The sequence below is a fragment of the Brachionichthys hirsutus genome, unplaced genomic scaffold, assembly GCF_040956055.1.
Source record: "Brachionichthys hirsutus isolate HB-005 unplaced genomic scaffold, CSIRO-AGI_Bhir_v1 contig_747, whole genome shotgun sequence".
Classification (NCBI taxonomy): Eukaryota; Metazoa; Chordata; class Actinopteri; order Lophiiformes; family Brachionichthyidae; genus Brachionichthys; species Brachionichthys hirsutus.
Genome location: NW_027180339.1, coordinates 182,600 through 251,597, shown reverse-complemented (window position 1 = coordinate 251,597; position 68,998 = coordinate 182,600). Strand labels below are relative to the sequence as shown.

Sequence of the window (68,998 nt, the reverse complement as noted above, 5' to 3'; positions counted from 1 at the left end):
AGCCAGCAAAGGTTTGTATTTTCTGTCCCTGTTTGAAATTTAAATTACAAGCATCATTGATCGATACTTAAGTTTGGTTTACAAAAATAAAAATGCTAACGATTTCCCCCCCCGAAATATCTGTTTCTTATTTAAAAATTTAAATTACAAGCATTATTAATGGATATTTTAGTTTAGTTAAAATATCAAAATTAAACTGTATCCTAATTAATAATGTCCAACTATGTACATAAACGCATTTGAAAAAAAATATATGGTGTAAGGTTATTTTGTATTTTGTAAGGAAGAAATCAACGGTTTGTAAGGCCATGGAGCCTTGGAGGTTGACAGGTATGCTGCAGAGAGGAGCTTCTCCAAACTAAAGCTTATAAAAACTGACCTGAGATCCACGATGTCACAAGAGCATCTCAATGGACTTGCTTTAATAAGCATAAATCCAGTGGCGTGCATTTTACACCTAGGCCTTCAGTGAAGTCCTGCTTAGTCCGACTTGAATAAATACCCCTCATAATACCATCATTTATGACACCACTGCTTTAGAAATAATGTACAAACACACACTTACGCACTACTGGGTGCTGCATCACCTCAATCGTGTACAACACAGGATATTTTTTCCGGAGCATTTAAAAATCAATAAACTGCATCAGCAATTAAAACTTACCACTATACATGGTACTATCAAAGTTATAAATAAAAGGGAATTTTTCCAAAGCGTTTTAAAGTCCACCATGAAGCTTTAAATTGCGAACTTGCAGTTTAATATAAGAAAGACTGCAATACAACGTGTTGTACTTCCACTACAATCACACAGCTGCACCGGCGCACCACATTATTTACATACATTGCATTTACGGTATATCTGTGATTTTATTTCGTTATCATGTTAAATAAATAAAATGTTGGTACTCACCAAAACGGCTGTCCCGTTTGAAAACAAAATCCATTCTCCTTTCTTAAAGTTCCTAAATCCGGTGTTGCTCCAAACATTAAATCGATCCCTTGCAAACAAAGGGCATTCCCAGCAGAACAATTTGCAGCAACTCTCGGAAGCCGTAACCCAAAAGTTTGAAGCCTGGAAGCGGCGTACCAATCCTTTCCCCACCCGGGACAGGTTAGCTAGCTCCGGAGCTAGCTTGAAGCTAGCTCTCGTGAGCCGAAGCTAGTAGCTTCTCTGTAAAGGTCCGTCTTGAAAATGGCCTTTCAAGAATATCCACAACCAAATCCACACTTTCCCCTCCTTCGGCCATTGTGGGTTAAAAGCGCAGGAATAATTGCGGTTTTATCTTCGGTCTGTCGCGCTGTACCGGTGCCAGCTGATTGGCTGATGACGCAATATGCCTAGCGCTGCCGTCTCACACGGAGTATCCAATCACAGGCAGGAAGGCCTTACTTTCACCAACTCGTGATCTGATTGGCTATCGCAACTGTCTATCAACTCTAAGAGCCAATCACAGGACACGTTATTGAGTTGTGACGTGAGACAAGCAGGAAGGACTTGTTTCACCAACTCGTGATCTGATTGGCTATCGCAACTGTCTATCAACTCAACTCTACGAGCCCGTTCACTCACACAACACAGACGGCAAGCAGCGCTGATTCTGAAGGTCTCGGACGGATAGTACTTGCCACTGGTACTATGAAATCCGCCTGGCAACACAAGCTAGCTGAATTCTGATTGGATAAAAACTCTCACCTAAAAATACATCACTGTAATATAATATAACATGAATGTGAAGAATATATATATATATATACATAAAATTAAATTGATTTTATCATAAATATGATCATGTATTCTTGATTTCTGGTTATGTTAGGCAAGCAGAGAAGGCCTTGCATGCCCTGACCGCCCGCCACTGCATAAATCATGAGCTTTCAAGACAGGTATCATTTGATGATACCATCGATGCCTTTGCCGCAAGGAAGTCCAGACGTGTAAAATTTTAAATGTAAGCTATCATGGCAAAATTATTTGCTATGTATCTGTTTTGCATTGTTTGTGTGGAAGCTGTCACGACTTTTAATTTCCTCTTAATCTGAACAGTAACCCTGTTTTATTTCTGTTTATTTATTTTATTTTATTATTTGTATTGTATAGCGTGTGCTTGTTGTTTTGAAGAATAATTAAACTTTTAAGGTCCGTCATATGGCTGTTGTTATTAATGTTTTATATATATAATGTTTGCTGTGTATGGGGGGGGGGGCGCAAAATCATAATCTCGCCTAAGGCACCAAAATGGCTAGGGCCGGCTCTGCAATGCGGAATAATAAAAGTCCCACCTTGAGTTCTTCAGCTGAGACAACAGAACCCATGATCCGAACAGGGTCCATCTTTACCTGACAGGTTCTGCTGTTGGTGACGTCGAGGCTCGACCTGCTGGTCGTTACCTGAGCTCATCATTTAGCTTCAGTAAGGAAGTAAATGTTATTTATATATTATATATTATTCATAGATCACCTTCACAGACAACAAGCCACAAAGTGGCTGGCCTAACTCTGAAGTTTAACCTAGATAGAAGGCCAAAAAAAAACACCCTTTGAGTTCTGACACTTCCATTGTTGTTCTCCTCAGAACCTCCGCCGTCGTCTGAAGACGTGGACGTCCTGTTTCTGTGTCACGTCCAGAATGCTGAACAAATCCGTCCCCTGCTCATAGTTCGGTGTGGAAACCGTGCGGTCCAGTCCATGCTGGGTTCTGAGGCTGACACGGGTCAGAACCCATCCAAACGGATCAGGACATTTGTCAGCTGGAGAATAAAGCTGTCCACTCTCTGGTGGACAAACTCTATCGTGAAGACGCAGCTTGGAAACCATCTCTAAACCGGTTTGTTGTTGGACCTCAGCAGAACCACCGACCGACACCAGCACACCTCCGTCATCAGGTCTGATGTCCGTCTGAGCCGGAGGTTCTGAACCCATCAAATTAAAGAGGACAAAGAAGGAAGAACTACCTTTGTCCTCCTGTCCCAGTTTGACCTGAAGTAAATGGACTTTACAGGAAGAACTTTAAGATGACGGGTCGGTACCGTTTGGACATTTCTAGACTCCTAACATTTCAGGAAGTCCAACAACAGAACCGTCAACCCAGACAGCAGGATAGAAACTCACCTCCCACCGCCCCAGGTACACCTGTACCCAGAACCAGAACCAGAACCAGAACCGAGGTCTTCATCGTGAACTGTCCCATCTGCAGCTCAAACAACAGAACAGCCACAAGATTCTTTAAAGCTTCCAGTCCGACCATCAAGGGTGAAGTGAGGACAAAACACGAGAGGAGCGGACTTCCCCGTCCGTCTGAGCCAATCAGAATTTAGTCTGAGCGATGACGTCGCTTGTTACTCGGCAGAACTGTCACAGGTTGTGAATCAAAAGCGAAAGTAGAATGGATCTTATTTTAAGCTGCGTCAGAGTCTTTGTTTGAGCGTCTCAGCAGGTTCTGAGTTCTGGACGCTGAAAACTTCTGGACCGACAGAAACGTGAGCCGCTGTTGATGTTTGATCCGGACGCTGCTCCGCTTTCTGCTCCACTTTCACTGCGCTCATGTTCCTGGTAGAGTCAATGCGGAATAATAAAAGTCCCACCTTGAGTTCTTCAGCTGAGGCAACAGAACCCATGATCCGAACAGGGTCCATCTTTACCTGACAGGTTCTGCTGTTGGTGACGTCGAGGCTCGACCTGCTGGTCGTTACCTGAGCTCATCATTTAGCTTCAGTAAGGAAGTAAATGTTATTTATATATTATATATTATTCATAGATCACCTTCACAGACAACAAGCCACAAAGTGGCTGGCCTAACTCTGAAGTTTAACCTAGATAGAAGGCCAAAAAAAAACACCCTGTGGAGACTGAATACTGGACTATTGAATAATAATGCGTTCAAAGCCGAAATGGCAGAGGAACTGAAGACCTATTTGGAATTCAACGATAATGGAACAGTTAATCCTGCAATTCTGTGGGATGCTGCTAAAGCATATCTTAGGGGGAAAATCATAGCCAAATGTGTGAGGCTGAAGAGGCTAAGAGACAAGAAATTAGCAGACTTGCAGGCGCAACTAAAAAATCTGGAACAACTGCATAGTATCAATAAGGATCCTTCGACACTGGAGCAAATGAGGCCAATTAAACAGGACATTGATAAGATCCTTGGTGAGGAAATTGAAAAAAAAGCTAAGATTTATGAAACAGCGACATTATGAGGCGGGATCTAAAGCATCTAGATTACTTGCATGGAAACTTAGGAAGCAGCAAAATGAAAATTTAATCCACAAAATCAAGGATCCTATAACAAACAAGTCATATGATAAACTGGAGGGAATCCATAAGGCATTTGAAAAATATTATCAATCTCTATACACACAACCAGATAAGCCAGATGACTCTTCAATTCAGCAATTTTTAGCTTTATTAGATTTACCCTCTATAGGAAATGATCAAAACAATACATTGGTTCGTGAAATAACAATAGAGGAGATTGATGGTGGAATTTTGGGTCTCAGTGCCAATAAATCACCAGGCTGTGATGGGTTCCCTCCAGAATGGTACAAAGGCATGAGAGAAATGTTACTTCCTCTGCTGAAAGCCTCCTTCAACCACACCCTGAACTGTTGACTCCGCCCACCATCATGGAGTGAAGCATTTATATCAGTAATACCAAAGGAGGGGAAGGATAAAATGGACTGTAAAGCATATAGACCAATTAGTTTGCTGAATGTAGACTATAAATTATACGCAGCTATTTTAGCCAACAGACTGAACACAATAATGGTCGTTAATCGATGAGGACCAGACAGGCTTCATGAGTAACAGGCAAACACGACAATATACGGCGAAAGTCAAGCGCAGTCCTTCTCAGCCTTGATGCGGAGAAGGCTTTCAATTCAGTGGGATGGGACTTCTTATTTCAAGTTATGAAAAGATTTTTATTTTGTGATTTGTTCATAGGAACACTCTACTCCTCACCAACAGCAAGGATAAAGATCAATGGCTGTCTCTCAAACCGTATAAAGCTACAGCGAGGATGTAGACAGGGCTGCGCTTTAATTTTTTTATCGAGCCACTGGCACAGAAAATAAGAGAGGACCCTGCTCTGCGGGGCATAACCACAGGGAATGTCAGAAACAAAATGTTTCTGTACGCAGATGACGTTATGGTAACACTTCAAAACCCTGAATCCAGCATTCCATTATTAATGAACACTCTGGAGATGTACGGGAAATACTCGGGCTACAGACTTAATGTCCAGAAACACAACTGTTACCTTTTTATTTTGTCCCTTCAAGACAACTAAGAGGCAGATATAAATTAAATTGGTCACAACAGCAAATTAAATACCTAGGGGTGTTCCTAACAAAGGATCTCTCACAGATGTTTGATGTTAATTATAAACATATTAACATGGAAGTTTATGATGATCTGGGCAGGTGGGGCTTGCTCCCTCTGGACCTGGGCTCCAGAATTCGGACTGTTAAAATGAATGTTCTCCCTAGACTGTTATATTTATTCACAGCTCTGCCAATTGAGATCCCAGTTAAGCAATTTAGGGAGTGGGACAGACACATTTCAAGATTTGTTTGGAATGACAAAAAGCCAAGAGTGAGATATTCGACACTGCAGCAGCCGGTGGAGGGGGGGGGGGGGGGGGGGGGGGCATGAGTCTACCTTGTCTAAAGGATTACTATCTGTCAGCTCAACTGAGGCCCCTGGTGTGTTGGTGCAACCCAGCCTACGAGGCCAGATGGAAGGACATGGAACTGTCTTTAACAAACCTACCAGTTCAGTCTGGATTGGGCTGCCCAAGCAAATCCATTGAAGTACAACAATTTGGGAATCGATGTGTTAATTTCTCTTTGAAAATATGGTCAGGGGTGGTGAAAAGATTTAAGCTCCACAGAGAGATTGGACTTCTGAGCTGGCCGGCGTTTCATCCACACTTCCTCCCAGCAGTAATGGACCACAGGTTCAAACAATGGACCGAGCAAGGCATCACTGCCTTCTGTTCGATCGTAAAGGAAGGAAGGCTAATGAGTTTTAATGATCTATGCCGGACTTATGAGATGGAGAAAGAGGATTTTTACAGATATTTACAGATCCGCCACTTTTTCCATAATGAAATACGAGCTTCTGTCAGTATAGAACCATCAAAGGTAACACAATTATTCATCGATGCTTATAGTTCAAAGGGTACTAGAGGCATTGTTGGTCAGTTGTATAAAGGATTTAATCTCATGAATAATAATACAACGACATATATAAAACAGCGATGGGAAAAAGAAGCCAACATTATTATATCTGATGAAATGTGGCTTCAAATATGGCATACTCAAACTTCATCCACAAATTCCTTTTTTTGGAGAGATTTTTGTTGGAAGAATATTATTCGTTTTTTTATTACCCCTCACCAGAAAACAAAATCGAGCGGGTTGCAGTATTCCTGTTGGAGGGAGTGTGGAGCAGACACTGCCGATTTTGTACATGTATTTTGGTCCTGCCCACTCCTCCAGCCCTTCTGGAGAAGTGTGGAACATTTAATCTTTGAAACTTTTGGAATATTATTTAAATCCTCCTTTATTTTTCTATACCTCGGGAAATTACCAGACGGGCTCAGAAAGACAGATGAGTATCTTCTGAAGATTTTTATGGCCGCAAGTAAGAAAGCAATAACTAAATGCTGGCTCCAGAAAAACCCTCCTACTATCAAATTATTTCAAAATATTATTAACTCTGTTTGTAATATGGAGAAAATGACCTTCGCTCTCCGCCTACAGAAGGAGACGGGGGATAAACTTTGGGAAAAATGGGACTGCTATATCTTTAAGACCCGCGTTGAATGACTGTTTTGAATTGTACCTGATATGTTTCCTATCATTTTTATATATTGTGTATCATATTATTGTAGCGACCTTGCCCTCACCTGTTCTATGGTTTTTTGTTGTTGTTGTTGTTGTTGTTGTTGTTACTGTTGTTGTGTATATGTAATAAAAAATGTCAAAGTCTAAAAAAATAAACAAGCCACAAAGTGCTTCACATGGAGAAGACAGCCTCCACGTGGCCTCCGCTGTACCAAGTCTTGAGAAGATGAGTGTGTGGATTACTTTCTCCAGGTCTGACCGTTGTAGCATGTGCTTTACTTTTGTAATCAATAGTTGGTGAAAGAAGCACGATCGATCAGTAGAATTGATGTGTGAGGTGAAGTCCAGATTGTGATCAAATATAACTCCCAGGTTTTTTGCAGTGGGTTTGAGGTTGTGTGATAGTGGACCAAGTACTGAAGGACAGAAGGGATCAGGGGGGTTAAATAGAATGATTTCTGATTTGGAGTTATTTAATTGAAGGTTAAAAACAGCAGCTAGGCTTGCTGGGTCACCAGGTCTCAGGGGAAGGTATATCTGCGTGTCGTCTGCATAACAATGAAAGGAGACGTTATGCCGCCGGATGATCTGGCCCAGCGGAAGCATGTAAATTGAAAATAAAATTGGGCCTAAAATCGAACCTTGCGGTACACCACAGCTAATGAGTGCTTTAGAGGAAACAAAGTTATCTATGGTGACTGCAAAAGTTCTTTTAAAATGATACGATTCAAACCAGCTTAGTGCCTTGTCCGTGATCCCAAACCATGTATTTAAACGATTAATTAAAATCACATGGTCCACTGTATCAAAAGCTGTGCTTAAATCTAAAAGAATTAAGACGGCACTGTCCCACGTCAACAGCTAAAAGAAGGTCATTTGATACTTTGAGAAGTGCCCTTTCTGTACTGTGCCGTGCTCTAAAACCAGACTGAAACTCCTCAAATATATTATTATGACACATAAAATCTAAAAGCTGCGTTAAAACCACTTTCTAAAATTTTAGATAAGAAAGAAAGCTTTGATATAGGCCTAAAATTGCTTAAAACATTATTGTACTACTACTACTGTACTTTCGGCTTGTCCTGTGAGGGGTTGCCACAATTAGTATTTCAGAAAATATAGTGTGCTGCATTTCTTGTGAGGTATTAAATACAGTATTTTGTCGTCTTAATATTCTCTGCGTGCCAACGTAAAGGCCCTCACGTAACCAGCCATCTTAGGTTACCGACTCCTGCACTACAGTATTGAGTTGAACTTTTGCTATTGCTATCAAGTCATGTGAATTCAGTCATTTTCAGGATTTTTCTGGAAAGATAAATTCACATTTGAATCCTTGTACAGATTGTAAAGCTCTCAGAGGCACATTGTCATTTGTGAATTTCAGCGATACAAACAAAATCTGACTTGATACCATTTTGGACACTTCTCAACATCTTGTGCTGAAATGCAGAGATACAGCAAGAACAACATGTGCAGTGGCTTGCAGAAGTATTTGTATTTATACCCTCTGAACCTTTTCACATTTTGTCACGTTACAACCACAACCAAATATATATATATGTTGTTGGAATTTTCTGTGAAAGACCAACACAAAGCCGCGCACAATTGTGAAGTATAAAGAAAAGTGTACATGATTTTAAATTGAAACGCATTTATTTTTACAAATAAAAACTGAAAAGTGTAGTGGGCAAAAGTATTCAGTCCCCCTTTCTCTCCATGCAAACAATTGCACCCAAAAAGATGCAGAAAAGTTAGTCCATGCTTTCGTAACTTCCAGGCTGGATTACCACTGTACTTTCGGCCAAGGAACACACCTGACCATTCAAGAATAAAGTTTTAGGGGTGTGTCAAGGAGGTGAAGTTATAACTTCTTGGCCTAAATGCAAAACAATATGTGTGGATGAACGCCAACATTCTGAACACACCTCGCCTACTGTCAAACATCAAGGTGGCAGCGTCATGCTCTCGGAGTCTTTCACTTCAGCAGGGACAGGACAGATCAGGTCCAGGTTGAAGGGAAGAGGGACTGAGCCAAATATAGGACAGTCTTCTTTCTAGTTCAGAATTGTTCGTCACTTTGTGTTGCTCATTTACATAACAGTCTAATAAAATATAGTTATGTTTGTGGTTGTGACAAAATGTGGAAAAGTTCTGAATACTTTTGCGAAGCCATTGTACATATGGATATTCCATTTGAAGTTATACAGTTTGTGAGTCGGAAAACACACAGTTTACATCGGTATTCTGGATACGACAGGCACATGTCCAGCTTGTGTCACGGTCCTAGAGTTTTGGACGTAGGGATCCAACCACGGGCTTGTCTGAGCAGAACTCCTTCCACCAGGATGGCCGCTCAAGCACCCGGCTGCCCTGCATAATCACAGACCACAGATTCCTGTAAAGCTGCAGAAGAGGAAGAACAAAACCAGGATTAGTCAAAGAACATTGACAATAAGCTCATATATCAAACAAACCATTACACCTGATGGCCAACCCACACTGTCACCCACGGAGCAGTGGCAGAGCTCCAGGCGTCTCAACCCAACACCCTCATCACCATCTCTGGGGATGTCAAACATGTCAACATGGACAAAACCCCGACAGCCTTCACCCAGTATGTGGACTGTCCAACCTGGGAGGGGAAGACTTTGGACAAGCTGTATGCTGACATTAAGGATGCATACAGCTCTTCACCCCCCCCCCCCCCCCCTGGGAAGTTCTGACCACAGCCTGGTCCACCTGGAACCCTGTTTTGAGTCCATGGAATGGGATGGACTCTGTAGGGGCGTTTACATGGACACATTTAACCCGGTTAAAATCCTGATCGGAATAAAAATGCTTCATGGACACACCTTAACCGGAATAGTCTAACCCAATCCAGCCTGATCCGGTCACAATTCTATCCCGATCGAGAGGGGTGGTTGATACCGATTTGTGACCCGGTCAGGGCGCATGAAAACACTTATTCCGATGTTTCGGTACAAGTCGTCCTTACTGCGCATGTCTGTGACGTCAGCTACACGCGCTGCTGCTATTGCCGGAAGCTAGTTGAAGCAGAGCGAGCGAAAAGCACGGCGGGCGGAAGACAGAACTGGTCAATATCTGAGACAAACATGTTGCCGGAGACATTAAAGGAGGAAACTAAAAGCGCAAAACGGGGAAAACGAGCGAAATAACGCTGACGTTTCAGGCAGGAAAGCGCGGAGCGATGATTTGTTCACAGCGGAAGTTGCTACGCTACGCTTCTTCTTCTACCATTTCCGGTACTTTTGGTGAAACTGCGCATGTCAGAATATTCTGTTCCGATCAAAAGTGTGATGCATGAACACGCAAATCCTAATCGGATCGGATTTTTAGGGTCCATGAACACGGCGCATCGGATCACAATTTTACTCTGAACTCTGATCGGAATAAAGAAATGTTGTCCGTGTAAACGCACCTAGTGAGTCACATGGAGACGACATCGACGGACTCACAGAGTGTAACAACGTCTGTGTGGACTCCAATGTCCCAACAAGGACTGTGAGGTGTCACCCAAACAACAAACCCTGGGTAACAACGGAGAGGGCATTCAGGGATGGCAATAGGGAAGAGCTGAAAGTGATGCAGGGGGAGCTGAAAATGTGAAAAAAGAGGCTGTACATGTACTGTATGTGCACATATATATGTACTTCAAACCCAATAAAAAAGATTTAAAGAAGAGAATAGTCTTCCTCCATGATGAGGCCATGGAGGAAGACTATTGGTCGGCCTTGAAGAAATTCTGGCAAATCGTCCGCTGCCTCGGAAGCGGAAAGCGGAGCAACTGACTGATTGCACACATATATTTATATATGTGTGCAATCTGTCAGATCACATATATTTATATATGTGTGCAATATGTCTCTATTCCCCGTAGTCTTGTTCTCTCTCTCCCGCTGTTTGTCCCTCTCTCTCTTTCAGGTCCTTCTGTCCGTGGTGCTGCAGAACCTGGACCTGTGTCCCTCAACACTGATGTCCACGTCGCTAGCATTAGCATTTTGTTTTTGTCTGCTCCTGCTCTGTCTCGCTATCACTTCCCTATCCATCTCCTTTACTCGTCTCCGACCTGCCATTCTCTCTCTCTCTCTCTCTCTCTCCCTCTCGCTCTCTCAACCCAGCCGGCCAGACAGATGGCCGTCCACCATGAGCCTAGGTTCTGTCCAAGGTTTCTGCCCGTTAAAGGGAAGTTTTTCCTTGCCTCCGTTGCTCTTGTGGGTCAAGTTGGGTTCTGTGTTTCCCTGCAGGTCTTTCCCTGCTAATCCTGTAAAGTGCCTTGAGATGACTTTATGTTGTGATCTGGCGCGATATAAATAAAACTGAATTGAATAGAATTGAACTGACTCGGGATATTGTCGGACGCTGGAAAGAATACTTCGAGGGGTTTCCTCAATCCTGTTTCAATGTCTTAAAATCCTTAAAATCCTAATCCTTGTCATTCATTGTCATTTTGCATCAGTGGTGTAATTTATTTTAGATTAATTGTTAGTTTGCATCGGCGGTGTAAAATCGGTTTATTTTTATTTTTCTAATGTTACGTTTCATCAATTGAGTAATTTAATATTGGTTTTATTTTTATTTGTATTGTTAAATGTCGATGATTTATGTACGAAGGACTTTCAACGGAAACAAGACTGCAAGGGCTTTCTTGAAATGCTCCTCTTAGACAGGATGTTTGACTGTACTTGTACTGTAATACATACTACTGTGTGACTGTACTTGTACTCTAACATTCTATCTAATAAATATATTCATTCATTCATTCAAACAACGTAGTTGCGGTTAGCAGGCGCAACGCCTTCATATTTTTTTTTTACCTGTCCATCAGCATTGCCAATCGGCGAATTGAGAATGAAATCGGGAGGTGCGAGAACATCCACTAAGGCGACTGCATCATCCTTCAACTGCAAGAGAGAGAAAGGGAATAAGAAGATTTAGAATTAGAATAAGCTCTGAGGCAGCAGCAACTACGAGACACAAACTCATCACCCATCTTAAGAGAGAGAAGACGCCTCAAGAATACAGCGTCTGAGCAGCCGACTACATTTTCAGTTTGAAGGACATGTGGACCACTTTTGGACGTCTTTATGCCTTCAGTGTTGAGACATAAGTGTGGCTGGACTCTGGCTTGGATCAAAGTCCTGAGAATCCGGCCACAGTTTTGTAGAAATGGATCGGCCTACTGTTAGTCACACAGCAGCATGACCAGGAAAGTCTGGCTCTAATACATGAAGGGTCGACTTCTGAATGTTAAACTTTTCCTGTCAGGGGTCTCCAGAGCAAATAAACGTCCTCCACTTCACCCTGTCCTTTGCATCGTCCTCCCCAACACCAGCCACTCTCATGTCCTCCCTCACTACGTCCATGTCTCTTCTCCTGGGTCGTCCTCTAGTCCTGTTCCCTGGCAGCTCCATCCTCAGCATCCTTCTACCGATATAGTCCCTGTCTCTCCTCTGGACATGTCCAACCCATCAAAGTCTGGTCTCTCTGACCTTGTCTCCAAAACGTCTAACCTTCACTGTCCCTCTTATTGTCTCATTTCTGTCCAACCTGGTCACTCCCAAGGAGAACCTCAGCATCTTCATCTCCTCCTCTTCTAGCTCCGCCTCCTGTCTTTTCCTCAGAGCCACCGTCTCTAAGCCGTCCATCATGGCTGTCCTCACCACTGTCTCTAAGCCGTCCATCATGGCTGTCCTCACCACCGTCTCTAAGCCGTCCATCATGGCTGTCCTCACCACCGTCTCTAAGCCGTCCATCATGGCTGTCCTCACCACCGTCTCTAAGCCGTCCATCATGGCTGTCCTCACCACTGTCTCTAAGCCGTCCATCATGGCTGTCCTCACCACTGTCTTGTAGACCTGTCCCTTCGTCCTATCACAGAGCACACCTGATTCTTTCCTCCCCCCGTTCCAGCCTGCCTGCACACGATTCTTCACCTCCTTTCCACATTCTCTCCATCACTCTGCTCTGTTGACCCGAGGTACCTGAAGTCCTCTACCTTCTTTACGTCTAGTCCTTGTAGCTTCACTGTCCCCCCTGGGACCTTCTCATGTACACACATGTACTCTGTCTTACTCCTGCTCACCTTCATTCCTCTCTTTTCTATATGAAGAGTACTGAATCTTAATCCAATGTTTCCAAGGCCTTCTATTCCACAATAGTATGAACAGGGGCACGCAGAGGGACATGGACATTGTCCCTACCTGGGAGCAGAGTGTGAGGATGGTCGTCTGGATCAACTCGGCAGGCTTTGCACCGCTGAAGTAATTACCTGAACAGTAACAAAGCGTGTTAAATAATATTACATCTCATCTTGCATTTCCTCTCAAGCCGTCACCGTTCTATAAATGCACTCTCCAGCCTCAGAGCTGCTCCTTGTCATCCAGGATAGAGGTTCTGATCAGAAACGCCGCCGCAGCTCAATTCATTTATTCATTTAATACCCCTCCCGAGACCGGGGTTATGTAATCACCAGTGTTGGTTTGTTTGTCCTTCTGTTAGGAAGATAGCTCAAACAGTCACGGAGAGATCTTGATGACATTTTCAGGAAATGTTTGAAATTTTACCAAATTTTGTTGCTGATCCAAAAGAGATCTTTACCCTCGCCGAAGAGGAGGCGAGGGTATTGCAATTGGGTCCGTTTGTTTGTTTGTCTGTCTGTCCGAGCGCATAACTCAAAAACTAGTAACCCAATCGACTTGAAATTTTTACACAAGCAAGGTTCTGTCCATGGCTCGGTCCTCCACGAGAATGGCGTTGATCCGGATCTGGATCCAGATTCTAGAATGATTTTTACATCTGGAATTGTGCCTGTGCTGTAAACTGCCACTTTAAGAGGGAGGGACACGAATGGCATGATGGGAAAAAGAGTCCAGAAGGAGTCTTGTAGTACGTTCCGGAGCAGCAAGCTAGAGCAGGTTTGGCCCCTCTGATCCGGAAGCCCTGTTTACTGTCTCACAAGATCCAATAGTCTATTGGAGGCGGGGTCTGCAATCTCTGATTGTCGTTTTCTAGTTGATTATGGATCACTTTAAACTATTGCAGTAAATGGAGCTTCAAAATTTGCTCCTCGATAGTTCGGTTTATTATTGGCTGATGTTTATGGAATGTGACGCAGTCATGCAGGTCGGGGTATCGTATATATTGTTGTACATACCCTGGTACAGGTTGGCCATGTGGCTGCTGAGGCTCCACATTCCATACAAAGTACACAGCTTGCTGAGTACAGGTCTGAGACCAGCTGGCGTGTCCTGATCACAAACTAGCTCTTGAAACCTCTGGAGGCAGTTGGATTCAATGTAGGCCATGGCCAGGGAACGGCAGAAATATACCTGAACAAGCACACATATACGACACACACAAGAGCAGTGAGACAACACTACCACTGTTCAGATCCGATTAGAGCAGATCATGGGTGACAAGTAATGTTTAATAAAACAATGTCTACATTAATTCAGAAAAAAACAAAGAATGATTTGGGACAGTTGGTCTTAGATTTTTAAATGCCATTATGTCGGCGAAGTTATCTCACAGTGGGATGGACTTGCGGACCAACTTGCTGGTTACCCGGCCGAACGGTCTTCTTCCCTTAAACTAAATGTTTTGTGGTATTTGAAAAGGTCTTACACCTGATGTGAAGAGATTGTATAAACCTAAAAGATGCCAGTAGATTATAGTAATGAGATTCCCATGAGCTTCAGAAACAAAGTGTTTTAATAACCCTCCTAAGAATAGGAACAAAGCCTTAGAGAAAGGTGAAGTTAAAAAGAAACTGGTGATGCTCAATGACTATTTCACAGGGGACGTGATGCTTCATAGACTTGTATTCTTTATATAAACACTGGTAATATGTCCTCACTTTTACATCTAAAAACCATGGAAAAACATGACCTCTAAAAACAGGAAAAATATCTCTAATAACATTAAAAATATATATTTCTCATACATTTATCTCATTATTTCAGGAAAAGATTCAGTGAATGCAATAAGCCTCCGTAAAGGTAAAGCACAGAGCAGTGTCTTATTGTCACTTCTTCTTCTTCTTCTTACCTGGCTGTTGTTACGAGCCTCAAACTCATCCTCCCCAGAGGCCTTCCGCTGTTCCAGCCTCTTCTGGCACTCCACCAGCAGGAAACATACCAGCCACTTGTAGGCCGCCACTGGCACTGATTTAGGATGACATTTAAATAATGACTTGTACAAACGCACTGTAAAGCAAGGTTGGACCACAAAGTGTCTGACAGGAATGTAATCAGTCGTCATCGGTCACTGTCGCTGAGCTTCCAGACCTTATTACCCTCGCCGAGGGGGAGGCGAGGGTATTGCAATTGGGTGCGTTTGTCTGTTTGTCTGTCTGTCTGTTTGTCTGTCTGTCCGAGCGCATAACTCAAAAACTAGTAACCCAATCGACTCAAGATTTTTACACAAGCAAGGTTCTGTCCGTGGCTCGGTCCTCCCCGAGAATGGCGTTGATCCGGATCTGGATCCAGATTCTAGAATTATTTTTACATCTGGAATTGTGCCTGTGCTGTAAACTGTCACTTTAAGAGGGAGGGAAACAAATGGCATGATGGGAAAAAGAGTCCAGAAGGAGTCTTGTAGTACGTTCCGGAGCAGCAAGCTAGAGCAGGTTTGGCCCCTCTGATCCGGAAGCCCTGTTTACTGTCTCACAAGATCCAATAGTCTATTGGAGGCGGGGTCTGCAATCTCTGATTGTCTTTCTAGTTCTCCTTTGTGTCACAGTGTAACCCAAAGTGTACATTTACTGCACCACATTTGTGTCACTAAACAGTACACTGTTGTGCTACACACGGTGTCAAATGAACACCTGAAGCTCAGCATCAGCACAGCCAACGCAGTCTGTCACTGCAATGCTTCATATACGGACGTTGCTCCAAACGAACCACAAATTCTAAACACGACCGCTTCACACACAAGAATATTCAATAAACTGAATGGAGATGAAAGCAGGACCAATGTTGGATTTTTCAGATATCCCTATCGTATCAAGCCAAAATTCTAGAATACCTGCTGGGTCCATACACTCGTCCATTGTTGTTGCTCGAAACCTGCTTTCCAAGATGTTCTGGAAATCATTTAGGAAGTCTACGGTGTGAAGAGGAGACTGAATCCGAATGGCACCTAAAAAGCACATAGCGATGAAAACATTCCTTCTCATAGAACAAGATGATGTTCCCCTCAGCAGTTAGGACATTAAATTGTCTTTGTGCATGGAGAGCTGACCTTGCTGCTTAGCATGGAGCCAGCTGACCAGATAGTTGCTGGTCTGCTGCAGCAGGACATTGTTGTCTCCCTCATAAGTGCAGTTTGGATCGTTGTCGTTCCGCAGCTCACCGAGTCGGTTCACTGGAGAGAAAACATGTTGGTACCGTGTTTTATGTGTGCACATTATGTACAATAATACCACTATTACGTATCACATGTACAGTATACATACATGTATGTGGCATATGCCCATTGTTAATGCGCTGTACAATTACCTCCGCTGAGGCAACGGTTATGTAATCACATTGTTTGTTAGCAAGATAACGCAAAAGGCCATTGACGGATCTTGATGAAATTTTCAGGAAATGTTTATTTTGGTGATGATCCAGAAGAGATCCTGGATTCTTGATCACTCTGAAATTATAGTTAACATTGTAGTCAGTGGAGGTTAAAAATCTATTCCTTAATATCTTGGCTGATTATTGACGAATGTTTATGGAGTTATGTAGGGTGGGGGCGTCTATCTTTCCACCGAATTTCATCCGGATTGGATTTTCCCATTGGAGCCTTTATGCATTAATTTCACTCACCAAAAATCTTGAAACGTCTTCTGGATCTGTGTCTGAGTAACAGACACAAAGGCCTATCTGTGACTACAGCACATGATAAGATGAGAAGCTACACTTGAGAGAAATGTAGTGGAATAAGAGCATTAATGTGAGACCAACCCTGCATTATAAGTCTCATGACAAGCATGCTAGAAAATACAACAATTTAGGCTAGTTAGTTTACAGTCAGGAATCTGTGTGTGTGTGTGTGTGTGTGGTGTTTATTCATATGTTTGTGACTGACTAGCCAAATATCCATGTCCGCCACAGGCCTCCCTACACTCCTGAATCCCCCTCTGTGCGGTCCAGGAGCCCAGTGCTTTACTGGAGCAGCTAATGGCATGGATCTCTCTGCCCAACTCAGCCTAGGAAACACAAAACAGATATACAACAGTTATAATTCATGCTCGACACAGACACACGTGCACCTCATATTTTACAGACTTGTCTGTCACTCTTGTCCTTCATCAGAAGTCCCATCTGGAATTCGATAAAGTTGAAGAAGATGGATTTGGAGAAGTTTCCCAGGGCATATGCTGCTGCCAGGTACGGGATCAGACGCCATTGCTTGAAACAACATATAAAACACTTGATGAATTTGTGTAACCATTCATTAGCCAGACTGAAAATTAAGAGCTATGCTTTAGACATGCGCAGATTTGATAAGGTGCACGAGCTGTACCTGTAACTGGTACTCCAAAACAGGAATCTCTTCCATGTATTTGGGTCCAAACTGTCTTCTTGTGGCCGAGAAGCGGATGGCAATAGTCAGGGCCAGGCTCAGGTTGACCACAGCTATCCTGGTGATTGACAGCCTGCCGCCCGACAGGGCTCCTAGAGAAACCCCGAAACGCTTGTTGGGATCCTAGAGCACACAGGAGAGAAAGCGTGTGCTCTCTGGTACATAGATCAGTACACAAAAGAGAATTGAGCAGTTACCACTCACCTTGAATGGGGTAACATAGCAGCCATCAGGAGTAACATCTCCAGTCCTGTTCAGCAGATTTTCCCGAGGAATTCTCACATTATGAAACAAAGCAAACCTGACGGAAAAAAAAAAAAAACAATCATGAGAGCCAGGTCAGAAAAGTGACCTTCATTACTTTAGATTTTACTGCTCGTAAAAACATTCAGTTGTTTTGTTGGCAAATATAAACTGACCGAATGTGAATTTCCTTTTCATCTTTATAGTTGATCGGGAATGGGCTCACCAAAAGTCAATCTAGTAACACCCATGGAAGGAGTTTGTTACAACACAAAGTGTGATATTTTATTTTTTAAATAGCTATAATCATGCGTGCCCAGTTTTGTGCACGTTATAATAAAGGAGCATGCCCATTTCAAGTGATCGTTGAATATGTTCCCGGTGTGACTTTTCCATTCCAGAATTGTGGCCTAGTCTTTAACATGACTCTATCTCTTGTGATCCATCAGCTGTTTAAGAAGACAGGACGTCAACGCCTCGTCAATATAGAAGTTTCAATAAAGAAAAGTTGTGGTTGTTTTGCTGCTTGAGTGCAGCAGCTGTGGATTTCTACTGCGCCGGATGTTCTGTGTATGCCGGGCAATGTCCACTCAGCAGTCTGTAAAGTTTCACGTTACCTTTCATTACCTGCCCGGTTTATTGGAAAAGCAATGGAGCAGTTCCCCAAAACAAGCAAAGAGTCGAGAGACGAGCTGGAACTATGCAATGGAAATAGGGATAAAGGCTTTACCTTCTGACCATGTCCTTTGCTAAGTCAGTCTGACACATCACCGACTCTTAAAGGGGACATTATGAAAAACTCACTTTTACAATGTTTCTACACTATTCTGCTGATTTTGGGTCTTTATCAACCCCAAAACAGCTAAATAAACCATCCAGCCAATCCTTTGTAGTTTGGGTCGGTCTGTAATCCCCTCCTGAAACACGTCTGGAAGAAATCGCTCCCCTTCTGAGCCTCACCTGTGGTCACGGGCTTTGGGTAGTGACCGAAAGAACAAGGTTCAAGCGGCTGAAATGAGCTCCCTCCATCGGGTGACAGTGGGAGGCTCCGAAGGGAGTGCGAGCACATTTAAAATGTGGCACTGGTGTAAATACTGCTGAACAGGAAGTAGTGTTGTTGTTGTTTATTAAAGTCTCTTTTGTATAAATATAATAAAACTGTCCAGAAAGGCCCTGTATGAAGTACGAACCAACTCACAAAATGTCAGTGAAGTAAATACAACTTCGAAATAATCACAAACCTCCTCATCTATCAAAAAGAAATGTTGAACGATGTGAGAGGTGTGAGTTCTCAGTAAACAATAAAAGTGATGTCCAGTACCTTGTTTGAGTGATTTATTTGATAATAATCACATAATAATGTGATAATGGCGGCGCAGGAGCGGTCTGATAACTATAAGCAGCTAAAACGGTAGAGTTTGAGTCACGGTACGAAGAAGAAAGCAACTGTGTCTGTTATTCAAAACGATTACCGGTATGTAAAATCACAGAGCTGAAGAGTTTAGTGCTACCGAAGCAGAGCGACAGCTGCCGTTCAACCCGGGTGTCGGTGTCAATCCTGGCGTGTGTCACCAAAATCTGATGGTTTTGGGTTCGTATTCAGGTTCGGGTTTGGACGGATATAGTGAGCCTGACTGGGATTTGTCAGACGAGCGGTTCCCGTCTGGATCACCGAGGAGCAGCCCTTGTACAGCTGATTTATTGTTAAATAAATGTGTTACCACAGCATGAAAAGCTCTTTTTCAATGTTGTTTTTATTGTTATCTAGAAGTAAACAACTCTCACTACAGCAATAAATATTAGAGATAAAGTCATCGATCCGCTAGAAATGTTTCTCTAAACAAACAGCTAGTTTTCTGTTGGAAACTGCTGATTGTGCTGAAATCTGCCTCTCTTCCATTAACTCTAGAACGTAAAACAGCAGGAACATGCCTTTTTTTCCTGATGAAAGATGAGACTTTGATCTTTAATTCGGTCTCTGCATAGTTATAGTATATAATATTCTGTGCGTCTTGAAATATACGGCAAAATGAGCGAAAACCACCGGTACTGAAGGTACGGCATCGGCTGGTACCGAGTGAGTTAACATTACTTAAAGGGGCAAAGAAAATGTTAAAATGTTCCTTTGATGTAAAATACCCATTATCCAGTCCATTCTGGCCCAGCTTCTTGCCCATGTCTCCAACAAGCACTCCAGGTAGAGCCAGTAAGTTCTTGGGATCTCTCACCTGCAACGTAATGGTTGCAACATTTAATTAATGTGCAAACTGTCTTCTGATCGTTTCATTCGTTGCTTGCCTTTAATACCCGGTCGGCGTGTTACATGATGAGATTAGAGATTTAACGGTACGTTTGGAGAACGCTTATCAAACGATGAGCGACATCCATTGGGACAATGGCAAACTGCACCCCTCCTTCTCGACTGTTTCAGGCGAAATGGAGATGATTGAAAAAGAAACGGTCCTGGACATCCAGTCTACTGTTTTAGAGTGTTTTTTGTTTTGGGGGGTCTTCAATTTTACTCACGGATAATTATATTAACTCTTACCTCATGCATAATGTATCCTTCAAAGTAGTGATTTAATATTTAAAGATAGAGCATTAACTTTGTCTTAAAGTTAAAGGAAAAGAAATGTATCATTCATAGACGTCATTTTCCATATAAATTTTGAATCATTAAATTTGACGTAAGAAATGAACTCATTTCTTTCACGGACAGTTTAACTTCGGTGAGGAGACTTACCGGGACGATGAAGGAGTGCAGGCCATGACACACCTGGTCCGGTGTGTAAAGCTGAGCGAACACCACAGCATGTGTTGCAGTCTTACCCAGGTTCCCCACCCAGAACTTAGCAGCCTCAAAGTCCGGGGAGTCGATCACAAACTCCTAGGAAGGAGAAGTTGGTGATTCGCTCAGTTTTTTGATCGATCAAATGAAAGTTTGAAAACCAAAACACTGCTCGCAAAGTGAGCTTGAATGATTGAGAAATATTTGTATAGTCATTTAAATTAGGTGCATTTTATGAGCAGGAATAATAATACAAATTTATAAAATTAAAAATAAAACTTGGAGAGGAAAAAAGACACAACCTTTAACTAAATTCATGTTTATTTATATAGAATCAGGTCATAACAGAACGTTATCTAACACAGGTGTAGCAGGAAAAGACAGAACCCCTCCACAAGAACAAGCACTTTGGCGGCTGATGGAAGGAAAAACTTTCCATTAACAGGCAGAAACTTTGAACAGAACCCAAGACTCATTGTCATTGTGCATTTCATACAAACTCATTTTTGTGCGCTGACCTGGGTGGTGGGGTCATACGTTGCTGTGGTCCTCATGGCTCTAGTGTTGCTGCCGTGGCTCAGCTCAGTCAATGCAAAGCAACCAAAGGTCTATAAACAGATAAAAACAGTTTGACATTGTGAGTTCATGAAGATGACTGTACTGCCCCTAAATGTAGTCCTGTGCAGATGACTGCAAATATGTCAATTGCAAATGTCTGTAATTGATCTCTATGTGCGCCCCCTCACTTCCACCCACAATTGGGCCCAATCGCGTGCTTGCAGAGTTGATCGGAATCAGGCGTTACCTCCGGATCGGGAACATGCCAGCACCACTGTGAAGTGTGATCTCTCATGACCAGTTGTAACGATATTCACACTTTTTTGCCCTTTCTCTGCAACACTTCGGCCCATGGGGATGTCAAAAGTGAGGGGGACCTCGTCCATGTTAATAATATGATCCGGTGTCACGTTGTGATCACTTACATGCTTTTCAATGAACGCGCGGAAACTGTCAACCTTGGCTTGGAAGTCCGCTGGCAGTTTTTGGGACAGTGTCGTCCTAGCTCTGATAGAGAGGCGTTTGCGCTGCATGAAGCGGTAACACCAAGAAGGTCCTCCCGCAAAGCCGTTTATATTCACCTCCCTGGCAACCACTTGGGCGTGGAGACGCAACTGCACCGTTGACAAACCTCTCCCAGCAGCACGTTGTTCAAGCACCCATGCGTGAACTCGTTCCTCCAACTGCGGCCACCTAGCTTGTCGCCCGCGATTAGCTTTCTTTGTTTTCTTCATTTCAGTAAGCGTAACCTCCGCTTTTCGCCAGTCCCTTACAAGTTTTTCGCTCACTCCAAACTTTCTTTCTGCTGCTCGATTGCCATTTTCGGCTCCATATTTCACTATCTGAAGCTTGTAAGCCGTGGAATATGACTTTCTTTTCGGCGCCATTTTCAATCAGCCCTTCTAATTGGTGTTTTTAGATAACAGGTGTGACAGATAACTCTGAACCTCCAGAAACCGCGACAGATTCTGACGGGTCACAGAGTTCCCTGTAACACCTGTTATAGAAATGTGTACCGTAATTGCTGAACTATTATGCGCACCTGTGAAAAAGCCGCACCCACTGAATTAAAAAAAATATATATTTTGTACTAAAATAAGCCGCACATATTCGTAAGCCACAAGTGCAATCAGATCCGTAACTTCGGGATAAGGATTGGCTCTAGGGGCTGGGTCGGTCGGGCTGGGGTGCGAAGCGGGGCTGGGCTCGAGCCGCGGCTGGGGGAGCAGTCGCCCCGTCGCCCTCCCCTCTCCGCCCGTCGGAGGCTGCGCGGCGCGCGCGCCCGCCTGGCGGGGTGTCCCCGTCCCCCTTGCCCCCGTGCCCCTCATCCTCCGTCCGCGGGAGCGTGGTGCGGCAGGGGTGGGGACGTCGGACGCGCCGCGTAGCGGATGGCGGACAGGCGGCGGGGACCGGGTACGGCGGTCCGGCGGCGGCGACTCTGGACGAGCGCCGGGCGCTTCTCGCGGATCTCCCCAGCTACGCGCAAGCGGGGCTTTCCCTCCGGGCGGGCGGGCGTTAATTTTGTAACGAAAATAAATAGGCTTTAACGAAACACGGCTCGTAAAGAAAGTGGGAAAATATACGTAAATTTGCCGCGTCGTTGCATAAACCGCAAGGTTCAAAATATTGGAAAAAAGTAGCGGCTTGTACACCGGGAATTACGGTAGGCTACTGTCTCTGCGCTCACAGATTTTGTAAAAAAAGCATATATAAGTCGCTCCGATTTATAAGTCGCACCCCCGACCAAACTATGAAAAAAACCGCGACTTATAATCCGGAAAATACGGTATATGGATAGTTATTTCAGATCTGAAGTTACGCGTTGGAACAGAGTGAGCCCTCTCGGCATGACATCACTTCCTGTGACACTATTGGTTGAATGCTGTCAACCGGGGAAAAACGCAGAAGCAGCTTGAAGCTAGTCACGCGAATATGTCTGCGGTGTGGAAGTATTTGAAGTCGATGACAAAAACCTTTGCGATTGAAGTGCTGTTCATTTTATTTTATTTTTTCCGAACTTGTCTGCATTTGTGCTCGACTGTGACAACATACATAACGTCAGTCAGTGCTAGCGTTCTAAACCTGTTTTGTTTTCAATGACATGCTCGTGGAATCGATATCACAATATCTGGAAAAACACGCGTTTCTCAGGTGCCTCATCGGAATAAACCCTGAGCGAGGCAGAAAGGCTGGAAGATGTCTTTCCAACAAAACAGGAAAAGTCACAGTATTTGACATTTCTTGTTGTAACTAGTCCAAGTCCAAAGTGAAAAAAAATATTTTATTTATTACTTGAATGTTCGAGCTACGCCACAGAAGTGCTCTGTTTAAGAGTTAAATGTTGAAATAAGACGAATAGAGTAAAAAATAAGGGACATCCTGGATCCGTTTCTTCACTCCTCTTTAAACATTTTTTTTATATACGATAGAAGTATCGGATCGGTACTCGGTATTGGTTCAAAATCAAATGTCTCGGACACAAATAAAACCACTGATACACTGTAAAGTTACAGTCAGGTTAGAGCTATGATGATTTACCGTCATGTCTTCACAGTTCAAAACATGTTTTCTGTGTCTCTCTGATCCTGTGTTTGCCACAGTCGCACCAAACATCTGAAAGGGAAGATGATGTCAGCATCTTTTACAGGAACGCACCAGTGAATGTAAAGATGGCTACAGCAATGCTAACACGCTAATAGTGAATAATGTCTGAAAAATCCGCCTCAGTTCAATTAGAAAGGAAAGCAGATTCATATCAAACAGTGGTCTCAAAATGTATTGCCTCTTCTTTTGTGAGTATCTCAACCTAAACTGTGCGGAATCTTTTAAAGTTTATTAGAAAAACTTGAGTAAACATAAAATACGACATTTTGATTTTGTTTGTGTTACTTTAGAGGAGGGATTGCACCAGGGATTATCTCTGAGCACATTTTTGTTTGTCATAGTGATGGACAGATCATCCCTTTTCCAGTGACGTGCGGTGGGGTTCATGTCTGGTGAGGCACAGTCAGATTTACAAATAAATGAACCTACGGCTTGTTCATCATTTGATTGGCAACATTTAACGTGTTTTGTTTAAAAATTCGTATCAGAATTTTTTACATATTGTCAAAAACCTGGCTCATCAGTTTATGACAAAAAGGGGAGACCACACATAATCTCTGTATTTACAAGAGATTTAATGAAATTATTCAACTCTGGGTATCAGTGTGCGTGCAGCGTTGAATGTGTGTGATTGCCTGTGTTGATCAGTTAAAGTTTAACTGATGTTTATGTGAGGGTCATGTTGCTGCACTCGTTAATTTGCCTTATTACGCACACCTGTTTCTGCCTCTCGCTCCTGGACCTGCGGCGTGGGGATTGGCTGCGGTCACCCCGGGCGCACCTGAGGCAGATTGAGCCAAATCGCCACCAGCCCTCATAAGCCCTGCTCCGCCCGCTGTTCCCCGTCGGACTGCTCTTCGGTTCTCGTTTCTACGTGCAGCACGTCTTTCTGCCGCTCCCCGTCCCCGCTCCCCGGGTCTCACCTCGTCCTTGCCGACCGCAGCTGATCCGTGCGCCCGGGTCCTGCGTAGCGTTTTCTTTTTTTTGTGACTGGTTTTTATTGGAGCTGGCTTTTTGGTTTTTCTTTCTCGGCTGTGTTTTTTGTTATATAGATATTTTCATTGGGCTCCAGCCGCCCCGCAATCCTGTGTGCGGCTCCAGGATATTGTGCTTCCTGATGGACTGATAGGGTTATTTTGCTTATTTTCATATTGTTTAATGTAACTGTTAGGTGAAGAACAGTCCCATCTGGTGGGCAGCGATATTTGCGCCCTAAAGGTATTGTGATGTCACTGGGTCAAGAGGTGGAGCTACGAAGGTGATAAATAAACATGTTCCGGTCAGCGGAACGGAGTTGGTTTTGAGGAGCGCGCGAGACCGTTCGGTCTTGGCTGCGCCAGAGAGAAAAAGCATCCATGCCTCTGCCTGCTTCATTTCGATGCGTTTAAAATTTAATATCACAATGTTAGAGACTTCATCCCTAACATTTATTGGTCCTTCGAGCCGCGAATCCAATATCACGTGAATCCACGGTCCGGAACGTGCGGCAGGAACGCGGACGCACGCGGTTTTTGCGCAGGCATGGCGTTGGTGAGTCGACAACGCAGCGGGTCCTCGGAGAAGGCCCCGTTCACGTTTCGGTCCGACGGGAGGATCCGTGTGACGGAAGAACAGCGGGAAATACGCATCGATGGACGAAGGTAAGTAGGATTTAAGATGTTTATGTGTGTGAATGAGTGAGAATGGAGGTCGCGCGCGGCGAGCGTTTTTGTCTGTTGCGAAGCACGTATGTCGATGCGTGCGCGGGCTCCGTTTTAAACGTTGCCTGGGATCCGGTTATTATCACAACAACGGTAATAAGGCCGAGAATTTAAAGGGATTCTTTAATTGGGTTTGCTCCAAGTGCGAGCTGTTTTCCGGTTATTATCACAACAACGGTAATAAGGCCGAGAATTTAAAGGGATTCTTTAATTGGGTTTGCTGCAAGAGCAGGCTGTAGGCTATTAAGACGAATAATAGACCTTGCCACCCGTGAAGTAGGGTGCTAAAATGTGATTTGGCCATGAGTGTAACGACAAGTAACGTGGGTGTATGTATGGATGTATGGATGCTTAAATGGTGCTTTTAAGCAGAGGAGCACATGGGGAACTGTAACATAAAATAGCATGCTATAAAAAACTAAAATAAAAATCGTAAGCAACAGGATAACTTGGATTGCAGAATGTCTCAGCGGGTTCTGCAGGCCTCGACTGGACATTCGTGCAAGAGGGGGATAACTTCCCAGTTGAAGATAAACATCTAGGAAGGTAGATTGTTTGTGAGTAGATTATTTCTAGCAGAGAAGAAGGAAAAAGTGATGTTTTGGTAATGAAAGTACAAGAGGATGTTTAATGATGGAGGAGATTTAAGAAGGATTGAGAAGGTCGCTTGGATGGAGTGGAGAAGAACGTCAGGAGGAGGAAGCAGGAACTGGTGAGTATATGGAAAGTATTGAGAATGTGTGGAGGAACAGCTAAGTTGAGGAAAAGAAACCAGAATGTGGTAAGTGTTGGAAATGTAACGTAAGAAATATGATGTGTAAAGATTGTTCTGAGCGTTTCAGAAGAGACAAAGGAGCAGCATGGAGAAAGAGACCACATGGCACCTCCAAGATGGAGGCCAGGACAACTACAAAATGGAGGTTTAAGCAGAAAAAGTCTTTGTGAATTCCAAATTAGCATGACAGAACCAAGTCTCTACAGCCATTTATATGCGGATGATTCTGGAGACACTTTTGTTTGAAAGTTTTGGAAGACAAAGAAGGTTGGAGGAGATGTAAGAAGATGAAGCTGAGGAGAAGAAAAAAGAGGAGACAAAGGAATGCTGGATGGTGAAGACAGACAAGAGACAAAGACATGCCACATGGCATCGGATGACGCTGCATGGAGACCACAGGCAGGCCACAACGCCAGGATGACGACCAAGACAAGATCAAAGTGCTTGCACAGAATTAAAAATAAATAAAAATAAAATATCTAATGCCTTTTAACAAAACCCCAGATCAGCATAGTGGAGGTAAAATCACAAAATGGTGGGTTCAAGGAGGACGACTGACTGAATGCCTGTCTTTTCGTGGCTGGGTGGAGATGAGACGGGCCCTCTCAGGTCCACTCAGTCTTGAGACACGTTTGAGGCTACTCGTCCCCCACCATTTGCTTAGCTAAACACAGGAATGGGGATGTACCAGATCATTCCCCACTTTTATGACTCTGTGGAATGCGAGCCACAGGGAGTCATCAAGAACAGACAGTTTAATTAGATTAAAAACTAAAGTAATCTCAGGATCTGAATAAAATCTAAAATAATTGGTGATGATTCAACGGTGAACAGGTAATTGCACAAACACACGCACACATCTAAAGGGACTTTTGACTGTACGGTACAAGACAGATAAGGAGGTTAGAGACTGACTTCAGACTGTAGGAAGATGAGACGACTAGAGACAGACTTGAATCAATTCAGATGTGAATTGGGAACTTGACATTTGTGAATATAACATGTAAATTTAATGCTTTTTCTACCATAGCAGGAGGATCCCGGACTGGACTGGGAGCAGATAAACTCTGCCAACATATGGGTTCTCAATAGTGAAACGTGAAATGAAGGAAGGAAGAGGTTCAAAGATTTTATCGTGTGTCAATAAAGAAATGTGTTTTGTTCTGAGTTGCGAATGCAGATAGCAGCTCCAGGAACACCAGAAGAGACTGCTAAGCTGTGATGCAGAAACGACAGCCAACGGGAGCGCTGTACGGTCGAAGGAACATCTCAGACAAGTAACAGCAGAGGAGAAGCCTGACGGACTGGAGGCGATGAACCTTCCAGCCAACGCATGGCACCCTCAATAGGAGCATCTCAGACAAGCATAGGGTGAGAGGCACATGGAAACTCTTTTGAACTTATTTCATCCCAAATTGAGTGATGTATATAATATGTTGTGAATGTGATGTAAGAGTAGGAATTATTTTGAGACATTGTATAAACCAAGTTAGACTAATGCTGATAGAATAGACTAGATTTACTAATGGAAGCAAGTTTGAACCATGGACTACGTTCATAGTTCAAACAGGAGGGATTGCACAGCAGTAATTAAATCAATAAATACTCTGGAAGAATAAAAATAATACAAAAAATTTGTTTGCTGTATATATGTGTAGAATCACTAAATCCTGTTCCAGTAGCCATAATAACTAGTTATAACGGTAATGATTTTGTGAATCAGGTGGTAAGATGTGAAACAACACGCAGATCAGATGTCACTGCATATCAGAGCGCTAGGCTAGTGTAGAGAAGGCTAAAATGAGGTTGAGCCAATGCACGGAAGAAACCAAAAGCCATGGATGTAGTACATCGATTTGGTGAAGAGGAAGCGTTGAGTGAAAAGATGAAGCACACTCTTTCTGAACGATGTCCAGAGAGCAAATGATCTGCCGAAGTTTTTCTTTGTCCCGACAGGAGGGCGAATCTACTAAGCGTGTTTGGTGTCGGCGTCTTCATGGAAACCATCGGGAAGCAGCAGACGGTCTGGACCGAGGAAGGGAGGACCACTCAGGGTCATGCTGACGACACCAACGAGACGTGAACATCCAGAGTTCTTCCTGAATCCATCCGTTGCACTGCAGGAGGAAACGTCTCTTGCCAAACTGATCCAGAGATGCAGACAGGAAGTCTGATCAGAGAGAGGTGGTGAGAGATTGAATCACACTCATTTTAAGATCCGTGAGGAAGAGACCCTCACAGTGTAACGCAGGACAAGAACACTGACAGTGAAGCTGAATCACTTTCAAGAAGATTTGCTGATGGACAAGGAACGACAACAACCAGACTGATCTAACACCGAGAACAGTTTGCATTTTCCAAAGTGTAATCTGTTTGAATGTTTGTTTAGAGATGTGTGACTAGAAGAACGTCATAAAGTAATCTATGCAGATTAGGAGGGTTTCATAGGAGTAGTTAACCAACACCTGGTATCGTTATACTGTATTAATAGCAACTGTCAGTAATTTATGATTAAGTGGAGAAGCGTACGGTGCAATTAGAATCCTAAAATAGATCAAATAACACTAATGAGCAGGATGTAGATTTAAATTCATAAACTAAATTTAACTAAACAATTGCTATTTGTTGATATTCCAATAGGCATAAAATTAGTAGAAAGATAGGTTAACAATTATATTAAAATAGAAGTAATAAGTCTACAACAACGTAAAAGTGTATAAGCATATGACTTTTGATGTTAACATTAGAGTAAGTAAAAGTAGCTAAATTCTAGTGACAAGTTGAGTTAATAAAACAGTAAAAGATTGTTAGGATTATCCATCCATAATATAGATAGACATTGTAATAATTTAATTTAGAGTTCAGAATGTTCCAGATGTGTTAAAACTTTGGAGCAATAAAGATAAAATAATCATGTCACTGTTTTCAAATTTCAGTGTAGAGAAGATAATGCTGGTAAAATATTAAAGTAATTCAAACTAGGAGAAATATCCGTAATGCTCTAACGTAGGGTTTGTGAATAAAGGGTTTGACAGTAACATTTAGATTGTGGAAATGAATGTTGTTTGTTTTTGTACTGATTTGATTTTATGTTTTTTCATGTTTGTTTTCCTTGTTGACGATGAATGAGATGTTTGACATTGTATTAGGAACATTGTTAAAATGCCTGAATTGGGGGTCGTTAAGATAATCGCAGGTGCAGCTGGATTGTGGAAGGAATTTTCCCGTTTGAAAGATGTATGCTATATGAAGATGGAATCTGCAAACTACGGGTTTTTCGCCTTCCTCCCTGATTCAGGTCAGATCTTGAATGTAAGAACTCAGATCTTGAATGTAATAACTCAGGTATTGATCTTGATTGTATTGATTTTGTTCTGTGATTGTCTTCTGATAGTTTAGTTCAAGCATGTTTAGTTAGCACTGAATGCTTTGTAGAAACCAGAAGAATGTTAGTTTTACAATGAAAATACAGGAGGGAATGATAGGGTTATTTTGCTTATTTTCATATTGTTTAATGTAACTGTTAGGTGAAGAACAGTCCCATCTGGTGGGCAGCGATATTTGCGCCCTAAAGGTATTGTGATGTCACTGGGTCAAGAGGTGGAGCTACGAAGGTGATAAATAAACATGTTCCGGTCAGCGGAACGGAGTTGGTTTTGAGGAGCGCGCGAGACCGTTCGGTCTTGGCTGCGCCAGAGAGAAAAAGCATCCATGCCTCTGCCTGCTTCATTTCGATGCGTTTAAAATTTAATATCACAATGTTAGAGACTTCATCCCTAACATGGACATATCAGTAAAATGTAAAGTCCACGATCGCGACATCTCCGTCCTCTGTTCCCTGGGGTCCCCTCGCACCCCTCGCACCCGTCCACAACAGTATAACTGTTAAACATATGTTCTGACTCTGAGACGTGTGTGTGTGTCTCCAGCCGGGGCGTGCGCGCTGCGGTTCTGCTCGTGTTTGGAGGCTTCTCTGTAAATTCTTCATGTCGCAATATCCCATCCGAGCCCAGACATTGTCAGAAGTTGAGAAAAGAAGGCAAGAAAAGCAGGAAGCACGGGTTCTTGCTTGACGTCCAGACATCCAGACAGCCAGCGCTTCCGTGTTTACAAGCCCATTTCGAACGAGCGGATCAGCTGATAAGTGCGCTGAATCACTCACGGGTCTCCTATGGGCTGGAGGCCATATTACACATGGCCTCATTCTGCAGTATTTTAATGCCGCTGAGCACAAGAATACGTGACGCACTAATTGTATTATTAAAAATTAAAAAATCATAAAATATATAATGTAGTATCACTGATGTTATATTATATATTACATGATTTTTATATTATTTTTAATACAAATACATGATTTTTATATGGTTTTGTATGACTGCACGTCACTGCCCTTTTCATATGGGGGGATTATTGTACTGTAAAACCTTCTATCTCATTAACTAAAATTATTGTTTAAAACTTATATTTTGTGTCAACTCAAGTTGTGTTTTGTCGGCGTTGAATTTAGATTTAAGATCTGACACAGTTTAGTATGACAGACACACACACACACACACAAACAGGTGAGGATCTCGTACTTTCAACCACTCACCCCTTTGTTGAGAAAGTACTTTGCGGAAACGCTCCAGTCATACATGCCCAGACAAGCATTGAGCACCACAGATTTCCAGGGGTTGGAAATCGACTCTTCATTTGTCAAGAAGCAATAGCGGAGGAGTTGTTTCACCCTGTGGATTTTCATAAGAAGGTAAATTAATTGCTGTGAGGATGAATTAACAATGAATGAAACTTTCTTCTATGTTGATAAAACGGTACCTGAGGAAGGTTAGTTCTCTCATCTTCTCAAGAGGGATGTCTTCACCAGGATGACGTGCAAACAGTGCATCATTTTCGAGTGTCTTGAACACATGTTGCTGTAGGATGAAAGAAACAATACACTGGATATGTAGAGGGAAAAACTAGAGGGATTCAAAGAGGTTCCTTTATTGCTGAGATTATGCAAAGGGATACGGTACTTTTCTTTCCCGGTCCTGCTGAAAGTTTCTTTATAAAGTAAGTAGAATTCTGAATCAGGTCAGTGATCGATTGATTACCTCTGCCAAAGACAAGTTCCCATCATATTTCCTCTATGCAGACATTTGCCACGGCTGTGAAAACTGACAACCAATAACACATGATGCTTTGCTTTCTACCTCAACTTGACACGTGTGATTCAGTGTACCGGTACTAGAAAGCCCTGGCAGTACAAGCATTTCAAATGAGGATAAGGTTAGGGTTAGTGAACGGGCAAGAGAAGGAGACAATATGCATTACATTACACATTTAAATCGTGCCAGAGGATCCTGAACTCAATTCTAAGCATGTGTCACTAAAACGACAAATATTAGAGTCAAAGTCTAGAAATGTTTCTCTGCACAAGAAGATGGTTTTCTCTGGGTTTTTTGTTGGAAACTGGTCATTTCTGCCTCTGTTCAATGGTCAGTAACTCTAGAACGGCTGGTACTCAGCGTATGGCTGATGATGATGATGATGATGAATATATTTATTAGATAGAATGTTAGAGTAAAAGTACAGTCACACAGTAGCATGTATTACAGTACAAGTACAGTCAAATAGTAGTATGTATTACAGTACAAGTACAGTTAAACATCCTGTCTAAGAGGAGCATTTCAAAAAAGCCCTTGCGGTCTTGTTTCCGTTGAAAGTCCTTCGTACATAAATCATCCACAATTAACAATACAAATTTAACAATACAAATAAAAATAAAACCAATGTTAAATTACACAACTGATGCAACGTAACATTAGAAAAACAAAAATAAAATGATTTTACACCACCAGTGCAAACTAACAATTAATCTAAAATAAATTACACCACTGATGCAAGATGACAATGAATCACAATAAATAACTTACATAAATTACAATAAATTACTAAGGCAATTAATATGTGCAACGTAGGTGGACAAAAAAAAGGAGGGGGGGTTTGATCCGGAGAGAGTCGTGATGACTATCTCCGTTTCTGTCCCCCTAAAAGGTGTATTTTTAGGGCCTTTTTGAAGGAGGCCAAAGAGGTGCATGTTTTGAGGGCGGGAGTCAAACCGTTCCACCCTTGGGTGGCCGTATTGTAAAAAGATGATTTACCCATGTTAGTCCTATAGGAGGGGGTAATCAGGTTGTTGTTTGAGCTCCCTCTAGTGTTGTGGCTGTGGGTGTCACTAAATCTGTGGAGGTGTTCCGTCAGGTATGCAGGGATTGAGGGGACTGAGGGCAGAGCTGCATTGACCATTTTAAATGCCAATCCCATTTTGAGCTGTTTAACCCTGTCTTCTACCCTGAGCCATTTTAGGCTAGCAAAATGTCCAGGAAGAAGGTGGGTCATGGGCCCCAGATTGAGGAGTAGCCGAATCAGTTTGTTTTGGGAGGTTTGGAGCCTGGTTTTCAGGGACATTTTGATGTTTGAATACCAGGAGGTGCTAGCATAGTCAAAGAGGGGCTGAACGAGGGCTCCAGCAAGCGTCCGGAGAGCACTTTTGTTGACAAAAGCAGACATTCTGCCCAAAAATCTTGTTCTTTGATTGACTTCTTTGATCACCTTAGTTGCCATACTATCGCCAGACAGGTATTTGTCAAGAACACAGCCCAAATAGGTAATCTCTTCTTTTCTGGAGATTACTGTATTATCGACTGTGACCTTGAAATCATTAACATTTATCTCACGTAGAGAGTGTTTAGACCCAAAAAGAATCGATTCGGTTTTACCAAGATGTAGTGACAGTTTGTTATCGGTAAGCCAAGTACGGATTCTGGTGACCTCAGAGCTGAGAGCCTCCTCAACCTGCACTTTGTCCTCTCCCGAAATCAGGAGTGCTGAGTCATCAGCAAACAGGAACAATTTACAGTTACAGGCAGCACTCATGTCGTTAATGTATAGGAGGACCAGTAACGGTCCTAGAATGCTGCCTTGAGGAACCCCACAGCTCACCGGGAGGGACGAGGACAAGGTTCCGTTTATGTCTACCATTTGTTCTCGTCCCTCTAGGTACGATTTCATCCAGTTTGTTGATGTGCTATCAAAACCAATCGCCCCTAGTTTATTCAATAGGATTGAATGGTTAACGGTGTCAAAGGCCTTCTGGAGGTCCAGCATGACCATGCCGCAGTATTTGCCCGAGTCTACTTCACGCTTAATGTAGTCGGTCAGATATATGAGGCACGTGTCAGTGGAGTGGGATGTTCTGAAGCCTGATTGGAATTCAAAGAGCAGGTTATGCTCAGCGAGGTAGCGGTTGATTTGCTCCTGGATTATTCTCTCCATAACCTTTGAGATGGAACAAAGGATGGAAACAGGGTGGTAGTTGCCAGGTTCTAATTTGTTTCCTTTTTTATACAGAGGGATAACCCGCGCCGTCTTGAATTCCTGTGGGACGTGGCACTGATTGATGGATAAATTTATCAGATGGGTTACCACGCGGGCGATAGAGACAACTGCGTCTCTGAGGAACCGGGCGGGTATGTTGTCAAGGCCTGTGGCCTTGTTAGGTCGAAGGGCAATTACCGTATTTTCCGGATTATAAGTCGCGGTTTTTTTCATAGTTTGGTCGGGGGTGCGACTTATAAATCGGAGCGACTTATATATGCTTTTTTTTACAAAATCTGTGAGAGCAGAGACAGTAGCCTACACATTTCTATAACAGGTGTTACAGGGAACTCTGTGACCCGTCAGAATCTGTCGCGGTTTCTGGAGGTTCAGAGTTATCTGTCACACCTGTTATCTAAAAACACAAATTAGAAGGGCTGAATGAAAATGGCGCCGAAAAGAAAGTCATATTCCGCGGCTTACAAGCTTCAGATAGTGAAATATGGAGCCGAAAACGGCAATCGAGCAGCAGAAAGAAAGTTTGGAGTGAGCGAAAAACTTGTAAGGGACTGGCGAAAAGCGGAGGTTACGCTTACTGAAATGAAGAAAACAAAGAAAGCTAATCGCGGGCGACAAGCTAGGTGGCCGCAGTTGGAGGAACGAGTTCACGCATGGGTGCTTGAACAACGTGCTGCTGGGAGAGGTTTGTCAACGGTGCAGTTGCGTCTCCGCGCCCAAGTGGTTGCCAGGGAGGTGAATAGACGGCTTTGCGGGAGGACCTTCTTGGTGTTACCGCTTCATGTCACGCAAACGCCTCTCTATCAGAGCAAGGACGACACTGTCCCAAAAACTGCCAGCGGACTTCCAAGCCAAGGTTGACAGTTTCCGCGCGTTCATTGAAAAGCATGTAAGTGATCACAACGTGACACCGGATCATATTATTAACATGGACGAGGTCCCCCTCACTTTTGACATCCCCATGGGCCGAAGTGTTGCAGAGAAAGGGCAAAAAAGTGTGAATATCGTTACAACTGGTCATGAGAGATCACACTTCACAGTGGTGCTGGCATGTTGTGGAGACGGATCAAAACTGCCACCGATGGTCATTTTCAAATGAAAAACCATGCCAAAAATCCAATCCTCCTCAGTTGAAGTCGCCGTGAACGCGAAAGGGTGGATTGATCAAGAAATGATGAACTTGTGGCTTACAAAGTGCTACAATAAGCGACCGGATGGCTTCTTTAGAGCACGCAAAGCTCTGCTTGTGATGGATAGCATGAGAGCGCACATCACACCACAGTTAAAAAATAAATTAAAAGTTTTCAACTCCATACCTGCCATCATCCCTGGAGGCTTAACCAAAATACTCCAGCCACTTGATATCTCCGTGAATAGGAGCTTTAAGTCAGTTTTGTGTAACCTGTGGGAGCAGTGGATGACGGATGGAGAGCACAGCTTCACGGCAACCGGGAGAATGCGCCATGCAACTTTCCTGGAAGTCATTGAATGGATCGACAAAGCACGGGCTTCAGTGACAACCGCAACCATCCTGTCGGGATTCAGAAAGGCTGGAATAATTGGAACTGCAACTGACGACGAGTCTGATGTAAGCGACGTAGAAGAGGAAGCGGCGTCTTGTCTACCTGCCGAGTTGGGGGAGTTGTTCAAAAGTGACACCGAGGATGAAGATTTCCTTGGATTTCGTGATTCGGAGTAAAACCTGATATTTTGGTAAACGTGTTAGCATGTTCTTTGTGCTATATGTTGTTTGGTGTTGGATTTTATCAAATAAATTTTCCCCAAAAATGCGACTTATCCTCCAGTGCGACCTATATATGTTTTTTTCTTCTTAATTATGCATTTTTTGGCTGGTGCGACCTACAATCCGGAGCAACGTATAATCCAAAAAATACGGTAGTTGTTTTAGCACATCAACGGTATTTACAGGTGTGAAAGAGAAAGTGTCCTTTTTAGCACCTAGCTTCTCATAGTGAGTTTGGATGTGGTCAGAACCATACAGACCTGAATGTGGGGGGAGTTTGCTGACCAACAGGGTGGCAATAGTGGTGAAAAAGCTGTTAAAACAATTAGCTACCACCAACCTGTCAGTCTGGAGCGAACCACTTGAGTCAATGCAGATATTACTGGTTTTTGTTTGTTGCTGCAGCCTAATTGTTTTAGGGCCTCCCACAGTTTTTGTGGGTTGCTTTTGTTTGCCTCAATGTTCTCATTTAAGAAATTCTTTTTGGCATTTTTTATCATTTTGTTAACTTCATTCCGTAGTTTTCTGCTTTTTTCAAGTAGTTCCTCGTTGTTGGTTTTTCTGTACTCAGAGTAACATTTGTTTCTGGGCTTGATGGCATTCAATATTTCCCCCTTCATCCAAGGTTCTGTACGGGCTCTGACCCAAACAGCTGTTATGGGTGCTATCTTATCGATTACAGACAGAAATGCAGATTTAAAGGAAGACCAGGTCCCCTCGACAGAGGCGGAGTTTAAAGTTTCAGACCAATCAGTTTCCTCCAGCGCTGTTGTTAGAGCTTCTGGGGAGTAATGCTTCATGGTTCTGCAGTTTATTGTGGTGTGACAATGAGCTGCAGGTCTATGAATTTTTCGAGTGCAGAAGATCATGTTGTGATCACTTAGATTGCACTCGATGACACCACTGTTTTTGATTCTAGATTTGTCCGATGTCAGGATTAGGTCTATGATGGTTCTAGAAGTGGTGCTTACCCTTGTAAATTGCTGAATCAGCTGGGTAAAGTTATGCAGATTACAGAAGCTGCTGAAGGATTTGAAAGTCGGGGTGTCTTTCCGAAGGACATTGGTGTTACTATCTCCTATCAGAATGACCTCCGAGCTTCCCAAGCCGATCACATGCTTCTCCAACAAATCATAGAATGATTTTTGGTCTGGGGGTCTGTATACTGCGCCAATGACCAGAGGTTTAGCTCTGGGATAAATTATCTTTACCCAGACAGACTCTGTGTCTGTCCGGCTATGAGTGATCCCGCTACAAAAAAAACAGACCCACAGAATTCAATCACTACCGCCCCATAGCCCTAACACCCATAATAGTTAAGTGCTGGTGAATATCATCCTTCCATTTGTCACCCCACACCTGGACCCCCCCCCCCCCCCCCAATTGCCTGCTACACCTTCTCCTACAGCACCTGGACTCCCCAGGTAACTTTGCCAGGATACTCTTTGTGGACTTTAGTTCCGCCTTCAACACCCGACAGAAACACCTGCTGATCCGGAAACTACACCAACTCAACACGCCTCCCCATCTGATCCACCTGATCCACAACTTCCTCACCGACAGACTGCAAGCAGTAAGGGTGGGTACAACCACATCTGTACCATTAATACTGGGGTGCCACAGGGATGTGTACTGAGCCCCTTCCTGTACATCCTCAATGACTGCCTCAGCATCTCATCCACCACATCATATCTCAAATACTCAGACGATGCAGCCATCCTTGCACTTCTCTCAGACAACAAATCAACCCGTGTACACAAGGTTGCGGGTACAAGCGGCATGCAGTTGTCTACAAATAAGTAACCAGGATACAGATTTATTCATATTTAAAAAGGAATATTTAATACCTTGAATGAATGCAATTCCTCTCCCTCTATGAAAATCAGCATATCTTTCCAATTGAAAGAGGCCTTTTTTCTGTACAAATCCAGAGGACCGGTGGGAAGGTCAGCCATCTTATTGTCCATCTTCTTGCATTCAGACTGAGGGTTCCTTGAGAAAAAGAACATCATAATTATCTTTTTCGAGCGACGCACGTTTTCCAGAGGATGAAGGAGTCGTTGTCTGTTTTTGACGTCCAGGCACTGAGCTCTGACGTCACTTCTGAGTATGGAGCAACAGACATTGCTGCACTGGCAGGGAAGTGTGAGGCTGTTCTGCAGAACCCACATTCTGGAGGTCATTAAAGTGTGGGGCTGTTCTGCAGAACCCACACTCTGGAGGTCATTACTGTGAGGCTGTTCTGCAGAACCCACATTCTGGAGGTCATTAAAGTGTGAGGCTGTTCTGCAGAACCCACATTCTGGAGGTCATTAAAGTGTGAGGCTGTTCTGCAGAACCCACATTCTGGAGGTCATTACTGTGAGGCTGTTCTGCAGAACCCACATTCTGGAGGTCATTAAAGTGTGAGGCTGTTCTGCAGAACCCACATTCTGGAGGTCATTAAAGTGTGAGGCTGTTCTGCAGAACCCACATTCTGGAGGTCATTACTGTGAGGCTGTTCTGCAGAACCCACATTCTGGAGGTCATTACTGTGAGGCTATTCTGCAGAACCCACATTCTGGAGGTCATTACTGTGAGGCTGTTCTGCAGAACCCACATTCTGGAGGTCATTAAAGTGTGAGGCTGTTCTGCAGAACCCACATTCTGGAGGTCATTACTGTGTGAGGCTGTTCTGCAGAACCCACATTCTGGAGGTCATTACTGTGAGGCTGTTCTGCAGAACCCACATTCTGGAGGTCATTACTGTGAGGCTGTTCTGCAGAACCCACATTCTGGAGGTCATTTCTAGTGAATGTGTTGAATTCAAGTCCATAATGAGTCTAGAACTTAAACATGGCCATTTTGGTGCCCTAGGCAAGATTATGATTTTGTGCCCCCCCCCCCCCCCATAACGGCAAACATAATATATATAAAACATTAATAACAACAGCCATATGACGGACCTTAAAAGTTTAATTATTCTTCAAAACAACTAGCACACGCTATACAATACAAATAATAATTAAATAATAATAAAATAAAATAAAATAAATAAACAGAAATAAAACAGGGTTACTGTTCAGATTAAGAGGAAATTAAAAGTCCTGACTGCTTCCACACAAACAATGCAAAACAGATACATAGCAAATAATTTTGCCATGATAGCTTACATTTTAAATTTTACACGTCTGGACTTCCTTGCAGCAAAGGCATCGGTGGTATCATCAAATGATACCTGTCTTGAAAGCTCATGATTTATGCTTATTAAAGCAAGTCCATTGAGACGCTCTTGTGACATCGTGGATCTCAGGTAAGTTTTTATAAGCTTTATTTTGGAGAAGCTCCTCTCTGCAGCAGCAACTGTCACTGGAGTAGTGAGAGCAATTCTCACGGCCACCCACATGTTGGGATAAATCTCCTTCAGTTTCTTCTCCTGTATGAAACTGAGAAGTTCCAAGTTGGTCATTTTGGGTTTTGGCAAATCTGGGAATGATTTACCCATCCAGTGTCTCTGTAGCTGGTAAGAGAGGCTTCAGTTTTCTTCAGGAGATCAACTGCAACATCCGTCTGCATTGTCTCAGACTGCAATAACTTGTTGACATGCTGAATTTCTGTCAGGATGTCATCCCATATCACAGTACAGACAGAGAAACGGTATGATGCAACCTCTTCAGCTAAAGACTGTGCCTCAATTTTTATCACCGGATCTGTGGTGTGGTCTCTCACTTCCAAAAGTGCATCTCTGACTTTTGCAGCCTGGTATCTCACAGCCTGTACACTGTTGATCCAACTTTCCCACCTAGTATCTGACCAGGATTTCAGTGTTGTGTAGACATGTGTTCTTAAGATGGACCATCTCTGAGTGGAGGCAGAAAATAGTGTGAAAAGCTTCTGCAGGTAGCCAAAGTAACCACTGGCATCTGCAGAGCTTTTTGCCGCATCAGCTACCACCAGATTTACTGTGTGTGCACTGCACGGCACAAATAAAGCTCGATTTATTATGCTGTGTTCTTCTGGCATGTACGCACATCACTGAACAGAAAGAAGTAGAGAATATCTGTAAAGACAGATAAGCCACGGTGTTACTGCTATTGAAATGCACTAATTAATTTGTTGACCTAAAATGTTCATTAAGATGTTGGTTGTGGTTATTTTCCCGCACGTCTGTTTCTTGTGTACGACCGGAACTAATGTTTGCCGTCACATGTGCTGCTACGACGGAGTTAGGTGAAGCGCAACACTAAGACTGCTGGCGCTGTGGTTGTTTTGACGTTCGTATGAAGATGGTGCTTTATTGAAGACATCCTTTTGTTTGTATTTTTGGTTTCACCGTCTGGGGTCTAAGCATCGACCGCAGAACACCCAGAGAATTGTATTTTTACTCTTTTCAGGACAAGCGGCCAACGAGGTATTTGTAGTATTGTTAGCTAGCGCCAGCTAGCGTGTGGCACTCAATATTGTTTGTTTCGTATCGTGCAACAGTGACGTGCAGTCAGTGGAGGCAGGTGAGGCACAGCCTCACCTGTCATCATATAAAATCATATAAAAATCATGTATTTGTATTATTAAAAATAATATAAAAATCATATAATATATAATATAACATCAGTGATATTATATTGTATATTTTATGATTTTTTTATTTTAAATAATACAATTAGTGCGTCACGTATTCTTGTGCTCAGCGGCATTAAAATACTGCAGAATGAGGCCACATGTAATACTGCCTTCAGCCCATAGGAGACCCGTGAGTGATTCAGCAAACTCATCAGCTGATCCGCTCGTTCAAGACAGGCTTGTAAACACGGAAGCGCTGGCTGTCTGGATGTCTGGACGTCAAGCAAGAACCCGTCTTTTCTGCTTTTCTTGCCTTCTTTTCTCAACTTCTGAAGATGTCTGGACTCGGATGGGATATTGCGACATGAAGAATTTACCGAGAAGCCTCCAAACACGATCAGCGACCGCGCGTATTCATGGTCAAATTGCGGGACCGATTCGAGCAGAACCGCGGCGGACTGGGCCTGACAGAGTCCATTGGATGTGAACGAGTGTTCTGTAACGTTCTAGAGAACATAAGCTGTCAAATGAAGCTCAGCTTTTCCTCCATCGCTGGCATATCTCTTCCGTTCCGTTCTGTTCTCTCTTTCTCTCTCTCTCTCTCTCTCTCTATCTCCAGCCCCAGCTGGACGGCGACACGCCCCCTCACCCACACCCGTCTCAGAACATATGTTTAACAGTTAAACATCAGTTAAACTTTAACTGATCAACACGTTAAATGTTTCCAATCAAATGATGAACAAGCTGTAGGTTCATTTATTTGTAAATCTGACTGTGCCTCACCAGACACGAACCCCACCGCACGTCACTGTCGTGCAATGTATTAATATTTCTTCGTTGTGTACATTTAATGTAGTTTTCACGGCGTACGGTGTATGACAGAAGGAGAGAAAGAGAGAAGAGCAATAAACGCCCGTTTCAGAGAACCAACCTGTGTCTGTGTCGTCATGCAAAGAGCTACACACGGTATAATGGCGTTCTACCGTCGTCTGGAAAGCGAAACTGTTCCAGCTTCGACGCTGCACACGGAGATGACGCATTCAAAGGCGTCGGAGAACCATGGTGTGTTCACGAACATGGGACATGCGACAGCTCACGTCAGAACGAACAATTATCGGCTGAAAACGCATCTATGAGCCGTGCAACGCCAAACTAATAATATGGGCTTTCTAACATACATTTATTAGTTTATTATTTTACTTTTTTTTTTTATATATATATATATATTTTTTCGAGGCTTGGAGTGGCGACCCCTCCAGCAGGTGGCGCCCTAGGCAATCGCCTCGCTCGCCTATGCCTAGAGTCGGCCCTGCAATGCAGACATCTACCACCATATTGAAAAAGGAAATCTTCAGTGAGTTCCCCATCAGGAGCCTCGTAGGAGAACTGTCTCTTTGTCTCTTCCGCTTAAGAACAGCTTCAACGTTCATCTCCTCACACATTTCTTTGGCAGATGCTTGTGCAGAAGCAAATCCAGTGTCTCTGTAGCTGGTAAGAGAGGCTTCAGTTTTCTTCAGGAGATCAACTGCAACATCCGTCTGCATTGTCTCAGACTGCAATAACTTCTTGACATGCTGAATTTCTGTCAGGATGTCATCCCATATCACAGTACAGACAGAGAAACGGTATGATGCAACCTCTTCAGCTAAAGACTGTGCCTCAATTTCTATCACCGGATCTGTGGTGTGGTCTCTCACTTCCAAAAGTGCATCTCTGACTTTTGCAGCCTGGTATCTCACAGCCTGTACACTGTTGATCCGACTTTCCCACCGAGTATCTGACCAGGATTTCAGTGTTGTGTAGACATGTGTTTTTAAGATGGACCATCTCTGAGTGGAGGCAGAAAATAGTGTGAAAAGCTTCTGCAGGTAGCCAAAGTAACCACTGGCATCTGCAGAGCTTTTTGCCCATCAGCTACCACCAGATTTACTGTGTGTGCACTGCGTGGCACAAATAAAGCTCGATTTATTATTATGCTGTGTTCTTCTGGCATGTACGCACATCACTGAACAGAAAGAAGTAGAGAATATCTGTAAAGACAGATACGCCACGGTATAATGGCGTTCTACCGTCGTCTAGGGAGGGAAACTATTCCAGCTTCGACGCTGCACACAGAGATGATGCATTCAAAGGCGTCGGAGAACCATGGTGTGTTCACGAACATGGGACATGTGACAACTCACGTCAGAACGAACAATTATCGGCTGAAAACGCGTCTATGAGCCGTGCAACGCCAAACTAATAATATGGGCTTTCTAAAATACATTTATTAGTTTATTATTTTCCTTTTTTTTATTTATTTATATATATATATATATTTTCGAGGCTTGGAGTGGTGCCCCCTCCAGCAGGTGGCGCCCTAGGCAATCGCCGAGCTTGCCTATGCCGCCGCATGTCGCTAAAGAGTACTTGCAAGGTTGCATGCTCTTTAAGCTGTTGGGTTTCTGCTTTTCCTCGGTTCTTTTATTATATCTCGTGTTGGAGGTGTTTATTCAATGATGAGTCAGGATTATAAAACGAATCAAGTTTACTGAAGGTTTTCAGTAATTACAAAGCTGGTAAGGAAACACAGCGCCGGACTCTGCCGAATCCCAACAAGCTAAGCGATGACCCAAAGGGATACGGGCCAATCTCCCTTCTGTGTGTACCCTTCAAACTGCTGGAACGCCTCATCCTGGCTTGCCTCACCCCAATGATCGACCCCCAGCTCCCCAAAGAACAAAAGGCTGGCGCCGTCTTCTTGGACCTCACAGCTGCCTGACACTGTCTGGCTGCGCTGGCTACATATGAAGCTTCTGAAGACCATCCCGGACAAGCACCTGGTGAGCTTCATTATGGAGATGCTGAGCAACTGCAGCTTTAAGCTCCAGACCAGCAACGGCCAAAGCAGTAGGGTGAGGAAGCTCAGGAACGGTGTCCCACAGGGCTCTGTGCTGGCACTGATGTTATTTAACATCTAGGGCGATGGTGGCGCAGGTGGTTGAGCGGGTCGTCCTATGATCGAGAGGTTGGCGGTTCGATTCGATTCCCGACCTTCACATGTCCACTGTCGTTGTGTCCTTGGGCAAGACACTTCACCCACATTGCCTGTGTGAATGTAGTGAGCGAGTGAATGTTGGTGGTGGTCAGGAGGGCCGATGGCCCAAATTGGCAGCCTCGCTCCTGTCAGCCTGCCCCAGGGCAGCTGTGGCTAGTAGCTCCACCACGACCAAGTGTGGTGTGAATGAATAATACACAATGTGACGCGTCTTTGGGTGCCGAGAAAAGTGCTATATAAAATCAAGCATTATTGTTATCTACATCCACAACCTACCCCTAACAACATCAAGGAAGTATGCCGTCCTTGTATATAAGTATGTCGTCTGGCTATGCAGACGACATGGCAATCCTGCTTATCAAACCCTCTTGGGAAGCAGTAGAGGAAGGCCTTACAGAGGATATGGCCATCCTATCCTCTTATCTGAAGGACTGGCGACTCAAGCTCAGAGTCGAGAAGACTGTTGCAACAATGTTCCACCTCTACAACAGGGAAGCAACACGTGAAATCAACATCATCGTTGACGATGCACAGCTACAGTCCCAGTCCTCCCCGACACACCTTGGCGTGAAGCTCGACAGAACATTGTCCTTTAAACCAGCGGTCCCCAACCTTTTTCCTGACACGGACCGGTTTCTTGCCGGTCAATTATTTCGCGGACCGGGGGTGTAATTAAATAAAAAGAAAAATGAATATATTCTTAACAATAAACGTTATATTATGCACTTGCAATAACTATTATAAACAAGTATTACACCAATATCTACTCACCATAAATTATGGTCCCAATAATTACTTCTGTCCTTCATGTTCACATTTTTTGTTTAATAAATACCACATTCTTGTGTTTTAATCCAGGCTTCAGGTCTTTTACTTCTGGGTTCTTGTCTTTATGTGCTGAAGCAGTTTTGAACCCTTCATTGCTCGTGAACAAAGCTAATCAGCTGTTGTAGATAAACCGTGTTTTAAGTCTGACTCCTGGTTTGTCTGTGAAAATAAGTTTTATTTTCTTCCTCCTCGGTTGGACTTTCCATTAGCAAAGAAGCTCTGCAAAAACGTTTGTTTTGTAATTTTATTTTCGCTAGTTTACGTCTGTTTTTAGTAACGTATCACGTAAAGCATGACAATTCACAGGTGAATTTTACGTTGGCGAAAATCCGGTTGTTTTTCAAAATAAAACAACTTTTAGACGCTAATAATCGATACAACTTAAATTGCATACATTATTTATTCTTTCTGTGCGGCCCGGTAACAAATGCCTCACGGCCGCGGCCCGGTGGTTGGGGACCACTGGTTTAAACAACATCTGGACAGTGTGAAAGGAAAGACCACTGCCCGTGCAGCACTGATGCTGCGTTTAGCCGGAACCACGTGGGGAGCCTCCACCGAGGCCCTGGTCCTTCCTGCTACTGAATACTCTGCCCCAGTCTCGAGCCGTAGCACCCATTTCCAAAAGCTGGACGCTGCTCTTAATAGCACACTACGGACTGTCTCCGGATGCCTACGTGCCACTCCAACCAACCAACCGATCCTTGCTGGAATCGCCCAGGCAGAGATCAGGCGAGACACAGCCATACTAGCTCTCGCTTGGAAGGCACATCTGAGCGAATCCCACCTCCTCCACAAGGTTGTCATGGAGACGCCACATCATACCCGCCTCAAGTCCAGTCGCCCTTTTGCCGCACAGGCCCAGGAACTGCTTCGCACAACACCAGCTGACATGTCTAAGGAATCCTGGGTGAAGGCCAGATGGAGGGACCAGTGGAAGGCGGCAGTACCATCATGGCTCCACCGCTGCATTGAGCATCCAACAGATGTTCCTGGCCAGGACCTACTCCGCAAGGATGGGAATACCCTCAACCGGCTGCGGACAGGAGTTGGACGCTTTGGTGCAACAATGCAGAAGTGGGGTCTTGCAGACAGTGCCCACTGTGAATGTGGGGATCCATCACAGACTGTGGACCACGTGCTGACCAGCTGCCCCATATACCGCCGGCCAAATGGTGATCAGGGCTTAATTGACTTGGACAATGACACACTGGACTGGCTTGCTGCTACAAAGCTGAAGGTCTAAGGACATACGACAGAAGAGGAAGTGCTACACAACACAACACAGGAAAGAAATTATACAAAGTTACAGGAACAAACATTGACCAAAGTATGTCTCCATGGTAACCCTCTGGCAACTGAGAGGCTCCTCCCCCTCAGGATGGCTCAGAATTAAAAAAAGATTTACAGGTCATTTGTTTAACCATTTTATGCATCACATTATTTTATGGATGAGTTTACTTGTTTAATCTGTTGCTATGGGAACCCAAACAAACAGTGTTCAAAACAGATTAACTCCAGGAAAGGGAGCAAAGGAAAAATACAGAGCTCATCAAGGATCAAGAAATATGAACGTCCAGAGACAAGACTTCCTGTTTCAGGCTTTTTCCTTCAAAATAAAACAACAGCTTTTTTCGGGTGGAATGAATTTCGAGTGGATCACCAATGAGCAGATTAATGGATTCCCCCTTTGATCCGGATGAACCATGGTTTGTTCTTTCATGCATTCAGTATGCCTTTCTCATCAAGTTGAAAGGGCTCAAGATACGACACAAACTTTATGTAAATTTACCATGACATAATGCATCTTCTTTATGAGATAATATAACATTTTCAACGTCAGCGGCTTCAAAACTACGTCGCCATTCCGTGACGTCGGCGACAGAACCGCTCAGGTTACTACGACTGTGTTACGCCACTGTTAGGAGGTAATTACAAAGTGGAAAGGATTCCTATAAACCTTTCACATTTTCATAAACTACTTCAATGCTGGATCTTGTCTGAACATAGGGGGGTCTGAGCAATGTCGTTACCATACCCCTAACCCATTGACGTCATCAATGTGCACGCGAAAACATGGCGGCGACCACGTATGAATTTATGTTGTAAACAAAACGGATTTGATAACTTAGGAGAAATTTTTATATATTTTTGTAAATGTACTTTTAGACCGATTTGTAGTTACAGTCGAGGTTCCCTTTAAGCTTTTACCCAGGTGCAAATAGTCACGTCTCCAGCGGCTAGCAGGTTGCAAGCAGAACTGTCACACCCACAACACCAGGAAGTTGGGAAACCATAAGGAAGACCCCCAAGGACAAAACTCCCTGGAGTAAGTTTATTGACAGGACAGGGTGTTGACGGATCAATGAGACTGGGAATATTCATTGGAATGGAGATGGAGCAATGGGACTGGGAATATTCATTGGATTGGAGATGGAGCAATGGGACTGGGAATATTCATGGGATTGGAGACGGAGCAATCAGACTGGGAATATTCACGGGATTGGAGATGGAGCAATCGGACTGGGAATATTCACGGGATTGGAGACGGACCAATCGGACTGGGAATATTCACGGGATTGGAGATGGATCAATCGGACTGGGAATATTCACGGGATTGGAGACGTAGCAATGAGACTAGGAATATTCACGGGATTGGAGACGGAGCAATCAGACTGGGAATATTCACGGGATTGGAGACGGAGCAATCGGACTGGGAATATTCACGGGATTTGAGACGGATCAATGAGACTGGGAATATTCATGGGATTGGAGACGGAGCAATTGGACTGGGAATATTCACGGGATTTGAGACGTATCAATGAGACTGGGAATATTCATGGCATTGGAGACGGAGCAATTGGAGTGGGAATATTCACGGGATTGGAGACGGAGCAATGAGACTAGAAATATTCACGGGATTGGAGACGGAGCAATGAGACTGGGAATATTCATGGTTTGGAGACGGAGCAATGAGACTGGGAATATTCATTGGATTGGAGATGGAGCAATGGGACTGGGAATATTCAAGGGATTGGAGACGGAGCAATCAGACTGGGAATATTCACGGGATTGGAGACGGATCAATCAGACTGGGAATATTCACGGGATTTGAGACGGAGCAATGGGACTGGGAATATTCAAGGGATTGGAGACGGAGCAATCAGACTGGGAATATTCACGGGATTGGAGACGGATCAATCAGACTGGAAATATTCATGGATTGGAGATGGAGCAATCGGACTGGGAATATTCACGGGATTGGAGACGGAGCAATGAGACTAGAAATATTCATGGGATTGGAGACGGACCAATCGGACAGGGAATATTCATGGGATTGGAGACGGAGCAATGAGACTGGGAATATTCATGGGATTGGAGATGGAGCAATCAGACTGGGAATATTCATGGATTGGAGATGGAGCAATCGGACTGGGAATATTCACGGGATTGGAGACGGAGCAATGAGACTAGAAATATTCATGGGATTGGAGACGGACCAATCGGACAGGGAATATTCATGGGATTGGAGACGGAGCAATCAGACTGGGAATATTCATGGATTGGAGATGGAGCAATCGGACTGGGAATATTCACGGGATTGGAGACGGAGCAATGAGACTAGAAATATTCATGGGATTGGAGACGGACCAATCGGACAGGGAATATTCATGGGATTGGAGACGGAGCAATGAGACTGGGAATATTCATGGGATTGGAGATGGAGCAATCAGGATCCGAGACCGGATGTGACGCGGTCGGACCGGATGTGATCGCGCGAGACCTCCCGTGTGATTTTTGGATAAGATATATGACGGCTTTCTGCTACTAATATAATATTAGATATCACCATCGCATAATTCGCCCCTTTCGATTACTTTCATTAATCGACGGATTGGATTATCGCTCAGCGTGGAGGACCTCGAGGTATTTATCGACCAGTATTATTCCAGCTGCTGCGTCATGGAGGAATCCGCGTCGGGCGATAATCCCTCCAAGAAAAGAAAGGCCGACTCGGCTACTGATACGGAAGATCTCGGCAACGAAGATGCTCCGACTAGCGTACTGGACTCCATTAATAAAAAACTGGACGTCCTCGGCGTGCTTCACGCCGACGTTAAAGATTTGAAGGCTAGCTTGGAGCTCGCGTATGGTATGATGGCTGAGCTTCAGCGCGAGAACATCGAGCTACGCTCCTCCGTTGCGACTGTGTCAGTCGAAATGGAGAAGATTAAAACAGAAAATAAGACGCTCAAAGAGACAGTCCTGGACATTCAGTCGCGCAGTATGCAAGACAATTTAATATTCTCAGGCATCTCAGAGAGCGCCGCGGACAACCCAGAGTCCTTAATTAAAAACTTTATGACGACGTCACTGAAAATTCCCCCGGAGACGGTAAGTACAATCTCCTTTCACCGCGTCCACCGCCTCGGAGCCCGTAGAAGCGATAGGCCCCGTCCTATTATCGCCAAATTTGAACACTTTAAACATAAAGTGCTGCTAAAGAGCAAAGGACGGGAGCTTAAAGGAACCTCTTTCGGGATGAATGACCAGTTCCCGAGAGAGATCAACGAGCGGCGAAAGGTACTGTATCCGATCATGAAGCAGAATAGGCAGAAGGGCAAACGAGCTACGCTGGTTGTGGATAAACTATATATCGACAACCAGCTGTACCGAGACCCTGCCACCACCCCCTGGCTATTCTGAGTCAGAAACACCTGTAATTATTCCATTCAGCTAAGAATTAGAGGCATTTTCATGTGGATGAGGATTAAGCTTTAACATAATGCTCGTCAATATGTGTAGGTGTAGTTATGTTTTGGTGTATATGTAGATGGTTATGTATGTATGTATATGTATTTATATATGTGTATGTCCGTATATATATATATATGTGAAATAGAGAAACAAATGATCCAAAACTCACTGGGCTATTAGGAATTAATGTATTCCTCTTGTCCCAACTCTCCCCTCAGATCCACTCCCCCCCCTCACTGCTCCCCCTCCCTTTCACTCACCCCTCCCCTCTTCCCACACACACACCCTCTATGTCTATCACTTGTTTGTTATACTTGTTTATGTATCAGTGTTCTTGATTCTACTGTGCACGCATTTAAGACTCTTTATATCCCTCTCAGCTATCCAACCATCCAACACCCTGACTTTAACTCATCACATGCAGAGAATAGTAAGCAGCTCACAGAGATACACACATTTAGACCTGACTGCTCACCATCGGTATGTCTAAGTTAATTTTGGTATCTTGGAATGTGTGTGGCGCTCGCTCTCAGGCAAAAAGAATCAACATCTTAGACCATCTCTCAAAATTAAAAGCAGACATTTGTCTCCTACAAGAAACCCATTTACAAAAATCAGAAGAGAAATTACTCACAGACACAAATTTCAGTCAAGTTTTTTCTGCCTGCTATAACAGCAGACAAAGAGGAGTCTCTATATTAATACACAAGAGACTACTCTTCACGTTAAACAACACTGTAACGGATCCAGAGGGCCGATACATTATTATTCAGGCAACCGTATTCAATAAATTATACACAATTGTGAATCTGTACGCTCCTAATAGTGATGATTCGGCCTTCTTCCACACATTGTTCTCCCAGCTACTCGAGCTAACAGCAGAATCAACTATCATCATCGGCGGAGACTTCAACACAGTTCTAAATCCATCAGTAGATCGCTCCAGTACTACAGTACACACGAGGCGTTCACAATCAGCCAAAGTACTACTGGAATATATGGATGATTTTGGCCTTGGCGACGGCTGGAGATTAAAAAATCCAATGAAGAGGGAATACACGTTCTTTTCTTCTGTGCACCGTTCATTCTCAAGAATTGATTATTTTCTCACAAATAATTCTGTGATTGAGAATATTTCTACTAAAATTAATCCAATAATTATCAGCGATCATGCTCCGGTCACGCTTACCTTACAAATCGCAGCGACCTTTAAACCCCCGTCGACGTGGCGCTTTAACACCTCTTTGCTTAAAGATGCAGAATTTGATAGGGTCATAAGAGGAGAGTGGGCAGACTATCTGGAAACAAATGACTCTCCAAACTCATCTCCGTCTTTACTCTGGGAAGCAGGGAAAGCTGTAATCAGAGGTAAAATTATATCATATGCCTCTTACAAAAAAAAACAGGAACAGAAAATGGAAAAGGAATTAGAGGAGAAAATTAAACTATTAACCGATGCTTACGCAGCGAACTCAAGCAATCAAATGTGGACTGAACTACAAAACACAAAACTAAAACTAGATGATATATTATCAAAGAAAACAGAGTTCATATTACAACAATTGAGATACAACGACTTTGAATATAATAACAAATCAGGCAAGTTTCTGGCGAATCAACTCCAACGTAACAGAGAAAGATCTCTCATAACAGCAATTAAAGGGTTAAATGGTGAGTGCACGCAATCACCAGAAGAAATCAATCAGATATTTTACACGTTTTACCACAACTTGTATTCAGCAGCTAATAAACCCAACCCGGAGGATATTGAGGCATTTCTCAGTAATCTGAATATGCCTCAACTATCAACAGAGTATAAGAACATTCTGGAAGCTCCGCTGTCTATAAATGAACTCCACAGCGCCCTAGATGGTATGCCTAACGGCAAAGCACCAGGCCCGGACGGCTTCCCGGCTGAATTTATGAAGCATTTCTGGACCATGTTAGCGCCGTTATTCTTCAGATCAGTGACAGAAATGAAAAACAATGGTCATATACGACCCCACATGAATACAGCAGCAATTAAACTTCTACTGAAGCCAGACAAAGACCCCACCCTCCCTTCAAGCTACCGACCTCTATCATTAATCAACGCCGACGTCAAAATTATAGCAAAGGCACTCGCATCCAGGCTGGAGACAGTGATCCCGTCTGTAATTCACAGCGACCAAACAGGATTCATTAAAGGTCGACATTCCACCAACAATATTAGAAGACTGCTAAATCTGATCAGTATGTCGCAACGACTTGGAAAAAAGGCAGTGGTTGTATCGCTGGACGCAGAAAAAGCCTTTGATAAAGTTAGCTGGTCCTTCCTCTTTGCCGTCCTACACAAGCTTGGGTTTGGAGAGTCATTTATTCACTGGGTGTCAGTATTATATAACTCTCCCAAAGCGACCGTAACCACCAACGGGATTACCTCACAGAGCTTCACCTTGCAGAGAGGTACCAGGCAGGGCTGCCCACTCTCTCCTTTATTATTTGCAATATTTATTGAACCCCTAGCAGCAGCAGTGCGGCAGAATACCAGGATTAAGGGAATCAACACTGCGGTGTCAGAACACAAAATCAATTTATATGCTGATGACATCTTGCTTTATTTACAAGAACCCTCGGATTCGCTGCAGGAAGTATTCAAGTTGATAGCTAAATTTTCACAACTTTCAGACTATTCCATCAATTGGACAAAATCAACATTACTTCCCATTACAGAAAAGTCATGGAACCCTGCAGACCAGGACCCAAACTACTCCTTTCCTACGGGCAATTTAAAGTACTTGGGCATTAATATTTCACCTAAACTGTCTGAGTTAACCCGATTAAACTTCACCCCACTTCTGGATAAAATCAGCAGTGATCTGAAGCGTTGGAATAACCTCCCGATATCCCTTTTGGGAAGAATAGCCACCATCAAAATGAAAATTTTACCACAAATAAATTATTTATTTTCAATGATTCCGTTTAAACCAACTTCCAACTGCTTCCAGTCGTTGGATTCAGCCATCACCAAATTCTACTGGAAAAATAAAAAAGCAAGAATTAGTCTATCTACCCTTCAGAGGAGTAAATCTAAAGGAGGCCTGGAAGCCCCAAATTTTATGAATTATTACTTGGCTAACCAGCTACAATATCTTGTACTATGGATGCACCCGAATAGAGACTCTAATTACTGGTTAGAATTGGAACAGAAGGACTGCAAGGATATTAGACTCGCAGATCTCCCCTTTATCACAACAACCATTAAACGGCATAACTGTTTTAAAAACCCGATGATTTCTTCCACCTTGTCCGCCTGGTGGAAAGCGTTAGAAGTTACAAATTCTAAACTGGAACCCTGCATGTTCTCTCCAATCTGGAATAACCCTGACTTTCAGGCTAGCAATCAACCTTTCCATGTAGGTATGTGGGAACAGAAGGGAATCTCTCAACTCCATCATCTCTTTCATGACAATACGTTTATGTCATCTACAAAATTGTTCCAAAAATATGAACTCGGAAGCGGAAATTTCCTTTACTATCTTCAGGTAATGAATACAATTAAGAAAAGAATTCCAACGCTCCGGGGCCCGCCTCAGCCACCTGTATTTGTTATGGAAGTCACAAAGATTTCCCCGACAGTTAAAAAGACCCTTTCTAAGATTTATAAACTCCTCTCAAGCACAGATACGTTACTTCTTCCCATCTCAAAATGGGAGACGGATCTGTCACTAACCTTAGATCATGACTTTTGGACACAAATCTGTGAAAATGTATTTAAAATGACAAAACACAGAAATCTTCAACTCATCCAGTATAAGATCCTTCATAGAACACACATTACTCAATATATGATGAAGAAAATGGGCTTTTCTGAATCTGACATCTGCTCTCAATGCTCCCAAAATACTGCTGACACTTATTTCCATGCCCTATGGTTGTGCTCACCCGTCCAGGATTTCTGGGTCGCAGTATCACATAGACTGTCGTCCATCTTAGATTGTACGTTCCCTTTATCTCCGATCACTTGTCTACTCGGTGACTTGGCAGAAATCGTTATTTCTAAGAAACATACGCACCCCACACTCGCAGCCCTCGCCATCGCCAAGAAAACAATCCTCGTTAACTGGAAAAATAAACAGTCTTTAAACATCAATCATTGGTTGAATCTCCTCATAGAACACATATCAATGGAGAAAATCTCTGCTTCCAAAAAAATAAATAAAAAACATTTGAAATATTTTACAGAAAGTTGGTCTCCTTTTATTAAATCATTAAATATAAATATTACAACCTGATTCTGCCTGCTAGCGAAAGCCACCACAACGATGTAAATGGTAATGCTGCTTGTTTCTGTTTTCTGTATCCAGGACCGAGTGGATCTCAGAAATACATCGCCGCCCAGCCATTCTAACTTTCTATGTTTCAGCTCCAGTCTCCAGCTCAATGTTCTTCACACAAGGATGGTTGATCTCCGGGGCTGTTGGCATGCTGGGCTAACTCTTCAGGGGCTATCCCCGTGGCTTGATATGTGCAACCCGGCTCCTCGGGTCTCTGCTGGGTGGCGCATGCTTCTCGGGCGGCCGCCGGTGTTCCGCTAGGCTGCCATGCGGGGGTGCTGGCCTATGCGTTTGGGATGGCACTGAGCTGGCGCAGTCTGTCACTCCTCTGCTGGTAGTAGCGGCCGGGGTCCGGCTGGTGACCTGGCGTGGCCATGGCCCCCTCACCTCCCCTCCCTCCTCCCTGACCTCTCTCCTCCACCCTCCCCGTCCCCTGCTCGCCCTCTTCTCCTTGGTCTCGTCTCCTGTCCTGCCTCCCCCTTGCCCCTCTCCCCTCTCCTTCGCCTCCCTTCCTCTCCCCTCGTGGTCTCCCCCTTCCCCTCTCTCCCCGCATCTCCTCTTCCGGCATCCTGCCTCCCGCCGGGGCCTCGCGGCTCCCTCCTTCCTGGGGGCTTGATTATGGGGGATGGGTGGGATGCATCGGGGGCGGCGCTCGATCCAGGCCCTGTGCATGGTTGGGCCCTCTGACACATGTGGGTGGGATGGGTGAGGCTGGGGACTATGGTCGGGCTCCCTCCTCCCCCCGCCTGGTTGGCTGGGGCCTCATGTGCTGCGCCTCTTAACTCACCACCTTAGCACAACACATTTGTAAATATACACATAGGGTACATGCACCTGGGGGGCCTGGTGCTGGGGGGCGTTCACCGAGCGTCCCTCTGCAACCCCCCCCCCCCCCCCATTTTAATGCACCACATGGGGTTACGCGGGTGCTAGGCGGGGAGATAAGGGGGAGGGCGCAGGGCAGGAGTGCGCCGTTGCCCTCCTCCGCATCCCCCGTCTGGCCCCTCCTGCCCCAAATTTTAACGCACTACATACATGTGTATATAGCACCTGGGTGTCCACACATTCGCGGTGTTGGGAGGGTTCCCCAGTCTGGGATCTGGGGAGCCATATAGACAGGGTATGGGGGGGGGTTCATAATCAATTTATTTATTTTTGGCCTTGGCGCGGCATGTGGGGCCTTAGCGGGCTGGGCTTGGGGTGGGACGGTGGTCCGGCCTCCTGCTCCCTACTCTCCATCCCAGGGAATAATACTCTCCTCCCAAATGGCTGTATAGGGTCGGATAGGGCTGAAGCCCCTGCACTGTCTACTCCCGTTCCCCAGACGCTGGTTCGCTGGGTTGGGGGGTTGCCCGAGCTCGGCGGTGGGTTGGGTGGTGGGGGGGGGGGGTGCGGTGGGGGGGAGGGGGCGCGGGGGGTGGGGGGGGGCTGGGCCGTGGGGGGGGCTGGGGGACTGTGGGGGATGGGTGGAGGGTGCTGGGAGGGGGGCGGGTGGTTGGGGGGGGCGTGGTGTTGGGTGCTGGTGGGGCGCCAGGCCGGCCCGCTGTGCCCCGTGCCGCTGCGCTGGCCTAGGTTTTGTCGGCTGTGTTGGTGTAAGTTGCCCCCGGGCCCTGGACTGGTTCTTCTGCGTGTGGCTCTGGTGGGGCCATGGTGGTCGTTCTTGGGTTGCTGTAGCTGCTTGGGGTGATCTGGGGGCTTATGTCGCCATTGTTGGGTCCGGGATGGCTGCCCCGTTCTTAGGTGGAGGTTTCACGCATGCCAGATCCACCACTCCAGCACCTATTAAAACTCGTTTAGAGAGTCAACCCCGCACACAGATCTCTGAGTTAGTGGAGGTTGCTGGGTTAGTGCTTGTGGCTCTCACTATGCTCTCTCTCTTTTTCTTCAGATCTGAGAACTTGGTGATCCATACTTTCCTCTAGAGACGAATGTGAACCTGGTGTATTGGGACAACTCTTGGTGATGATTGGATGGAAGGGGTAGAATTAAGGGGCACAAATAAATCCATTGCACTTTCTTCTCAGAACACTGTGTATTTGTCACTTTTTGTTTGTTCATGTTGTATGTTCACTGCGGTGTGCACAGCCCTCTACGGCGGTAAGCAGGTAATAAAACCAATAAAATAGGAATAGGCTAGGCTGCCAAGAGGGCAGGTGACGGTCACAATCACTATAAGAATAAAAAGAGAGAAAAAAAGAAGAGAAAAAAGAAAAAAAAAAAAAAAGAAAAACAAAAAAAAAAAAAAAAAAAAGGAGATGGAGCAATCAGACTGGGAATATTCATGGGATTGGAGACGGAGCAATCAAACAAGAAACGTGGGAAATGTGGGATTTTATTGTAAAGCAGAACTTTCTGTCTAAAGAAAGGAACCAGCAGGACGACTTCAGCCTTCGTCTCGTTAACAACACAGGAAGTGATTGTGATCCGTGAACAGACAGGAAGCACTGGGGGAGGGGCGGAGTCCAGAAGGAACAAAGACACGCCCATTTACTCCGACACCTCCGGACTCGTTAGTGTCCAAGTCCCGCCGCAGGTTCCAGGAGGATTGGAAGAAAAGGAAGGATTTCTGAGGACGGACAGCAGAGACGACTCTAGAGGCCGTCAGATGTCTCTCGTCTCAGATCACATGACCCCAGGAGGACCAATAGGACAAAGGGAAAGCACAAACAACCCAGCAGCCGAAGAGTTAAAGTGTAACGATGGAGGACGTTCTAAGGACGTCGGATGAAGACAGTCTTAAAGATCCTGTTTGACGTCTCCAGAGAAGAGAGACGAGAACAATCCCCGAAATATTTAAATGACACCGTTTAGACTCTAATCAATAAGTATCGATCACTGGATCCTCGTCGCTGATGTCTTTGATCGGATCGTGTTCTGGTGAAGACCCGGTGGACTCCAGTTCAAACAGGATGATGTGGGGACACCGCTCCTTGTCCCAGAACCCTGCGGAGACAGAACCAACAGAACTGAGCAGAAACGCCACGAAGCCACACCCGAACCCGATCAGTCCACCTTAAATGTCCAGGTGGACTCATTGTCTTTGTCCAACAACCTCAGATCCCTTCAGGTGAAACAGCTTCACCTTTTGTTGTGGAAAAGACACCAAAGGACAAAGACTATCTTGTCTCACAAGTCTGACAGAGAATAATCTCCCCGTGTCAGAAGGTTCTTCTACACATAGTTTCACACACGAAGACACTCACTGCGTTCATTCTGTCCTTGTCCCAATGCCCGCCGGCTGGATGACGACCTCTGGCTGGATGTCCACCTCTGGCTGGATGTCCACCTCCGGCTGCATGTCCACCTCCGGCCGCATGTCCACCTCTGGCTGCATGTCCACCTCCGGCTGCATGTCCACCTCCGGCTGCATGTCCACCTCTGGCTGTAGTCTCTTCGTGAGCTCAGCGCTGTCCTCAGAAGGTGGACGAGGTTTACCTGGATAACAAAGACGCATCAGTCCACCGCTCACGGTTGCAGGTGAACGGACGTGAGTGGATCACCAGCAACACTCCATCAAACAAAAGTAGCTGCTGCTAAACAGAGGAGACGAAGAACGGGACGTCCTCCGAGAGGAACCGGGGACAGTTTAACGCTTGTGTTACAAAAAAAGTCCCATTCATGACCCTTCAAGTGGACAAAATGTCCACCTGTAAAATGTAATATTTTTCCTGACCTCATTCTGGACCTGATCCAGTTGGAGAGATAGAGACACCCCCACCCTGCATGACTGTGTCAAATTCCATAAACATTGATAAATAATCAACTGAGATATTGAGGAAAATATTTTGAATCTCCATTGACTGCAATATTAACAAATAGTTCCAAGTGATCCAGAATCCAGGATCTCTTCTGGATCATCACCGAAATGTAATCATCTGTTCCTGGAAACATTCCCGACAAATCCTGGAAACTTCATCCAGATCCGTCCAGAACCTTTTGAGTTATCTTGCTAACAGCCGGACAGACAAACGGCGGCGGGAAATATGGGTTTTCAAATTTAAGCCCAAATTACCCCCCTTTCAAAAATCACCCCTCTGTGACCTTTTCTTGGACACTATGTAGAACAAATGGACATGTTTGTCTGAAGGGTCGTGGACAGGTTAAACATGGATTACACAGTCAAATTATGGACGTTGAGATTTTGTGACTCCGCCTCACCAAAGAGGACGGTGGTTGTCCTGGAGGGAGTTTAGAATTTCTGAAATGGACTAAACTGTCCAGGAGTTACTCAAGGGTCAACACAGCACGACTGTCTTCCCTGGTCCGTCATCGTGGTTCTGGACTCTGAAGCTGAAACCACCTCCTGTTTGCTTCATCAGGTCAAAGTGTCCAATCAAAGCCAGGAGACAGAGACTGGTTCTGTCTGGGTCGCTCACCTGTCCTCTGTCTGTACAGCTTGAATCCAACGGCAGCCGTGAGGACGAGAAGAACCGCTGCAGTGATGACGATGATGATGATGGTGTTCACGTTAGTGGGTTCCTCTGGAGAGCAGAAAACAACGAGTCAGAGAACAACGTCCATGTCCCAACAGAACCGTCCTGCAGACGGACACCACCTGGTTGGTGGTCCTGCCGTCCTGTTTAGGTGGTTTCATGTCCACCTGTCCACAGGAGGACGGTCTGTGCTGCTTTCTGTCCTGATGTTGGTTCCAGTCTCAGGGAGACTCGTCCAATGTTCTAATGTTCTAGTGTGTTCTAATGTTCTGACAGAGGTTTGACTTTAAAACTAGAAACTTCTGAAAAATGAAATGGATCCAAAAGACTTTTTCTCCAACTCCAGACTGAAACCTCCGAAGCGCTGGAACGCTGCGTCCCTCTGCTGAGGCTGGACAGTCCCACAGCTCTGTGGACCTGTCCTCATGGAGAAACACAAGGTTCTGATAACATCCTGGTCCACATCAGGAATATGGGGAACGTTTTACATCCCAGCTTCTGGAGAAACGAAGGAACGTGGTGAAGAACGCTGATTCCATAAAGGAGCGTTAGAATCAACGTGTCTTCCCACGGTACTGAAGGACTTCATGTTGGACCCGTGTCCCACCCTCCTAGCTTCACGTCAACATTCACTGGGTTCTGGATCATCCTGCTAACAAGCAGATCCAGGTCCAATCAGAACCTCCTCCACGGTTCTGGATCATCCTGCTAACAAGCAGATCCAGGTCCAATCAGAACCTCCTCCGCAGTTCTGGATCGTCCTGCTAACAGATCCAGGTCCAATCAGAACCTCCTCCACGGTTCTGGATCATCCTGCTAACAAGCAGATCCAGGTCCAACAGAACCTCCTCCGTGGTTCTGGATCATCCTGCTAACAAGCAGATCCAGGTCCAATCAGAACCTCCTCCGCTGAGGACATGAACTGACTTTACTGACATCGTCCTGCATGAATGAAAGCCCAGTGGACATCGGACCGCCACCACACACAGAACTATCACTGATTCAAAGGCTTCCGTCTTCTGTGCAGGTACCGGGTTAGGGTTCTGGTACCGTTGTCTGGGTCCCGGGTGGTTTATTGATTATCTGAACTCTAAAGTTACACAGAAAACAGCAAACGACAATAAAAGAAACAAAACTTCTGTCCAACTCTTCAAACCCATGATCTGGACCATCAGAGAGACAGAAATGTGTCCCCACCTTCACCCCCTGATCCCAGTCTCACCCCAGTTGGTCCAGATCTTTCCTTTGTCCAGTCTGGTGACCAAGTCGTCCTTCACACCGAAGAGCTGGAACACACAGTCGTACCTCCTCCAGTCTTCAGCCGCCGCCGATGAAAGGTCCAGGTCCACACTCATCTGGAAGGTTCCGTTATGGTTGGGGAGGATCTCTCCGTGCTCCACCTCCTCATGAAGCTCCTCCCCATCCTTCCTCCAGAAGAGAGCGGCTCTGTCTGGGTAGAAACCTGTAGCGAAGCAGCTGACGGGAGAGGAAGGAGTCTTCTGGAGGAGAAACACTGAGGGGAGCTCTGGAGGAGGAGACAAAGACACGTTAGAGAGGGGAGCACTGGAGGAGGAGACAAAGACACGTTATAGAGGGGAGCTCTGGAGGAGGAGACAGACACGTTAGAGAGGGGAGCTCTGGAGAAGACAAAGACACGTTATAGAGGGGAGCTCTGGAGGAGGAGACAAAGACACGTTAGAGAGGGGAGCTCTGGAGGAAGAGACAAAGACACGTTAGAGAGGGGAGCTCTGGAGGAGAAGACAAAGACATGTTATAGAGGGGAGCTCTGGAGGAGGAGACAAAGACACGTTAGAGAGGGGAGCTCTGGAGGAGGAGACAAAGACACGTTAGAGAGGAGCGATCTGGAGGAGGAGACAGACACGTTAGAGAGGGGAGATCTGGAGGAGGAGACAGAGACACGTTATAGAGGGGAGCTCTGGAGGAGAAGACAAAGACACGTTATAGAGGGGAGCTCTGGAGGAGGAGACAAAGACACGTTAGAGAGGGGAGCTCTGGAGGAAGAGACAAAGACACGTTAGAGAGGGGAGCTCTGGAGGAGAAGACAAAGACATGTTATAGAGGGGAGCTCTGGAGGAGGAGACAAAGACACGTTAGAGAGGGGAGCTCTGGAGGAGGAGACAAAGACACGTTAGAGAGGGGAGATCTGGAGGAGGAAACAAAGACACGTTAGAGAGGAGCGATCTGGAGGAGGAGACAGACACGTTAGAGAGGGGAGATCTGGAGGAGGAGACAGAGACATGTTAGAGAGGGGAGCTCTGGAGGAGGAGACAAAGACACGTTAGAGAGGGGAGATCTGGAGGAGGAGACAGAGACACGTTAGAGAGGGGAGCTCTGGAGGAGGAGACAGAGACACGTTAGAGAGGGGAGATCTGGAGGAGGAGACAAAGACACGTCATCAGGAGTCACTGTTGTCGCCAGAGACACTGAAACGACGCAAATAAACCTCAGAGGAGAGGAGGCGACAAAAGAAGGGAGGAGCAAAGGAGAAGAAGACTGAAGGAGAGAGACGGAGGACAGAGAGGTAAAGGACAGAGTGTGTCTCTGTGTGTGGGTCAGAAACAGCAGAGGAACATGAAGGTTGTTGGTTTGAAACTCCACCAGGTGATGTGCTTCTACCTGTTCTCAGCAGAGAGCTCCTCCCATACTCCAGATACTTCCTCCCCCACTCAGGACACACCTGGGTGAAGTAATGCTTGTAGTATTCCATCACAGCTCTATCATGATCCAATCTGTGTTTGGTGATGACAGCCTGAGGACTGGGAGCGATCCATGTCTCCGTCTTCAGGTCCAGGACGATGAAGTCTTCTCCATTATAACCATACTGAAAAAAACCAGTGACCTCTCCAGTCTCATCGTCCCACTCACAGCCAGACATCCGCTGGAAAATGTGGACACCTGAGAGAGAGACAGACTCCAGTCATCGACCTGGTCCTCACTGGACCCAGCAGAACCAGCAGAACCAGCAGAACCAGCAGAACCAGTCTGTGTCCCGGAGCTTTAGAAACCCAGCAGTGATGCAAAAGGGTTCCTGCAGAGGTGTGTATGTGTGTGTGTGTGTGTGTGTGTGTGTGTTTACTTCCTACAGCATGAACACAACATTTAATAAACACAAACAAACCTTCTGATTGGTTGAAGCGCTTCCTTAAAGTTTCCATGTCGACTTTGTACCCTTCTTGGTTCCCCACACTGATCCCCGTCTGTCGGGTCCAGTACTCTGGATCCTCTGCTGTGACTTTGTCCATCCAGTCCTGTTTGGGTTCTGCTCTCTTGGTCTTACTGTCATAGTGATACATCTGGACGTCATCCATCAAACCAACGGACACATACTCCGGGAAGTTTGAGACTCCAGAAGACGCCGTGTAGAAATACTTCAAAGAGTGAGTCTCTGAAAGAAAAAACAGAATCACGATCTGAAGGTTGAACCTGTTTCCACCTGATGACATCACTTCCTGCTCTCCACTCACACCTGAACCTGTGACCGATGACAACTTCTGGTTCTGATTACAGGTTTGAACTCTGAGGCTCCTGCAGCTGAAACCCAGCAGAACTTCTTCTTCTATGGTTTCACAAAGTCGCGCTGGTCATTTTCCACCATCAGCTGATAACTGGCATCATTTTCAAGGCCAGATGTCGGAGAGTTTGTGAATTAAAAAGGTTTTTTGACCCTAAAGATTTGGGTTTCAGCACCACAACAAATAAAGGTGTGACCCGGTCCCGAAACACCGTCAGGTCCTGATGGGCAGAACCTGCAGAACCCAAAGCCTGTTTCACTCACAACAGATTTTGTGATAAATATTTCTCATTAATATTGATACATTTAATATTTGAAGGACACGGTTCTATATAAGAAAGAACGCCAGTCTAACACCAGTTATAACACCAGTCAGCAGTTATTACAGCAGTTACAATACCAGTTATAACACCAGTTATAACAGCAGTTATAATATCCGTTACAGTCTGGATTCAGAGCGGATTCTGATCCTCTGACGTTCCAACATTCCCTCCATCATCAGCTGACGTCTCTTCCTTCTCGTCCTGGTTCTAACAGTTGGTTCTGTTCAGGTGTCAACAGGAAGGTTCTCTGATTTGTTCTCTTTGAGTTCTGACACTTCCATTGTTGTTCTCCTCAGAACCTCCGCCGTCGTCTGAAGACGTGGACATCCTGTTTCTGTGTCACGTCCAGAATGCTGAACAAATCCGTCCCCTGCTCATAGTTCGGTGTGGAAACCGTGCGGTCCAGTCCATGCTGGGTTCTGAGGCTGACACGGGTCAGAACCCATCCAAACGGATCAGGACATTTGTCAGCTGGAGAATAAAGCTGTCCACTCTCTGGTGGACAAACTCTATCATGAAGACGCAGCTTGGAAACCATCTCTAAACCGGTTTGTTGTTGGACCTCAGCAGAACCACCGACCGACACCAGCACACCTCCGTCATCAGGTCTGATGTCCGTCTGAGCCGGAGGTTCTGAACCCATCAAATTAAAGAGGACAAAGAAGGAAGAACTACCTTTGTCCTCCTGTCCCAGTTTGACCTGAAGTAAATGGACTTTACAGGAAGAACTTTAAGATGACGGGTCGGTACCGTTTGGACATTTCTAGACTCCTAACATTTCAGGAAGTCCAACAACAGAACCGTCAACCCAGACAGCAGGATAGAAACTCACCTCCCACCGCCCCAGGTACACCTGTACCCAGAACCAGAACCAGAACCAGAACCGAGGTCTTCATCGTGAACTGTCCCATCTGCAGCTCAAACAACAGAACAGCCACAAGATTCTTTAAAGCTTCCAGTCCGACCATCAAGGGTGAAGTGAGGACAAAACCCGAGAGGAGCGGACTTCCCCGTCCGTCTGAGCCAATCAGAATTTAGTCTGAGCGATGACGTCGCTTGTTACTCGGCAGAACTGTCACAGGTTGTGAATCAAAAGCGAAAGTAGAATGGATCTTATTTTAAGCTGCGTCAGAGTCTTTGTTTGAGCGTCTCAGCAGGTTCTGAGTTCTGGACGCTGAAAACTTCTGGACCGACAGAAACGTGAGCCGCTGTTGATGTTTGATCCGGATGCTGCTCCGCTTTCTGCTCCACTTTCACTGCGCTCATGTTCCTGGTAGAGTCAATGCGGAGGGGATAGGCATAGGCGAACTAGGCGGTTGCCTAGGGCGCCACCAGCTGGAGGGGGCGCCACTCCAAGCCTCGAAAAAGAATTATATATAAAAAAAAAAAAATGAAAATAAACTAATAATAGTTATAATTTATTGCCCCAACGGGCGCCCTTTTCTCATGCTCTGCCCTAGAAAATAAAAAACAAACAAATACAGAAAAAATTAAAAACAACACCCCCCCTCGTTGTTTGTCATTCTTGGTATGACCTGAAACACAATGCCTTGACCGTCCAAGGAGAGGGGGGGGGGCGATTTATCAGTGCGCACCTCAGCTAGACCGTGACGGTTGCTGCTGCAGCATACCTGTCAACCAGTACGTTTTTGCCGTACAAAGAACGGTTTTTATGCATTCTAAGACGTGTACGGCGTAGAAGAACATCTGTACGGGAAAACGCAAATTTGTAGCGTCCGTCAGACGCTGAAACAAGGACGAGATGGGCCTCAGAACAAGCTTTTATTAATCGGTAACCCCGCCGCTAACAGAACAGATATCCTCTCCCGTCTCTCTCACCCCCTCCACGCTCACACACACCCCGCCCCTCCTCCCTGGATGCCTTCACTGACTCTCTGCAGAGTAGGAATTACGAACACGAACACGAACTGTTACAGTCCCATCCGGTCTGCACCGAATATCAAGAAACGTGAAAAACATGTTTCCCAATCACAAGCCAGCAAAGGTTTGTATTTTCTGTCCCTGTTTGAAATTTAAATTACAAGCATCATTGATCGATACTTAAGTTTGGTTTACAAAAATAAAAATGCTAACGATTTCCCCCCCCGAAATATCTGTTTCTTATTTAAAAAATTAAATTACAAGCATTATTAATGGATATTTTAGTTTAGTTAAAATATCAAAATTAAACTGTATCCTAATTAATAATGTCCAACTATGTACATAAATAAATGCATTTGAAAAAAAATATATGGTGTAAGGTTATTTTGTATTTTGTAAGGAAGAAATCAACGGTTTGTAAGGCCATGGAGCCTTGGAGGTTGACAGGTATGCTGCAGAGAGGAGCTTCTCCAAACTAAAGCTTATAAAAACTTACCTGAGATCCACGATGTCACAAGAGCGTCTCAATGGACTTGCTTTAATAAGCATAAATCCAGTGGCGGGCGGTGCATTTTACACCTAGGCCTTCAGTGAAGTCCTACTTAGTCCGACTTGAATAAATACCCCTCATAATACCATCATTTATGACACCACTGCTTTAGAAATAATGTACAAACACACACTTACGCACTACTGGGTGCTGCATCACCTCAATCGTGTACAACACAGGATATTTTTTCCGGAGCATTTAAAAATCAATAAATTGCATCAGCAATTAAAACTTACCACTATACGTGGTACTATCAAAGTTATAAATAAAAGGGAATTTTTCCAAAGCGTTTTAAAGTCCACCATGAAGCTTTAAATTGCGAACTTGCAGTTTAATATAAGAAAGACTGCAATACAACGTGTTGTACTTCCACTACAATCACACAGCTGCACCGGCGCACCACATTATTTACATACATTGCATTTACATATCTGTGATTTTATTTCGTTATGTTAAATAAATAAAATGTTGGTACTCACCAAAACGGCTGTCCCGTTTGAAAACAAAATCCATTCTCCTTTCTTAAAGTTCCTAAATCCGGTGTTGCTCCAAACATTAAATCGATCCCTTGCAAACAAAAGGCATTCCCAGCAGAACAATTTGCAGCAACTCTCGGAAGCCGTAAGCCAAAAGTTTGAAGCCTGGAAGCGGCGTACCAATCCTTTCCCCACCCGGGACAGGTTAGCTAGCTCCGGAGCTAGCTTGAAGCTAGCTCTCGTGAGCCGAAGCTAGTAGCTTCTCTGTAAAGGTCCGTCTTGAAAATGGCCTTTCAAGAATATCCACAACCAAATACACACTTACCCCTCCTTCGGCCATTGTGGGTTAAAAGCGCAGGAATAATTGCGGTTTTATCTTCGGTCTGTCGCGCTGTACCGGCGCCAGCTGATTAGCTGATGACGCAATATGCCTAGCGCTGCCCTCTCACACGGAGTATCCAATCACAGGCAGGAAGGCCTTACTTTCACCAACTCGTGATCTGATTGGCTATCGCAACTGTCTATCAACTCAACTCTACGAGCCCGTTCACTCACACAACACAGACGGCAAGCAGCGCTGATTCTGAAGGTCTCGGACGGATAGTACTTGCCACTGGTACTATGAAATCCGCCTGGCAACACAAGCTAGCTGAATTCTGATTGGATAAAAACTCTCACCTAAAAATACATCACTGTAATATAATATAACATGAATGTGAAGAATATATATATATATATACATAAAATTAAATTGATTTTATCATAAATATGATCATGTATTCTTGATTTCTGGTTATGTTAGGCAAGCAGAGAAGGCCTTGCATGCCCTGACCGCCCGCCACTGCATAAATCATGAGCTTTCAAGACAGGTATCATTTGATGATACCATCGATGCCTTTGCCGCAAGGAAGTCCAGACGTGTAAAATTTTAAATGTAAGCTATCATGGCAAAATTATTTGCTATGTATCTGTTTTGCATTGTTTGTGTGGAAGCTGTCACGACTTTTAATTTCCTCTTAATCTGAACAGTAACCCTGTTTTATTTCTGTTTATTTATTTTATTTTATTATTTGTATTGTATAGCGTGTGCTTGTTGTTTTGAAGAATAATTAAACTTTTAAGGTCCGTCATATGGCTGTTGTTATTAATGTTTTATATATATAATGTTTGCTGTGTATGGGGGGGGGGGGGGGGGGGGGCAAAATCATAATCTCGCCTAGGGCACCAATAATAATGCGGAATAATAAAAGTCCCACCTTGAGTTCTTCAGCTGAGACAACAGAACCCATGATCCGAACAGGGTCCATCTTTACCTGACAGGTTCTGCTGTTGGTGACGTCGAGGCTCGACCTGCTGGTCGTTACCTGAGCTCATCATTTAGCTTCAGTAAGGAAGTAAATGTTATTTATATATTATATATTATTCATAGATCACCTTCACAGACAACAAGCCACAAAGTGGCTGGCCTAACTCTGAAGTTTAACCTAGATAGAAGGCCAAAAAAAAACACCCTTTGAGTTCTGACACTTCCATTGTTGTTCTCCTCAGAACCTCCGCCGTCGTCTGAAGACGTGGACGTCCTGTTTCTGTGTCACGTCCAGAATGCTGAACAAATCCGTCCCCTGCTCATAGTTCGGTGTGGAAACCGTGCGGTCCAGTCCATGCTGGGTTCTGAGGCTGACACGGGTCAGAACCCATCCAAACGGATCAGGACATTTGTCAGCTGGAGAATAAAGCTGTCCACTCTCTGGTGGACAAACTCTATCATGAAGACGCGGCTTGGAAACCATCTCTAAACCGGTTTGTTGTTGGACCTCAGCAGAACCACCGACCGACACCAGCACACCTCCGTCATCAGGTCTGATGTCCGTCTGAGCCGGAGGTTCTGAACCCATCAAATTAAAGAGGACAAAGAAGGAAGAACTACCTTTGTCCTCCTGTCCCATTTGGACCTGAAGTAAATGGACTTTACAGGAAGAACTTTAAGATGACGGGTCGGTACCGTTTGGACATTTCTAGACTCCTAACATTTCAGGAAGTCCAACAACAGAACCGTCAACCCAGACAGCAGGATAGAAACTCACCTCCCACCGCCCCAGGTACGCCTGTACCCAGAACCAGAACCAGAACCAGAACCGAGGTCTTCATCGTGAACTGTCCCATCTGCAGCTCAAACAACAGAACAGCCACAAGATTCTTTAAAGCTTCCAGTCCGACCATCAAGGGTGAAGTGAGGACAAAACACGAGAGGAGCGGACTTCCCCGTCCGTCTGAGCCAATCAGAATTTAGTCTGAGCGATGACGTCACTTGTTACTCGGCAGAACTGTCACAGGTTGTGAATCAAAAGCGAAAGTAGAATGGATCTTATTTTAAGCTGCGTCAGAGTCTTTGTTTGAGCGTCTCAGCAGGTTCTGAGTTCTGGACGCTGAAAACTTCTGGACCGACAGAAACGTGAGCCGCTGTTGATGTTTGATCCGGATGCTGCTCCGCTTTCTGCTCCACTTTCACTGCGCTCATGTTCCTGGTAGAGTCAATGCGGAATAATAAAAGTCCCACCTTGAGTTCTTCAGCTGAGGCAACAGAACCCATGATCCGAACAGGGTCCATCTTTACCTGACAGGTTCTGCTGTTGGTGACGTCGAGGCTCGACCTGCTGGTCGTTACCTGAGCTCATCATTTAGCTTCAGTAAGGAAGTAAATGTTATTTATATATTATATATTATTCATAGATCACCTTCACAGACAACAAGCCACAAAGTGGCTGGCCTAACTCTGAAGTTTAACCTAGATAGAAGGCCAAAAAAAAACACCCTGTGGAGACTGAATACTGGACTATTGAATAATAATGCGTTCAAAGCCGAAATGGCAGAGGAACTGAAGACCTATTTGGAATTCAACGATAATGGAACAGTTAATCCTGCAATTCTGTGGGATGCTGCTAAAGCATATCTTAGGGGGGAAATCATAGCCAAATGTGTGAGGCTGAAGAGGCTAAGAGACAAGAAATTAGCAGACTTGCAGGCGCAACTAAAAAATCTGGAACAACTGCATAGTATCAATAAGGATCCTTCGACACTGGAGCAAATGAGGCCAATTAAACAGGACATTGATAAGATCCTTGGTGAGGAAATTGAAAAAAAAGCTAAGATTTATGAAACAGCGACATTATGAGGCGGGATCTAAAGCATCTAGATTACTTGCATGGAAACTTAGGAAGCAGCGAGATGAAAATTCAATCCACAAAATCAAGGATCCGATAACAAACAAGTCATATGATAAACTGGAGGGAATCCATAAGGCATTTGAAAAATATTATCAATCTCTATACACACAACCAGATAAGCCAGATGACTCTTCAATTCAGCAATTTTTAGCTTTATTAGATTTACCCTCTATAGGAAATGATCAAAACAATACATTGGTTCGTGAAATAACAATAGAGGAGATTGATGGTGGAATTTTGGGTCTCAGTGGCAATAAATCACCAGGCTGTGATGGGTTCCCTCCAGAATGGTACAAAGGCATGAGAGAAATGTTACTTCCTCTGCTGAAAGCCTCCTTCAACCACACCCTGAACTGTTGACTCCGCCCACCATCATGGAGTGAAGCATTTATATCAGTAATACCAAAGGAGGGGAAGGATAAAATGGACTGTAAAGCATATAGACCAATTAGTGTGCTGAATGTAGACTATAAATTATACGCAGCTATTTTAGCCAACAGACTGAACACAATAATGGTCGTTAATCGATGAGGACCAGACAGGCTTCATGAGTAACAGGCAAACACGACAATATACGGCGAAAGTCAAGCGCAGTCCTTCTCAGCCTTGATGCGGAGAAGGCTTTCAATTCAGTGGGATGGGACTTCTTATTTCAAGTTATGAAAAGATTTTTATTTTGTGATTTGTTTATAGGAACACTCTATTCCTCACCAACAGCAAGGATAAAGATCAATGGCTGTCTCTCAAACCGTATAAAACTACAGCGAGGATGTAGACAGGGCTGCGCTTTAATTTTTTTATCGAGCCACTGGCACAGAAAATAAGAGAGGACCCTGCTCTGCAGGGCATAACCACAGGGAATGTCAGAAACAAAATGTTTCTGTACGCAGATGACGTTATGGTAACACTTCAAAACCCTGAATCCAGCATTCCATTATTAATGAACACTCTGGAGATGTACGGGAAATACTCGGGCTACAGACTTAATGTCCAGAAACACAACTGTTACCTTTTTATTTTGTCCCTTCAAGACAACTAAGAGGCAGATATAAATTAAATTGGTCACAACAGCAAATTAAATACCTAGGGGTGTTCCTAACAAAGGATCTCTCACAGATGTTTGATGTTAATTATAAACATATTAACATGGAAGTTTATGATGATCTGGGCAGGTGGGGCTTGCTCCCTCTGGACCTGGGCTCCAGAATTCGGACTGTTAAAATGAATGTTCTCCCTAGACTGTTATATTTATTCACAGCTCTGCCAATTGAGAACCCAGTTAAGCAATTTAGGGAGTGGGACAGACACATTTCAAGATTTGTTTGGAATGACAAAAAGCCAAGAGTGAGATATTCGACACTGCAGCAGCCGGTGTAGAGGGGGGGGGGGGGGGGGGGGGGCATGAGTCTACCTTGTCTGAAGGATTACTATCTGTCAGCTCAACTGAGGCCCCTGGTGTGTTGGTGCAACCCAGCCTACGAGGCCAGATGGAAGGACATGGAACTGTCTTTAACAAACCTACCAGTTCAGTCTGTATTGGGCTGCCCAAGCAAATCCATTGAAGTACAACAATTTGGGAATCGATGTGTTAATTTCTCTTTGAAAATATGGTCAGGGGTGGTGAAAAGATTTAAGCTCCACAGAGAGATTGGACTTCTGAGCTGGCCGGCGTTTCATCCACACTTCCTCCCAGCAGTAATGGACCACAGGTTCAAACAATGGACCGAGCAAGGCATCACTGCCTTCTGTTCGATCGTAAAGGAAGGAAGGCTAATGAGTTTTAATGATCTATGCCGGACTTATGAGATGGAGAAAGAGGATTTTTACAGATATTTACAGATCCGCCACTTTTTCCATAATGAAAT

At 44.5% G+C, this 68,998-nt stretch overlaps 2 protein-coding genes across 2 annotated transcripts; both read right to left on the bottom strand.

Moving 5' to 3' along the window:
* Positions 1–9,134: 9,134 nt before the first annotated feature.
* On the bottom strand, positions 9,135–37,203 carry LOC137913681 (peroxisomal acyl-coenzyme A oxidase 3-like). Its single transcript, XM_068757316.1, has 18 exons — positions 37,084–37,203; positions 30,931–31,028; positions 30,707–30,842; positions 23,572–23,646; positions 20,994–21,083; positions 20,431–20,574; positions 19,827–19,915; positions 17,649–17,745; positions 17,385–17,567; positions 17,147–17,269; positions 16,947–17,067; positions 16,113–16,235; positions 15,897–16,010; positions 14,919–15,034; positions 14,026–14,200; positions 13,073–13,140; positions 11,687–11,773; positions 9,135–9,254 (listed from the first exon to the last, which is right to left on the bottom strand). The coding sequence occupies exons 1-18, from the start codon at positions 37,201–37,203 to the stop codon at positions 9,135–9,137; spliced, it is 2,079 nt and encodes a 692-aa protein (XP_068613417.1).
* Positions 37,204–55,036: 17,833 nt separating this feature from the next.
* Positions 55,037–61,954, bottom strand: LOC137913692 (major histocompatibility complex class I-related gene protein-like). Its single transcript, XM_068757327.1, has 7 exons — positions 61,835–61,954; positions 60,287–60,553; positions 59,785–60,063; positions 58,370–58,672; positions 57,091–57,195; positions 55,918–56,149; positions 55,037–55,657 (listed from the first exon to the last, which is right to left on the bottom strand). The coding sequence occupies exons 1-6, from the start codon at positions 61,911–61,913 to the stop codon at positions 55,923–55,925; spliced, it is 1,260 nt and encodes a 419-aa protein (XP_068613428.1). The 5' UTR covers positions 61,914–61,954; the 3' UTR covers positions 55,037–55,657; positions 55,918–55,922.
* Between the last annotated feature and the right edge of the window lie 7,044 nt (positions 61,955–68,998).

Coding starts and splice junctions, on each gene's coding strand:
- LOC137913681 (XM_068757316.1), bottom strand. CDS start 37,203: ATGGACAATAAGATGGCTGACCTTCCCACCGGTCCTCTGGATTTGTAC. Junction 17,068..17,146: donor AGGACAAGAGTGACAGACAA/GTCTGTAAAATA, acceptor TGTGTTTCCTAG/GCTGAGTTGGGCAGAGAGAT. Junction 15,035..15,896: donor CGAGTGTATGGACCCAGCAG/GTATTCTAGAAT, acceptor ATCCTAAATCAG/TGCCAGTGGCGGCCTACAAG.
- LOC137913692 (XM_068757327.1), bottom strand. CDS start 61,913: ATGGGACAGTTCACGATGAAGACCTCGGTTCTGGTTCTGGTTCTGGTT. Junction 60,064..60,286: donor GCGCTTCAACCAATCAGAAG/GTTTGTTTGTGT, acceptor TCTCTCTCTCAG/GTGTCCACATTTTCCAGCGG. Junction 56,150..57,090: donor GCTGTACAGACAGAGGACAG/GTGAGCGACCCA, acceptor TTTGTTATCCAG/GTAAACCTCGTCCACCTTCT.